This window comes from Perognathus longimembris, unplaced genomic scaffold, assembly GCF_023159225.1.
Source record: "Perognathus longimembris pacificus isolate PPM17 unplaced genomic scaffold, ASM2315922v1 HiC_scaffold_5346, whole genome shotgun sequence".
Taxonomy (NCBI): Eukaryota; Metazoa; Chordata; class Mammalia; order Rodentia; family Heteromyidae; genus Perognathus; species Perognathus longimembris.
The window spans coordinates 36643-108731 of NW_025960763.1; positions in this window are offsets into that span (position 1 = coordinate 36643).

Sequence of the window (72089 nt, forward strand, 5' to 3'; positions counted from 1 at the left end):
GCAGCAGGACAGGAAAGCAGGGAATGACAAGAAAGGAGTGACCAAAGATCACCATAGAATAAAGACAAATAATCGGGGGGGGGGGACGGTGTTGTCAGGCCCTGTGAGATCTACCTGCTCCATCCTCCATGACTATGGAGGTCTCCACTAACAGGAAGGCTGAAGGGAAATGCTAGAGTAGGAGCAGAAGGAGGAGGAAGTGTTGGTGGAGCGAAAGCAGGAAGAGGAGACACCACTTCTACCAGAAAAGGAGCAGGGTAGGAGGAGGAGCCGCTCCTGCCAGTGAACTGTATGGCTGTAGTTCATCTATAGAATCAGAGGAGAAAGAATCCGACAGTGTTGTGGCTAGCAGAAGCTGGGGAGGCGGCCAGGAAGAACTAAGTAATGGCTCCCTGTATGCAGGGGATTTCCTCTCACTTGCCCAGGTGCTCACAGAAATTATGTAAGTGCCACAAAATATTGGGATCGAAATTGCCATTGAGAGACATTGTGTACTCATTGTCTAGTAATTATTGGGGCCACATTTGATTACATAAGCATATCAGCTTAAGAGGCTTGAGGTCAGGCCTGAGGGGCTCCAGGTTGTACAAAAGACAACCTAGAGGGGAGTGCTGAGGAAATTGAGACTGGGCCCTTCCCATGATGAGTAACCAATGGACATTCCCAGAGGGTCTCTGGTCAACTAACATGGAGGGAGACAGCAAGAAGGGAGGTCAACACACAGTTGCTGCATACCTTGGCCTATCTAGTCCACTGGCCTAGGCCAGAGTGTAGAGGGAGGGCTTGGAACCTTCCACCATGATTTTTCAAGCCTCGTGGCCTAAAATAGAGGGAACTCAGAGCCCCCAACAAACAGACATGGTCACCCACCTGGGAAGAAATCGGTTGCTGATGGATACATAAAGAGTGCTGGGTCACAGGAAATCATGTTGTGGTTCTCTGGGTGGGCCTGAGACCAACACAAGCCCCCAGAGCATCTCAGATTCCTGGAGGGAAGAGCAAAATCACTAGGGGAGCTTTGGTCAGAGTCATGGCAGGAATGAAAGCTCCAGCTCAGGAGACCACAAGGACACCAAGTCATGTACAGCAAAGTTTTTGTTTGTTGTTGTTGTTTTTTTTTTTGTCAGCAAGCTGAGAAGGCAGTGCCTTATCAGGTTGGGTACAAAGCTATCCAGGGCAGGGATTACAGATTGCAGCAGTTGGGTTAGGTCTGGGTGGAAGGCATTCCACTGCTACAGCTGGAGCCCATGGGCTAGAGGGTGGGAGTTAATAATAATTGGGGTCAGGTCTGGTCACCTGATTTCAGGGAAAGGGCCAAGGACCTAAGATGCAGGTCAAAATGGAGAAAGAATGTTAAAAGTTGTGTTTAGGATGTCTTGATTGTCTGTATCTTAGAAGGTCAAAACTCCTAGAATAAGTGAGCATTTCAACTTGAGGTACTGTCTTTTTATTTTATTTTATTTTTTGGGGTCAGGACTGAGGCTGGTGTTCAGGCCCTGGGCACTGTACTCAGGATCTTTGTGCTCGAGGTTAGTGCTCTACCACTTGAGACACGGTGTCACAGTGCAGCTTCTGACTTTCTCTGAGTAGTTTATTGGACACAAGAGTCTCACAACTTTTCTGCAAAGGTTGGCTTCAAACAGCTATTCTCAGATCTCAACCTCCTTATCAGGTAAGATTAGAGGCTTAAGCCATAGATACCTGGCTTTTTTTCTTTTTTAACCGAAGGGCTTTGTTAAGGAAAGAAATTGCACCTTGAGACAAAGACAAAAAAATACCGAAAAATTCATAGAAGACATTTGCTCAGTTTCATGATCTTATACAACCACTTTCACTTTCCTCAACTCACTTCTTATGGGATCATCTTGAAAAGTTTCTCCATATTCCCTGCACTTCCTAAACCATGTGACCTCATCTGTGGGAAATCATTATGGTAATTTAGTGGTGCTCATGAGTATATACAATTCACCAGTGTTTGTCTCAGGGAAACTCTATTCCCCATGCAGACACTGTCACTGTACTTCCAGGTGACACGATGATCACGTCCACAAAGGAGATGAAATCATGCAATCCTGAGTCTTCATCTGGGGCTTCCGTGGGTGAGTATAAACATTGTGACTACTGCCTCTGCTCCTCTTGTCCTGACAGCAAATTCCTACTGGGTCAGCAGCTGTTCTTTTCAGGAGAGTAACAGTATTAAATGTAATTCATGCAAGAAAATGTGGGGAGTTAGGATGTGCCATGTCTTTTATGTTAAGGAAAAATGTTTGGTGAGGGTCCCAGGCCCCTCTAGCAGTGTTGGTACAGCTCCACATCTCTTCATATCCTGGAGACCACACAGCTTTCTGTGTTCAGGGGTAGAGCATTCTCTGCTGAAATGATCTAATACTATATTTTTTCTCATTAGTAATGTCTCATTGTGATTTCTGGCCGCATATAAAGTAATCACATATTATTTGAAGAGAAGCATTGGAAGAGATTGTTCAAAGGAATAATTAGTGACATGACAAATTATGACAATAATGTAAGAAGCTAGTTAACTCTAATTGAAACTGCCTTGCCTTGTCGTTCACATCCCAGACAATTTACTTCCATTGTTCCCTCTCTCTCTGTCTTCTCTCTCATTGCGATTGCATTTATCTTACTTAAGGAGATTCTTTTATTTATTTATTTTCAGTCATGGGTCTGGAACTCAGGGCCTGGAGGCTATCATTATGCTTTCTTCCTCAAGGCTAGTGGTCTACCATTTGAGCCACAGGACCACTTGCAGTCTTCTTGGTGGGTATTGGGAGATAAATGTCTCCTGGACTTTCCTGCCTGGGCTGGCTTCAAACCTCCATCCTCAGAACTCAGTATTGTGAATTGTTAAGATTACAGGCACAAGTCCATGGTATCTGTTTTGGAAGATTTCTTTTCAAATGAAAATTTTTAGCCAGAAACTCTAATTCATCGGCAAATATATCTATGGACACAGCAGAGGCACTTAATGGATGCTTTTCTGCATCTTTGGGAGTTGTTTATGATCAGAGATTGAGAGCCCTAGTTGTCCGTGATTCATTCAAGAGGCTGGAGCATTTGGAAACCAGGGCAAAGTGAGATCTCCAGTTTATGGGCTTGAACTCAGGACCTCTGTCTCTGGCTTAATTTTTCACTCAAGGCTGGGGTTCTGTCACTTGAGCCACACTTCCTCTTCTGCATTTGGGGTGGTTAATTGTAGATACAAAGTCTCGTAGATTTGTGTGCTCAGGCTGGCTTCCAACTGTAATCCTTGGCTCTCAGCCTCCTGAGTGGCTAGGATGATAGGTATCAGCCAGGAGCACCTGGCTTCTTTATAGTTCTGTTTTGAAAGTGCTATTGTAAATTCAGACCGTATTTTCTTGCTAGTATACTAACAAGATGTAACTTTTTTCAATTGTAGTCTGTGCAATACTTCTGTGTTCTTCTCACTGTAAACTGTCTCCATTGTCATTTAATGATGGTCTGCAAAAAGTCGTTGTCCTTTTCTTTCCATAATTCTTGTAACTAAGTGTTGTTTTACAAATTTTTACCTGTTTTATCTAAGATAGTGTCTTTTATCAAAAGAAATGATTTTACTTATTGGACTCACAACTGTAATCCTAGCTACTCAGGAGGCTGAGATCTGAGGATTGTAGTTCAAATCCAACCAGGGCAGGAAAGTCCATGAGATTCTTATCTTTGATTCACCACCATAAAACCAGAAGTACAGCTGTGACTCAGAGTGGGAGAGCACTAGCCATGAGCAAAGAGATTTTAGGAACAACACCCGGGCCCCACCAAAAAAAACAAGTGAAAGTGAAAAGGAATAATGTTCCTTCTAGGCTTGTTATATCAAGTATTTGTGTGTATCAGTAATCATGCTATTAATTAAAATAACATTTCATGTAATTCTTTTTCTTTTTTGTCAGTTAGGGGACTTGAACATAGGGAATGGGTGCTGTTCCTGTTTCTCTTTGTGCTCAAGGCTACTGTGCTATCACTTGAGCGACAGCACCACTTCTGTATTTTGCAGCAGTTTAATGTCTTGTGTGGGAACTCAGTTGTGAGAGATAGAGAAGCCACATTCTGAGAAAGTAAAGTGGGACTTTTTATCGTAGACTTATCAAAGGCAGGTGGATGCCTGTCCCAATGATTTGCAGTGCCTCAAATATACTTAATCACTGTTAGAAAACTGAGCCATGAGAACAAGCAAGGAAACAAAGACCTAAAACACAATACCAACAATCCAGATCATCTCAAATGGAGAGCTGATGTGGGACTCCATGGTGACCAGAGGAGAGCCAGGAGCCAGCAGGCATAGCATAATGGTGCCTGAGCAGGTCAGGGTCAGGGGACAAGGTCACAGGGAGCTCCAGACTCTCACAAGCTCAAGCCACAGGACTGACTGGTCTAGTAACTTAATGTCCAATCCATGTCTCTGCCTGTAGGAATTCAGGCAGCCCACCACCTAGGGGTGGGACTTCACTTTATTCCACCACTTGCCAATATGGCACCGGATAGACACTGCATCATTATTTCAAATGAGGATCAGAGTCTCACAGACCTCTTGCCTGGGCTGACTTTGAACCATGATCACCAGATCTCAGCCTCCCAGGTCACTAGGATTACTGGTGACTGGCTTGGATACTTTTTTTTTTCTTTTTTGGATGGTGATGGGGCTTGAACAAAAGCTGGTGTGCTTTGTGAGTTCTTTTGCCCAAGGCTAGCACTCAACCACTTTGAGACACACACCAACTTCTGGTTTTTGAGTGGTTAATTCCAGAGAAGTATTTCATGACCCTTTTCTTCGTGGGCTGATTGGAACGCTGATCCTCAGATATTGAACCATGATTCGTAGATCTCAGCCTCCAGAAGAGCTAGAAAAACAAACATGAGTCACCAGCCCCCAGCTATCTATCATGTTTATAATTATTTGTTTCTATCCACTTTATTTTGTCTCAATAAAATCCATTATTCCCTAGACATGGAAGTGATGACACAAGGCAACTTGGAAATGGGGGTTGTCTTCCTCATTCAGACTGCAGCAGGGCTCCTTTCTCCTTTGTATTTACAGCTACACCCTGCTCACTGGACAGAAAGTGAGGCCCACAGACCCCATGCTCAACCATCTGGTTTTTGCCAACAACTTGGTTGTTTTATCCAGAGGGATCCCTAACACAATGGCAGGTTTTGGATGGAAGTACTTCCTGGATGATACTGGATGTACAATTGTTTTGTATTTATTCAGAGTAGCCAGAGGGGTTTCTCTTAATATCACCTGCCTTCTGAGTGGCTTCCAGGTCACAACGCTGTGCACTACAAATCCTAGGGGGAAGAACAGTACTAGATTGCACAAATGCATTGGTTTCCGTGGCTATCTCTTCTGGATCCTGCAGCTCCTGGTAAATGCTTATGTGCCTCTGAACGTGACTGGCACAAGACACAAACAAAATGTTTCTCTGCACATGCCTTATAAATACTGCTCCACAGGTCCACCAGAACCGTTTGCATCTTCATTACATCTAGTCTTATTTGTTTCTAATGATGTTATATGCTTGGTTTTCAAGATCTGGGCCAATGTCTCCATGGTCCTTTTCCTGCAAGGACACATGGACAGGGTTTGACACATTCACAATCCTTTTTCTTCCCGAAGACCTGACCATGAGTCCAGGGCCACACGTACCATCCTGACCCTGCTGAGCATGTTTGTCTTCTTCTACTGCCTCTCTGCTATTTGCACTCTTTGTGTTGGTCTACATAGAAAGCCAAACCTCTGGCTGATGGACATTTCTGTGTCCCTGGGTACAGGCTTCTCAGTACTGAGCCCCTTTGTGCTCATCAGCAGTGATACTCGCATCACTCAAGTGTTTCATTTCGGCAGCAAAAAGAAAATTATTTTCATAATTTGATTCAACCATACTCTTGGTTTTGCAGCACTGGGATTTAGACTTTACACAGGGCAGGCACTCTACTACTAGAGAAATGCTCAAGTTCTTTTTCACTGTGATTATTTTTTAGATAGAGCCTTGCTTTTACCAAGGTGAGCCTGAACCCCAAAATGTCCATTATCTGTTTCTTCAAAACTTGGTTTGATGGACATGAACCAAGATTTGAGGTTTCTTTGGTGAGATAGAGTCTTAGCAATTTTTTTTTTGCCAGTCCTGGGGCTTGGACTCAAGGCCTGAGCACTATCACTGCCTCCTTTTTGCTCAAGGATAACAATCTACCACTTGAGCCACAGCAATCCTTCCTTCCAGTTTTTCCTGGTGGTTATTCGGAGGTTAGTGTCTCATAGACTTTCCTGCCAGGACTCCATTCAAACCTGGATCCTCACATCTCAGCCTCCTGAGCTGGTAGGATTACAAGTGGGACCCACTAGGGTTTAGTTTAGGAGATTCCTTCTGATATGAATCTTTTATAACAGAAACTATTTCATCGGCAAATTCATCTAGGTAAATGAATGAACAGAACTCACCTAATTCAATCTTTTCTTCTTCATCTTTTAGAATTTTTTTTATGGTTTCAGAAATAGAGAGCCCTAGTTCTCCATGAGTCACTGCAAAGGGTTGAGAATTCAGAAACTACGGCAATGTGGGAATCTCCGGATTAAGGGTTTAAAGCAAGGGCCTCAGTCTCTTGTGTAATTTTTCTCTGAAGGTTGGTGTTCTGGTCCTTCAGCCACACTTCCACTTCTGGCTACTGAGTGGTCAACTGTGGTTAAAAGGTCTAGTAGGTTTGTCTGCTCAGGCTGCCTTCAAATTATAGTTCTCAACCCTCAGCCTCCTGAGTAGCTCGAATGACAAGCAGCAGACAGCCACACTGGGCTTCTTTTGATTTCTTTTGTTAAACTGGTTGAATAATGCAAATTACTCTTGCTTGCTAATAAAATAATAAGATGTAACTTTACAGATTGAAGTTCATGCAATATCTGTGCTTCCTTTTTAGTCTACCGTATGTCTCTCTTATTAAATTCTGTTGTGGATACATTAAGACATTGTACTTTTCCCCACATTACTTATAATTTACTGTTGCCTTAAAAACTTTATCTTTTCATCTAAGATGATTTCCTTTATTATAAAAAATAATGTTCCTTGAGGCTGGAAATATGGTCTAGTGGTATAGTGCTTACCTCATGTACATGAAGCCCTGGGGTGGATTCCTCAGCACCACATTACAGAAAAAGCGAGAAGTGGCGCTGTGGCTCAAGTGGTAGAGTGCTAGCCTTGAGCAAAAAGAAGCAGGAACAGTACTCAAGCCCTGATCAAGCCCCAGGACTGGGAAAACAAAAACAAAGACAAAACATAAAAACAGGTTGATACTCTATTCCTTGAGCCATGCTTCCACTTTTGGCTTTTAGGTGGTTAATTGTAGGTAAAAAGTTTTTCATAAGTGTATCTGCTCAACCTGGCCTCAAACTGAAATCTTCAACTCTCAGCCTCCTGAATAGATAAGATGACAGGCATCACCAATCATATCTTGGCATATTCTGATCTCTTTTTTGAAACTACCAGGGTAAATTCAGATTATGCTTGTTTACTAGTACAATAATAAGATATATCTTTTAAAATTGAAGTTTAGGTAATGATAGTGTTTCCTTCTCAGTCTACAGTGTTTCTGTTAGTATTTAATTCTGATACAGATACATTAAGATCTTGTACTTTTCTGTCCATATGTCTTCTTTTTTTGTCAGTCCTGAGGCTTGAACTCAAGATTGTAACTTTAAATAATATGTTGTGATTTTACTACATAACTGGTCTTTTATGGTACTATACATCTTGACAAGCCTATTGTCCCCTATGACCCAGCAGCCCCACTGTTGGGTATCTATCCAAAAGCCCACAAACAAAATCACAGTAATGCCACCAGCACAACAATGTTCATCGCAGCACAATTTGTCATAGCGAGAAGCTGGAACCAACCCAGATGCCCCTCCATAGATGAATGGATCAGGAAAATGTGGTACATTTACACAATGGAATTTTATGCCTCTATCAGAAAGAATGACATTGTTCCATTTGTAAGGAAATGGAAGGACTTGGAAAAAGTTATACTAAGTGAAGTGAGCCAGACCCAAAGAAACATGGACTCTATGGCCTCCCTTATTGGGAATAATTAGTACAGGTTTAGGCAAGCCATAGCAGAGCATCACAAGGCCCAATAGCTATACCCTTAGAAACACATAAGATGATGCTAATTGAAATGAACTAAATGTTATGGAAACAAGTGATATATCACAGTTGTAACTACTTTCAACGTCCTATGTGTATTTGTAGTTTCTATTATTGATAATGTTTTGTATCACCTTCCTATGTTTGTACCTACACTATCTCTGTAATCTTATCTGAGTATATTGGAAACCGTGTTTACTGGTATTGGAAGTAGGAAATTCAAAGGGAATACCAAATTCGAGAGACACAGGGTAAAAAAAGAGAAATAACTACAAAAGCAACACTTGCAAAACTGTTTGGTGTAAGTGAACTGAACACCTGGGGGGGGGAGGGAAAAGGGGGAAGGGAGGGGGGCATGAGGGACAAGGCAACAAACAGTACAAGAAATGTATCCAATGCCCAACGTATGATACTGTAACCTCTCTGTACATCAGTTTGATAATAAAAATTTGAGAAAAAAAAAAAAAAGAAAGTTGCTTACCTACATTTGAATCACCACAATGAATGATGTGTATGGTAATTTAAGAAACAATACGCTATAGTAATTCAATAAAATTAAAAATTGTGAAACTTTTTTCTCCAACGCATACTTCATTTTAGTTGATCATCAACTAAACCATCTTTAGGTCGACCTGCTGATATTGTGCAAGGGGTCAGGCCGCGTACTGAGTCTGTCATACTTTTGTCCCCAAATATGACATCCTGCATTACATTTAGGAACTAGCAGTTAAAACAGATTTACGGCTTGACCTGCCACCATGTCTCCTGGTCCATGTCAAACATGGTGGATATCTTCAGATCTCTGTAATCCCCATTTTCCACATGACAGATCTTTCTAGTCTGCTCTTCTTTATCTCAAGATGCTCAGTCTAAGTATATTTGAAGTTAAAATGTTTTCACATAGGTACCTATGTGAAACACCAACAAGTAATTTGTTTTTGTGCTAAATATTGAACTTTATTTCCAAGTTTAATATTTGTGCTCATTATATTTATACAATTCATTAAGTAATGAAGAAAAGTTAACTGTAATTCCTGTAAAATAAGGTGAAAACATCATCCTATGGTAGTTCATGTACTGTTAATTAGACAGCAATGGTACCTTTCCTTATTCATTACTTGCTTAATGAACTAACTGACAGATCATTAGGCCTTCATAACTATATTAAAATTTTCTATAACTTTCTTTCAGGTTCAGGCAACAAACTCATGGTCTTGCAGAGGTATCACTTTTCAGATACTCCCATGTCCCCCACCACCTTTTTGAGTCAATTTCATACAGATTCTTACAGAATGCCTTTTATTATAAAAATAATTTAACAATTTTTTAAATAACCATTAGTGTAGGGTGCTGGTGGCCTATGCCTGTAAACCTAGCTACCCTGCAGGCTGACATCTGAAAATCACAGCTGGAAGCCAGCCCAGCAGGAAAGTCAAGAGACACTTATCAACAAATAACCATCTGAAAACAGGTAGAGCTATGACTCAAATAGTGCAGCACTAGTTTTGAGCTAAGGAGCTCCAACAAAACAACAAATGCAAAAAGCCTGGGCTGGAGGCATGGCTCAAGTGGTAGAGTGCCAGGAGAAGAGGCAATTTAAGCAAGCACAAAGCCCTGAATTCAAATCCTGCAGCCTGCAGAGAGAGAGAGAGAGGGAAACAGACAGACACACAGACACACAGACACACAGACACACAGACAGACAATGGATTCTACAGGCCAATTACATAAACTAGAGTATTATCCTTGAGCAAATGAGCTCAGGGAGAGTACTCAGTCTGAGTTCAAACCCCACAACTCACTGATAATAGTAATAATAATAATAATATCTAAAAGCTTATATCCATAAAGGGTGCATGGCTCAGCCCATGAGGTTTAATCGGGTTTCACATTTGTACGGTTCAATCAGGAGGTTTCAGGTTTAAGGCCAGCCCAGGTAAACAGTTCATAAGACCCCACCTCAAGTACTAGCTGGGTGGGGTAGATTATGCCATTACCTCATCCATGTGGGACGCTGAGATTTGGATGGTTGCATTGAGAAGTGAGAATTGACACAAAAAATATCCTAAGACTCTACAATAACAACAACAACAAAAAGCCCTCAGCATCTTGGATCACATCTGTCATCCTGGATACTTCAAGAAATATATAATAGGAATATCAGGGTGCAGGCTGACCTAGGTAAAAAGCAAGGCTGTATCTCAACAATAACCAGTGTGAAAAAGAACTAATCTGGTCATAGACCCCTGCCCTAGAGGGTGCAGTGTGGAAACCAAGTGAAAGATGTAGGGGAGTCCCCCCCCCCCTTTTTTTTTGAGTCCCCTAGAAACAGCAGGCTTAGACAAGGCCTGGGGAAGGGCAAACCTAAGTTGAATAACAGGAGCCAAAACAGCTTGAACTAGAGCTGCTGACCTTCATAAAAGAAAGGAATGAGGAAGGCCATTCACTTTACATGTTTTAGTTTAGGAGAAGTACCAAAGAGAGGGTTGAAGTTAATTAAGAAGGTAAACAGGAACCCAGTAGGAATTTTCTGTCAGGACAAGAGGAGCAGAGGCAGGAGTCACAATGCATATACTCAGCCACTGAACCCCAGATGAAGTCTCAGGATTGCATGATCTCATCTCCTTTGTGGACGTGATCATCGTGTCACCTGGAAGTGTAGTGACAGTGTGTGCATGGGGAACAGAGTTTCCCTGTGACAAACACTGGTGAATTCTGTATACTCATGAGCACCACTAAACCTTCACAATGCCTTCCAGCAGATAAGGCCACAAGGTAAAGAAAGTCCAGGGAATATGGGGAAGCTTTTGGAGATGTTCTCATTAGACCTGATAGAGGAAAATGAAATTATTGTATCAGAGTGTGAAAATGAGCAAATGGCTTTGGTGGCTTTTTAGAGTGTTTTCTCTTATCTCCAAAATGCAGGGATTTTTTTTTCCTTAGCAAAGCACTATGTTAAAAAAAATTAAAGGGCTGGAAATATGACCTAGTGGCAAGAGTGCTTGCCTCCTACACATGAAGCTCTTGGTGGGATTCCCCAGCACCACATATATGGAAAACGGCCAGAAGGGGCGCTGTGGCTCAGGTGGCAGAGTGCTAGCCTTGAGCGGGAAGAAGCCAGGGACAGTGCTCAGGCCCTGAATCCAAGGCCCAGGACTGGCCAAAAAAAAAAAAAAAAAAAATTAAAGCCAGAATTCAGTGGCTCATGCCTATAATCCTAATTACTCAGGTGACTGAGGTCTGAGGACTGTGGTTCTAATCCAGCCTGGGCAGAAATGTCCATGAGAGTCTTCTATCCAATGAACTACTCACCAAAAACCAGAAATGAGACTGTACCTCAAGTGGTAGAGTGGACAAAGGTGATCAGAGAGAGTGAACAGGACTTGAGTTCAAGTCTTAGAAGTTGTTAAAAATGCAAAAAAGACAAACCCCCAAGTTGAAGTGTTATGAGCTGGTTAGCCATATTTAAATAATCCAATCTCAGTGTCATGTCTTTTTAATATTTAATATTTTTAATATTTCTCGATGATCTTCCTAATCTTTTCACATTCTCTCTTCTTCTAGCCACTTTGACTTTCTCAGATACAGAGAACATAGAAAACCTAAGTGCATGTCTCCCTTTGACCATGACATGACCAGCTTCACCCAAATCGAATGGGCCTCGCTATGCAAAAAACAGAAAGCAGGTCTGTGATGACGAGGAAGTTTATAACTTAGATCCTTATATGTTTTTTTTTTGTTTTTTTGTTTTTTTGGCCAGTCCTGGGGCTTGGACTCAGGGCCTGAGCACTGTCCCTGGCTTCTTTTTGCTCAAGGCTAGCACTCTGCCACTTGAGCCACAGTGCCACTTCTGGGCATTTTCTGTATATGTGGTGTTGGGGAATTGAACCCAGGGCCTCAGGTATAGGAGGCAAGCACTCTTGCCACTAGGCCGTATCCGAGCCCTTAGATCCTTATATGTTAAAAAAGGAAAGACTAAAAATTCTATACCTATCATCACCCCTGACAGAGCAAGAAAAATACTAGCAAGGTAAACACAATATGAAGACAAAGAAAATAAAAATGCAAGATGAAGAAAGAGCAATAGAAAACAAAAAAAAAATGTTGGATATTTGAAAAGACCAGAAGGGGAACATTTTTTACTTAGATTGGCGAGGGAAAACCCAAAAGATTCAAATGAGTGAATCAAAAATGAGAGTACAAGTGTGATTCCTGACCTGTACAAATGCAAAATAGAGCTAGGCAAAGGTGGCCTAGGCCTACATTCCTAGCTACTTGGGAGGCTTAGATGAAAAGGATCACAGTTCAAAACAAGAAGCACAAAAAATCCATGAGACTTCATCTCCAAAACATCCAACAAGCCAGCCCTGGCAGCTCATGTTTGTCAGCTACTCAGGAGGTAAAGGTCTGAGGATCATTATTTCAAGACAGCCCAGGCAGAAAGTATCTATCAATAAAGCTGGAAGTGAGCCATGGTTCAAATGGTAGAGGGCTAACTTTGAGCACAAGAGATCAAGGACAGAACTCAGACTCTAAGTTCCAACTCCAGGACTGGCACAAACACAAAAACAAAACAACAACCACAACAAAACCGAGAATAAGAACAAAATCTTAGGATGGAGGTATGGATCAAGTGGTACAGTGTCAACAGACTAAGCAAATTTAGCAAGCACAAGGCCCTACATTCAAATCCTGGTACTTGCCAAACGAGAGAGAGAGAGAGAGAGAGAGAGAGAGAGAGAGAGAGAGAGAGAGAGAGAGAGAGAGAGAGAGAGAATAAGAATGGATTCTACCAATTAGGTGGAAATTACACAAACTAGATGAAAAATGTTTAAGTTTCCAAGAAGACTACTCCTGTCCTAATTGACTCCAGAAAGCAGGCCAGTGGCGGCCCACTCTGGTGATCCTAGCTACTCAAGAGGGTGAGAACTGAGAATCATAGTTGGAGGACAGCCCTGGCAAGAAAGTTTCACACTTATCTCCAATAAAGTACTCAGAAAAGGCCAGAAGTGGTGCTGTGGCTTAAGAGGTAGAGTGCTAGACTTGAGCTAAAGTAGCTCAGGGACAGCAACCAGGCCCTGAGTTCAAGGCCCAGGACCAGAAAAAATATCAGTAAATCAGAGTATCTAAAAGAAGAGAGAATGAATCTAGAGTATAAAGCCACTCAAACAGAAACACTCCCAAACACTCATACACACTAGGACACACAGGCACACACACACACACACACACACACACACACACACACACACACACACACACACAGAGATGGAGTTGTTTACCAAGCTTTCAGTACCACAATGAAATGAGGTATACTTTTAAAACAATTTTTAGCAATTTTAGCAATTTAATACAATTAAAATGTGAAAATTTTTGTCAAATGCATAATGGTTTTGTTGAACATTCACAAAATCATCCTCAGGCAGACCTGCTGATACATAGTACATAGGATTAGGCCTCATTCTCAGTTTGTCATACTTGTAGGACAAAGATACAATTCTTGGGTGGTCCCACATTACTTTGTGAACCAGCAGTTTCACAGGTTACTGCTTAACCTGCCACCATGTCACCTGGTCCATGTCCAACAGTGCATTTCTTCAGAACTCTGAAATGCCCAAGTTCAACATCCAAGATCTTTCCAGACTACTATTCTTTACCTCAGGGGCTGGATCTAAATATGCTTGAAGTTAATATAATTTCAGATTCCCATTTGAAAAGCCAACAAGTAATAACACTTTGTTTTTGCGCTAAATATTCAACTTTATTTACGAATTTAAAATTTTACTCATTACATTTACTCAGCATGTTTTAAGGTGTCTCAGTGATGAGAAACAAAGAAGCCACATTTTCAAAGTCAAATCAGAAGTCTTTATTGGAGAACTGGTGACTGTAAATGGACTCCTGTCACAAAGACCTGCAACCCCTCAAATATACTTAACACTTAAAGTGTAGCTGAGAGAGCAGGAAAGGAACGAAAGAGCAGAAAAACAACACTAACAAACCAGATCAACCCCAATACACACCTGGAGGGTTATACCTTGGTGACCACCGAAGAGACAGGAGACAGGAGGCACAGTACAAAAGGCATGGCTTAATGGTGGCTGAACTGACCTGGGCCTACATAGGGGCAGGATGACAAGACACTTGAGAGTTAACCAAGTTCAAGGTACAGGTCTCATAGGTCTAGGAATTGATCCTCCAAGTCACTGATGCTGCCTCTAGTAATCTAGGTACACCTATCACCTAGGAGGTGAGACTTGGTCTTCCAACACCATAAGAATATAATGGTGCCAACAAGGGCTGGAATTATGGCCTAGTGGTAAAGTGCTCGCCTGGTACACATGAAGCCCTGGGTTCGATTCCTCAGCACCACATATATACAAAAAGCCGAACTCAAGTGGTAGAGTGCTAGCCTTGAGCAAAAAGAAGCCAGGGACAGAAGGCCCTGAGTTTTTGCAAGGACTGGCAAAAAACAACAAAAAAATGGTGCCAAAAACACTGAAATCCCTATCTACCAAGTGTGCATCCCTACTTCATTCCTCACTGGATTTATGTACATGAAAGCAAATCACTGATTTCTCAGTGAGAGCGCTGCATTAGCCCCTTAGGACAATCCCTGACCAAGTTACCATCCCCAAAGTATTAGTCCTGCTTCATTAGCAGTAAACATCATTGTAAGGTCCATCACTGGAAGGCTCCATGTAGATGCCCTCCACCTCATTAAGTCTCCACACAGTTACCTGGGTAACCAGCAGACCTGCAGTCACTTTGTCTCACCCTTTCAAAATTAATCACAGCCAGGGAATCAAGAGATAGTAGCTTGTCCATCTAATGTCCATTACTGAGTATAAGAACTAGCCAAGTCATCCAATTTTTTTATTTTGTCCCCAAAACCCTTCCTTTTGCCTTAATTTTTTTTTGTCCAGCTCCTGCCTCATGAGCCTTCTTCTAGGCTTCATTCAAGGACTGGCATCTACCACCAAGGGACCCTGCTGCTAGCCTTCTCCCCGAGGGGCTACATTTCTGCCTTTTATCCCTAATGTGGATACCCCTTGCCAGCAGAAAGCAGCCAGAGAGCGTCTTTGTCCTTTTTCATAAGTATTAAAAAGCTGGAATGTAAGGTCCATCCTTAGAAGGCTAAATGTAAATGCCCCACACCTCATTAAGTCTCCACCCAGTTACCTGGGTAGCCAACAGACCTGGAGGCAGTTACATCCCCTTACCATGAGGTCACATCTTAATCTACCTGGCCACCCCCCCCCCACCCCGCCACCCCAGATAAGGCAGAGCTGGGTGGGGGTCGTCCCTTCTATCTCTTCTCTCGAGCCATACATCATCTTGGCCACAGGCCACCAGTTCAGTAATAAACTTTCTCTCTTGCCTGAATACTGCAGGGCGTTCTTCTTTATCAGCTACCTACTTAACAAAACGAACAATCATAAGCAGCAATCTTTCCCAGGCTTGACTGGGTAAGATTTACAAATCTATGTACCACAGAATGAATGTCAGACAAAAGTTTTAAGTACAGCAAATCCAGAAGGGGTTTCCACCAGGAATCAACCATGTGTGATGGAGCCAGGCAGGGGTCCCATCTGTTGGCACTGTGATGGGGGTAGTCAGTATGAAGATGTAGAGTTTATTCCACATGGCCGTCGACCATCTTTGATGAACTTCTTAACCCAAAAGGAATCTCCAGGTTGGAATGGATGGACCTGATCCACACAGGGCAACAGCCATGACTCCCATCCCCTCTCAGACCCATTACACTCCTGGGCTTTTCCTAAGCTCTGGAACCTGATTTAAGAATGCATTTCTACCTTAAGGTAAGGCAGGAGCCTAACTTTAGTGAAATCTCCCTGTATTCTCCTCGTTGAGTTTTTTGAGTACATAGGCATGGCAGGCTGGGGCCCCAATGGTTTTCAAGGCAGTTTCAGACTGTGACCCCAGGCAATGCACCAGAGAACAACTTTCATTAAGCAATGATCTTCCAATAAGGTCAGGATTTCCTGGGCAGATAAGGAAGGCTTGGGCCTGTATCACTGTTTCACATGCCTCCTTTAACCTATCCTGCCTCTGTTGTGCCCAAGTCCTAGAAGACCACCAAGAAGACCACCGAGAGCCAGACATTCCAAAATGCAAAAGCAAGGCTTTATTCAGGCGAACTGCAGCCCGGACCTCGTCCTACACTGCGACGCAGAGGAGGTTAGGAGAAAGGCTACGAGCAGAGTTTTACATGGGTATTTAAAGGAAAAAAATCACAAAGTTACATAAACCAGGAGCAAGCAGGGTTGGGGTGTGAGGACAAATCTCATTAGCATGAACCAGGTGCAAGCAGGTTTGGGGTGCGAGGACAAATCTGATTGGCTCAGGGCTAGGGATTCTCTAAAATTGGACTGACGACATTCCAGGGTGGTCACTGAGGTGCCAGACTTTGAAGTCAGGCCCCACCACGTGAACCCCATTTTAGAATCGAACCCTGAGCCAATCAGATTTGTACCTGTGTTCTAATCTTGCTTGCACAGCTGATTGTTGTAACCTTGTTCTTTGCCTTTATAAGCCCTGTGTAATCACAGCTCGGGGCTTCCTCCTAACCTCCGCTGTGTCGGTGGGTAGGACGAGGCCCGAGTTGGCAGCTCGTTAAATAAAGCCTTGCCTTGCTTTTGCATTTCGGAGTGTCTGAATCTCGGTGGTCTTCTTGGGGGTGGTCTTGCAACTTGGCACAACAGTCACCATATCTCGAACATTCCCGAAACGGTTGGGACATCTGGGAAATGGGTTTTTATGGCTGGTTGGTTTCGGTACAAACAACTTTGTTCCTGGAATCTGTATAATGTCTAGTTAGTTTCACCATAAACAAGCCAATTTCTGGGTTTTATGTACGTGTTGGGTTATACTTAGCCTAACACAAACAACAAGATGGTTGCAGATTCAAGATGGAGTCGCCCTAGTCTTTCACCTCATTTTCCCCAAAATGACTTGACCCCTTGATCTTATGAGGAGGGGATAGACTAAGATCTACCCTGGTCCCATTAAACAAGCTTAGGTACCCACTGTAACAGATGACTCACAAGCAGGGGTGTAAATTCCTGCCCTGTTGCTAAGTAAACAGACATGGGCATTATACAGGCATGCTCATAAACTGTTTTCTTATGACTTCCAGGCTCTGATTAATTTTCAAGGGCCAAACACAAGTGACTCCAGGGTCCGACACCATCTCCTCTTAGCTGAGCAGGGTCTTACAATCGCCTCTGAGTGCTCCATTGTCACAGGGCACACTTCTATTCCAGGAGGGTCTTTCCATGCCGGGATAATGCCTCAGTTGGCATCTGCCTCTGGCTGACAGCTTGAATTCAGGGCCAGTTGCAATCTCTGAGCTCTCCAGCTCAAGGTTAGTGCTCCAGAACAGTGAGCAACAGCTCCATTCTTCCATCAGTCTCTTGGCCAATTAGAGATGAGAATCTCACAGGGACCTTTCTCTGGCAAGGCTGGCTTAAATTAAGCACACTCTTCAGACTGAATGGTTCATTGTCATAAGCCCTTTAACTCCAATCAAAAAAACAAGGTGATCAATAGTAGTAATTTATTCTTTAAGTTCTGACTCAACTGTAAAGTCTGATGTTATGTACTGGTTTAACAATATTACAAAAACATTTTTTTGGTGCAGACATAAAAAACCTGAGTGATGCGGGTGTCTCTGCTGATGAGCACAAAGGGGCTCAGTACTGAGAAACCAGCATTCAGGAACACAGACAAGTCTATCAACCACAGGCGAGGCAGTTTATTTAGAATAATACAAACAGTGAAAATGGCAGAGAGGCAGTAGAAGGAGACGAACATGCTCAGCAGGGTCAGGATGGTGCGCGTGGCCCTGGCATCATGGTCAGATTTTGGGGAGGAAATGTGGCTATGTATGTGTTGGACCCTCTTCTTGTGTCTGTGCAGGACAAGGACCATGGAGACACTAGCCCAGATCATGAAAACCAAGCACAGAACATCAATGGAAAAGAATAAGACTATGTGTAATACAGTTCCCAATGGTTGTGGTGGGACTGAGGAGCAGTATCTATAACGCATGTGCACAGTGACATTTTGTTTGTGTCTTCCACCAGTCACTCTCACAGGCACATAACAATTTACCAGGAGCTGCAGGATCCAGAAAAGGGAGCCAAAGAAACCTCAGCATTTGAGAAATCTAGTCCTGATCTTCCACCAAGAATTTTGAGTGCAAAGTTTTGTGAACTGGAAGCCACTCAGAAAGCAGGTAGTGTTAAGAGAAACCCCTCTGGCTACTCTGTGGAAATACAATACAACTTTACATCCAGAATTATCCAGGAAGTTCTTCCATCCAAAACCTGCCATTGTCTGAGGTATCCCTCTGGATAAAACAACCAAGTTGTTGGCAAAGACCAGATGGTGGTAAATTGGATCTGTGGGCCTCACCTTCTGTCCAGTGAGTAGGGTGTAGCTGTAAGGCAAAGGAGAGTGGAGTTCCCCAGGAGCCCTGCTGTAGTCTGAGTGAGGAAGATAACCCCCATCACCAAGTCAGCTTGGGTCATGACTTCTATATCTACAAAATAATATATTTTATTGTGAGATAAAAACTAACATGAAAACAAACAAATATGAACAGGCTAGCTCAGGAGGCTGAGAGCCGAGGATTACAGTTTGAAGCAAGCCTGTGCAGAGAAATTTACAAGATTTTATGCCTACATATAAAAACCCCAAAGCCAGAAGTAGACCTGTGGCTCAAGTGATAATATACCAGCCTTGGGTGAAAAGCTAAGTGAGACGCTGAACCCTTAAACTGGAGATCCTCCACTGCTGTGGGTTCTGAATGCCCCAGCCTCATCGATGACTCAGGCACAAGGAGGGCTCTCACACGCTCTGATCATCAGCAGTTCTCAAAGGTGCAGAAAAGATTGGAATGAGTGCCTCCGAAACACTGACATAGATCATTGTGCCCCTGAAATAGATTTTGTGGTCAAAAGTTTTCGTTTGAAAAAGTACCTACTAAGGTAGGTGACAGTTGCTCAGGCATAAAAGTATAGCACTGCGTGGAAGAGGCTGAGATGTGAGGATCGAAAACTGAAGCTAGGACTCACAGAGAAGTCTAGGAGACTCTTACCTCTGAATACAAACCATGAAAATTAGAAGTGGTGCTATGGCTCAAAGTGGGAGAATACCACCCTTGAGTAAGGAAGCTCAAGGACAGCCCCCAGGGTCTGAGTTCAAGCCTCACAATTGACAACAAAAAAAAATTTAAAAATCTTCTTACTTAGGATATGTGTCTCGGACAACGGGAGCAAAAGCAGAGAAAATTGGCTGGTTGGGTGAATGAGAAGCCAAGGGAGTTTCAATTAAAGTCAACTGGCTTCTTCCATTAAGGTCATAACTTATCAGGCCACAGATTATTCCTTTGAGCAATCTCTTCCAATATTTGTCTTCAAATAATATGTGATTAGTTTAAATCTAACCTGAAATCATATTAAGACATTACTCAGGACAAAAAGAAAAAAGAAAAATACTGGGTTGTATGAGATTACCCTACACCCCAACACACAAAGCTGTGTGGTCTTCAGGAGATGAGGAGATGAGGAGCTGCCCCAACACTGCTAGCCCAGGGAGGAGGGAGGCCTGCACCCTTTACTAAACATTTTTTCTTAAAATAAAAGATGTGCCATATTCTAACCACACCCAGCACAAATATTTGATAGAAAAGTGTTTTCTGCCCTTTTGTGCATGAGTATATTTAATACTTTCACTTACCTGAAAAGAACAGCTGCTGACCCAGTAGGAATTTGCTGTCAGGACAAGAGGAGCAGAGGCAGTAGTCACAGTGTATATACTCAACCACTGAACCCCAGATGAAGGCTCAGGATTGCATGATCTCATTTCCTTTGTGGACGTGATCATCCAGTCTCCTGGAAGTGCAGTGACAGTGTCTGCATGGGGAACAGAGTTTCCCTCTGACAAACTCTGGTGAATTGTGTAAACTCATGAGCACCATTAAACTTTCACACTGACTTCCAACAGGTGAGACCACATGGTAAAGAAAGACCAGGGAATATGGGGAAACTTTTGAAGATGATCTCATCAGAAGTGAGCAGATGACGAGGAAGTTTGTTGCATGAAGCTTTGAAACTAAGCAAATGGCTCTGGTGTATTATTACTGTGTTTTTTTTTTCTGTATCTATGATGAAATGTTTTTTTCATTAGCTAAGCAATATGTTAAAAAACAAAAAGTGGGTTCCTATGGCTCATGCCTGTAATCCAAACTTCTGAGGAGGCTGAGATCTGAGGATTTTGTTTGAAGACTGTCTGGGGAACAAAAGTTCAAGAGACTTGGATCTCCAATAAACTACTCGGAAAAGCTGGAAATGCCACAGTTTCAAGTAGTAGAGTGTTTCCCTGGGGCACAAACAACCACAGGGATGGTACAAAGGGCCTGATTTCAAGCCTCAGGACAGGCAAAATGTGTGTGTTTGTAAACATACATAGGTATGTGTGTATGTATATACGGGAAGGTATGTACATATGTATGTGTGTATATGTATACATACATGCATAGTATCTCAAGTTAAGTTAGTTAGTGCTGGTTAGTGATGTGTAAATAAGAAGACTGAGAGACATGATTTACGACAATCTTTTTAATGTTTACTGAGTTTCTTTACAAGCTTTCAGCATGCTCACTTGTTCTGTCCATTTTGACCTTCTATGATACAGAGATTCTAGAAATCCTACATGCTCCTCTCCCTCGCAAAGCAGCATGACCATTTTGCTCAATGCTAAGGGGCATTTGTAAATGAAAGTTGAAACCAAGTCTGTGCTGATAGGGAACTTTAAAACTTAGATCCTTAGGGTAAAAATTGAAAGACAGAAAGTACTATACCTTTCATTACTCCTAACAGAGCAAGAAAAATACTCACAAAGTAAACAATTTCAAGCCTCAGAACAGGAAAAATGTGTGTGTGTATACATAAATAACATACATATGTATGTGGATATGTATATATGGACAGGTATGTATGTATGTGCAGAAGAACAGTATGACTATAAATGCAAGATTTATAAATATAATTGCACATTTCTGGGTCTCCCATCCATACTCCATAGCCCAGACATCTATCCTCCAGTGACAGGAAATGACCAAAGACTTTCACCATCCCCTTAACAACTCCCATCCAGCACCAGGTACTGACTGGTTATTTTTTCCCAGTTCAATATGCTCTCCCCTGCCCAGTCAATAGAAACACTAGACACTTCCTTTCTGTCCCTAGTCCAAATATATGGGAATTCCAACTTTCTCATGATAGGCAACACCTGTGTTTTTTGCCTCAATGGAACTTATCTGGTTTGTGGCCAGAGTGTGTTTCTTATTTTGTCCATGTTGGTCAGTTCTGCCACCTTGTCAGCCTCTTGCTTGATCTCAACCTAAGTGCAGGAGCATCTCAGTGGATGATGGGAAACGCTCCAGTGGACATCCTGGTGGGATTCCCTCCCATGGTGACCCCCGGGCTGGCCCTTGTAGTGGGACCTTTCATTGTCATCTTCTAATTCTCCTTCTTGGACCTTGTCTTCTCAAACTTTTTCACATGCTTCTCTTTAACAGGATAAGAATCCTGACCCATGATACTATCTTGGAGAAAGTCAAGCCCATCCCCTGTCTTCAGGCAACTGGAGGCTTTGTTTCTACTGGTCTACCTAGCCCAGCTCAGTCCTGGACCCTAAAAGCCTCAGCCTCAGTGACGCCTCAACATCTCCATGTCAGCAGGAAGTAGCCAGAGAAGTCCACAACATCCCCTAACTTTTAGACCCCTTGAGGATTTCAAATGATGGGATTCTGCTTTGTTCTCACACCTCCATGCTGCTCCCATGGCCCCTGACCACACTCCACTAGGGATTCATGTTGGGGATTCAGCTTGGCCATGAAGGGGGAAGGACGATGAGAGTGATCCCGAGACGCTGCCCTTCCCCCAGCCCTGGGGCAGTGCGGCTTCAACCGGAAGAGAAGCAAAGCAGCCCCTGACTCTTGGCTCGACCACGTGTGTAATGGCTGAGACCTAATCCTTGGGGGGCTGTGGTCTCCGCCCTTAGTGGAAGTGCTGTGACATCACCTGATGTACTGTCCATTAGCCAATCATTAATATCCAGTAGCCTCTCACCTGTGTGCACCTCTGGGGGTGTAACTGTTAGCCCCTCCCTTGAATAAACCAGAACGCCCCTGAGGCTTCTCCGGGGACCCCACGCACCCGTGTCTTCCTTGGCAGGTTTGGGGCACCCTGCGACCACACGCTACCAAGGCAACATGTGGCAATAAAGGACCACACAGGAAGAGGCGGACAAGCCCAGGACCCCCAAGTGGAGGGGAGGTAGAGCAAAGCCCGACAGATTCCACCTATCTCTTAGGTAACATTCAGCGCTGACCTTACCTGCAAGCTCAGCATGGGCCTTATCTGAAAGGGCAGGGCCTCTGGTGTCAGGATGATACCCCTACCAGAAAACCCCAACTGGATCAATTGGCACCATAAATCACAAACAGAGCAAGAAAAAGTATTTCTAGAGAAGAGTCTAACTTCTTTCCTGGATTCCTCTTCCAACCTAATCTTGTTATCTATCCAAACATCCAATATGAAGAAATTACCTCTTCCCTCTTTCCAAATCTTTTTATTTATCCAAAGACAAAGTATGAAAGATTGACCCCCACTCTATTTTCCCAGATGGAAACCCATGTCAGGCAAAACCCCAGGTATGGGTAAGCGTGCTCGATGCACGCAGGACAATCCAATCTAAGCCTGGCAGTAAACATAACATTGTTGCCTATCATGTAGAGAACTCAGAGGCCAAAATAGGAGAGTAGAAATGGGGTTCAGAGATTGGACAAAATCCTTAGAACATGACCCTGAGAAGGTCACACCATCAAGCCAAGACAGATGTACAGCTGTTTGAACATTGGAAAGCTTGAGACATTGCAGAAGGGAGTCAATTACCACTATACTAACCCTATGTTCTGCCCACATCTGCAGTCAACTCCCCTCTACTGCACTCAGGTAACCTGTCTTTTGGCTCAGACCCCATAAAAACTCAACTCCAATCCCACTTCCTTGCACAACCTCCAGTACCATTGGAAATGTCTGCCCCTCCTTTTGCCTCAGTGAACATCCTAGACTGTTGATAAGTGAGTCCCACCTTTGCGGTATCCTTTCTCCTGTTTTCCTGACAGAGAGAGTGAATGAGAAAGAGAGAGAGAGAGAGAGAGAGAATGGTAACGTGACATACAAGTCGGTAATCTGGGTAGAAATACATTCAACTTTATAGGAACACTACTCCTATCAGAATTGACTGAAGAAAGTCAGGCACTGGTGGCTCATACTCAAGAGGATGAGATCATGTAATTGCAATTGTAACCCAGCCCTGGCAGGAAAGTCAATGAGAGTCTTACATCCAATAAATTATTCAAAAATAGACAGGAGTATTGTGGCTCAAGTGATACAGTGCTACCCTTGAGCTAAAGAAGCTCAGGGACACCACCCAAGCCCTGAGTTGAAGGCTCATGACCAGAAAAATTATTGATGGAAGAAATATCAGTAAATATGATTATATAAAAGAGAAAGAGAGAAGGAATCTATAGTACAAAGCCACTCAACACAGAAATGCACACACACTCATACACATAATCACACACATACACATATACAAAGAATTGTTTACTAAACTTTCAGTCACCACAATGAAATGATGTGCATTGTAGAAACAGTTATTACGAATGTAATTGCAAACATAACATGTGAAATTTTTGTCAAATGCAATTATGCTTTTGTTGAAAATCAATGAAATCTTTAGGCTGACCTGCTGATATAATGCATGAGGTTAGGCCTCATTCTGAGTTTGTCATATTTGAGGACAAAGATAGAAGTCTGGGCTGGTTCCACATTACATTTGTGAATCAGCACTTTCACAGGTTACTGCTTAACCTGCCATCATGTCACCTGGTCCATATCAAACAGTGGATTTCTTCAGATCTCTGAAATGCCCAAGTTCAACATCCAAGATCTTTCTAGACTACTATTCTTTACCTAAAGGTGCTAGATCTAAATATGCTTGAAGGTAATATGATTTCAGGTACCCATTTGAAAAGCCTACAAGTAATAACACTTTGTTTTTGCGCTAAATATTCAACTTCATTTACAAGTTTAATATTTCTACTCATTACATTTACTCAGCATGTTTTAAGGTGTCTCAGTGATGAGAAACAAAGAAGCCACATTTTCAAAGTCAAAACAGAAGTCTTTATTGGAGAACTGGTGACTGCAAATGGACTCCTGTCACAAAGACCTGCAACCCCTCAAATACATTTAACGCTCAAAATGTAGCTGAGAGAGCAGGAGAAGAAAGAAAGAGAAGAAAAAAAACACTAACAACCCAGATCAACCCCAGGATACCCCTGAAGAGGCATGTTATGGTGACCACCAAAGAGACAGGAGACAGGAGACACAGCACAAGTGATATGGCTTACTTGTGCCTGAAATGACCTCAGCCTACATAGGGGCAGGGGCTCGGTGCAGGGTGACAAGAAATTTGAGAGTGGACTAAGTTCAAGGAACAAGACTCACAGGTCTAGGAACCTATCCTCCAAGTCACTGATGCTGCGTCTAGGAATCTAGGTACACCCATCACCTAGGATGCAGGACTTCTCCTTCCAACACCAAAAGGACAAAGTGGTGAAAGCACACTCAATTCCCTATCCACCATGTGATCAAGATGGCGCCAGTTAAACCCAGTATCCTGACTTCATTCCCCAGTGGATTTATGTACATGAAAACAAATCATTGATTTCTCAGTAAGAAACCTGAAGTGGGCCCTTATGACTAACCAAGTCATACTCACTGAAGTTTACAAGAAGCTCCTCTGTACTAGACCTGCTCCATTAAAATGAAACAACATAATCTGTATTCCTTTTCCAGTTGTGACTGGGTAAGATTTACAAATCTGTACCACAGAAAGAATATCATGAGGGCCAGGCTGGGAAAGGGGACCTGTCACTGGTAAACAGGACTGCAGACCTTCAGCGACCAGGCAAACAACAGCTGAAAAGGCACACCAGGAGTGCACAGTCCAGACAGCAGGAGCTCCACAGACCCCAGATGGAGTGCAGACTGACAGAGACAGACGATGGCGTGGGACTGGAGGCGAGGGACCGATCGGCCAGGAACGGACAACAGCAAGGGAGCTGGGTGGCACAGACGGGGAGAGCTGGATGGGGAGAGCTGGGACTGCCACCACCAAATGACCGATCACCACACCCCAGCACCCCAACCCCAAAAAGCCCACAGCAGGGTGGGACAAACCCACAATCTAGGACCAGTAAGTTACCCGTTCCCGCCCCCCACCGAGACCAGCTCTAGCAGACACCCAAACCCTACAACGAAGCTAGAGCTCTATCCCTCCCCATTCCTACCCAGAGGGAACAAACGAGCCCGCTATCTGGCGGCTCTAGGACCCTACAGCCTCTGGGAGGAAATGGGAGCTAGCAGAGGCAGAGCAGTGCCCAACAAATTGACTGGGAAACACCATAGACAGGCGTCCCCCAAGGCCATAAATAGCTCCCTGACATCCATAAACTGCACACTTGAAGCCACATCACAAAGAATTGGTCATATTGAATCCTGAATCTCTCTTTTGGATGATGATGCAGCCGATAAGGATCAGAAAATTACTACACTCCAAGAAATGGTAAAACTGCAGGGCAGACTAATCTAGGAGCTAGTGGACAAATACAAGAGATATAATCTGCGCATAACTGGAATAGAGGAAGAGCCAAATACCAGAGCAGAGGGCTAAAACATATGTTCAATAGAGTTATTGCAGAAAACTTCCCCAATCTCACAGGGACCTCACCCAAGTAACCGAAGCCTATAGGATGCCTGGTAGACCAGACCCTAGAAAATCCTCACCCAGGCACATAATAATCAAGACTTCAGATCTCAAGAATAAAGACCAAATTTTGAATGCAGCCAAAGAGAAGAAAGAGATATATTACAATGGGAAAAGGATCCGAATCACAGCAGACCTCTCCAGACAAACCTGCCACACATGAAGAGCATGGAAGAACACAATCCAAGCCCTACAGGCCAACAATTGCCAACTCAGAATTAGATATCCAGCGAAACTAGAATCCACATTCAAGGGGAAAACCAGATCTTTCCACAGCAAAGAGGATCTGAAGGAGTATGTGAATGAAAAACCAGCCTTACAGCAAATTCTAAGAGGGGAAGCCCACCCAACAGAAATCATACAGGACACACAGACAGAAACAGAAAGAAACTACAATAGCCAGAGCCCAACAGAAAGAGCAGCTCATTAAATACAAGAAGAAAAAGAGAGGAAAAACAGCCTAACAGGAAAATGGAAGGGAAAAAAACACTCTTATCCTTGATCTCTTTGAATATAAATGGTATGAACTCTCCGATAAAGAGGAGCAGACTAACAGAGTGGATCCGTAAACAAAAAGTTTCCATCTGTTGTCTTCAAGAGACCCATCTTACAGGAAGGGATAAATCAGTCTCCGAATTAAAGGATGGAGCAAGATCTTCCAAGCAAGCGCACCTGCCAAAATGACAGGGGTAGCCCTCCTGATCTCAGACAAGCTGGACTTCTCTTTAAAATCAACTCAAGAAGATAAAAAAAAAAAGACACTACATTTAAATACAAGGAAAAATCCAGAATCAAGACATCATGGTGATAAATTTATACTCACCAAACAAAAGAAGCCTTACTTATGTCAAGCAAATTCTCACAGAACTACAGAACAAGATAGACCCAAACACAATCATAGTGGGTGACTTTAATACCCCCACTCTCTCCAAGAGATAGATCTAACACCCAGAGGATTGGCAAGGGAGCTGAAGACCTAAGCAACACCATATCCCAAATGGATCTGATAGATCTGTACAGAGTCTTTCACCCTACAGAGACCCAATACACCTTCTTTTCAGCAGTGCATGGATCATACTCCAAAATAGACCATGTCATAGCCCCCACAAAGAACCTCAGCAAATACAAAAGTATTGATGTCATCCCATGTATTATATCTGACCACAGTGGAATAAAGGTAACACTCAATAACAAAGGATACTACAGAGGCTATACATACACCTGGAGCTCACATTAAAAAAATGGAAGCAAAGCAGGTGAATAACCTCACAATGAAATGAAACATTTGGAGAAACAAGAAATGATCGAATCTAGAATGAATAGGTGGAGAGAGATCACAAACATTAAAGAAGAGAAAAATCTGATTGAAAATAGAAAGACCATTCAACACATAAATAAGATTAAAAGCTGGTTCTTTGAGAAAATAAATAAAATTGACAGACCCCTCGCAAGACTTACAAAAAAAAGAAGAGAAGAGTCTCATATCTGTAAGATCAGGGACCCCACCAGAAAAATTACAACAAATACACACGATATTCAAACAATCATAAGGAACTATTTCCAGAACCTCTACTCACTAAACAACAATAATTTTACAGAAATGGATCAATTCTTAGAGATGTATAAACTGCCCAAACTGAATCAAGAAGAAATAAATCAACTAAATAAACCAATAACTTACAGGGAGATACAGGAGGTAATCAAGAGCCTCCCAACAAAGAAAAGCCCAGGCCCAGATGGATTCACCAACGAATTCTATAAAACCTTTAGTGAGGAGCTAATACCAATACTCCTCAAACTCTTCCGCGAAATAGAAACAGAGGGAGAAATCCCAAACTAATTGTATGAAGTTAATATACTCATCCCCAAACCAGTCAAAAAAAAAAAAAAAAAGAACTATAGACCAATATCACTAATGAACACAGACGCAAAGCTCCTCAATAAAATATTAGCTAACAGGATCCAGAAACTGATCAAGAAAACTGTACATCATGACCAAGTAGGCTTCATCCCACAGACAGAAGGAGCTTTTACATCCGTAAATCAATCAACGTAATTCACGACATAAACAGAACTAAAATCAAGAATCACATTGTTATCTCAGTCGATGCCCAAAAAGCCTTTGACAAAATACAACATCCATACTTATTAAAAGCTCTGAAGAGGGCTGGAAATATGGCCTAGTGCCAAGAGTGCTTGCCTTGCATACAAGAAACCCTGGGTTCGATTCCCTGGCACCATGTATATGAAAAATGGCCAGAAGTGGTGCTGTGGCTCAAGTGGCAGTGTGATAGCCTTGAGCAAAAATAAGCCAGGGACAGGGCTCGGACCCTGAGTCCAAGGCCCAGGACTGGTAAAAAACAAAATAAAAATAAATAAATAAATAAATAAATAAATAAATAAATAAAATCTCTGAAGAGAACAGGAATATATGGAAGATTCCTTAAAACAATAAAAAGTCATATACAACAGACCAACTGCTAATATCATATTAAATGGGGAGAAACTAAAATCATTCACCCTAAACTCAGGAACAAGACAAGGATGCCCACTCTCCCCACTTCTCTTCAACATAGTGCTGGAATCCCTAGCCATAGCAATAAGACAAAAGGAGGACATAAAGGGATCCACATCGGCAAGGAAGAAATCAAGCTAACCCTACTCGCAGATGACATGATCTTATATCTGAAGGACCCAAAAAACTCAGTCCCCAAACTCCTACACCTAATAAACCATTTTGGCAAAGTAGCAGGATACACAATCAATTAAAAAAAGTTAGTAGTTTTTCTGTACACCAGCAATGTACAAGCAGGAAAGGAAATTATGGAAATAATACCATTTACAGTAGTTAAAAAAAAGAATAAATTACCTAGGGATCAACCTAACTAAAGATGTGAAGGACCTATTTAATGAGAACTATAAAAATCTAAAAAGGGAAATCAAAGAACACACAAGGAAATGGAAAGACCTCCCATGCTTACGGATAGGCAGAATCAATATAGGGAAAATGGCCATATTTCCCAAATTGTTATACAAATTCAATGCAATCCCCAGCTGCATTCTTCACTGAAATAGAGAAAGCAACTCATGAATTCATATGGAACAGCAAAAGACCTAGAATAGCCAAAGCAATTATAGGCAACAAAAGCAGTGCAGGAGGTGTCACAATACCAGACTTTAAGCTCTACTATAGAGCCATCATAACAAAAACAGCCTGGTACTGGTATAGAAACAAACCTGAAGAGCAATGGAATAGAATTGAAGACTCAGAAAAAAAAAAAAACTGCACTCTTAGAGTCAGCTGATATTCGACAAAGGAGCTAAAGATATACACTGGAAAAAACAGAGCCTCTTCAACTACTGGTGCTGGGAAAACTGGGCAGCCATATGCTAAAACTCAAAGTAGACCCTAGCCTTTCACCATGCACCAAGATCAACTCAAAATAGATCAAGGACCTCAACATCAGACCTGAATCCTTGAAACTACTGAAGGACAGAGTAGGAAAGTTGCTAGAACTTATAGGCACAGGAAGGAACTTCCTGAATAGAATCCCAGAAGCACAACAGATAGGGGAGAGACTCGACAAACAGGACTACTACAAAATAAAAAGTTTCTGCACAGCTAAGGCCATAGCCACCAAACTGGAAAGACAGCCAACCATATGGGAAAGGATCTTTACCAGCACAGCAATAGAAAAAGGCCTAATATCTGTCATTTACAGAGAACTCAAAAAACTAAGCCCCTCCAAGCCCAGTAAACCAATTAGGAAATGGGGAAAAGGAGTTAAGAGAGACTTCACAAGAGAAGAGATAAAAATGGCAAAGAAACATATCAGGAAATGTTCAACATCCCTGGTAGTAAAGGAAATGCAAATAAAAACAACCCTGAGATACTACCTCACTCCAGTTAGAATGGCCTATACTCTGAACTCAGGCAACAACAAATGCTGGAGGGGGTGCAGGGAAAGAGGAACCTTTCTCCATTGTTGGTGGGAGTGCATATTAGTACAACCATTTTGGAGAACAGTATGGAGGTTTCTGAAAAAGCTCAACATAGACCTACCCTATGACCCAGCCATACCACTCCTAGGCATCTATCCTGAACAACAGGTCCCAAGATATCAAAAAAACATCTGCACTTCCATGTTTATCATGGCACAATTGGAAACAACCCAGTTGCCCCTCCACAGGTGAATGGATCAAAAAAATATGGTACCTATACACAATGGAATACTACATAGCAATTAGAAATGGTGAAATATTGGTATTCACAGGGAAATGGTCAGAACTTGAACAAATAATGTTGAGCGAGACAAGCCTAGAACACAGAAAACAAAGGGGCATGATCTCCTTGATATATGACTGTTACAGTGGGGGAAGGGGGAAACAGTAGAGACCAGGTCTGTGAAACCACAAACTTCTTGTCAAATGGTATTTCCCACAGGTTTGGGAACAACTACTCAACATATAAAGGTCAAAAATTGGACCTCTCAGTGGATCATAATAGCTCAAAAGCTATGTATGTATGTTCATATAAGACAAGGATAAGCAAACTCTATTGTCAACATAACATTTAAAGCCCTAGGCGAATTTCCTTTAGCGTAAGCCAGTGTGGCTACTGTATATGTTTTGGGTACACTGTATTGTATCTATTTCTACCTGACCTAGGGAAGGGAAAGAAAAACAGGGTGTAAGATATCACGAGAAATGTACACACTGTCCTACTATGTAACTGTAGCCCTTTTGCACAACACCTTGTCAAAAAAATTGTTTAATTACTAGATAAATTATAAAAACAAAAGAAAGAATATCATAAAATTTTTAATCATAGGAAATCCAAAACAGGCTTCCACCAGGAATCAACCATGTGTGATGGAGCCAGGCAGGGTCCCATCTGCTTGCACCACAATGGGGGTACACTGTCAGGGTGAGGATGTAGAGTTTATTCCACATGGCCGTCGGCCATCTTTGATGAACTTCTTAACCCAAAAGGAATCTCCCCATTGGATTGGATTGACCTCATCCAGACAGGGGAGCAACAGTGACTCCCAGCCTCTCTCATACCCATTACACTACTGCATCATTTCTAAGTTCTGGAACCTGATTTAACTGAAGGATGTCTTTTTTAACTTAACCTATGGCAGGACTCAATATGTGCCTAGTTGCTTTTTCTGAGTACATAAGATTAGCAGCTGGGGGCCCCACGGGTTGTCAAGGGAGTGTTAAGACGGTGGCACAAGCAAATGCACCAGGTGACAACTTTGGTTAAGCAAATTTCCACCTATAAGGTTAAGATGTCCTGGGCAGACATATCAGGCTTGGGCCTGCTTTAACCTATCCTGCCTCATTTTCCCAAATATGAATTTGGACCCTTGATCTTACAGGCAATGAAGAGCCATCTCCTGTAACTTCCTCAATGAGACTCAGGGGCTCTGGCCATGCCTAACCACAGCCCATTTAGGAAAGGTTATCAGGATCAGATATCATTGGAACCAATCAATTTACTCCAAACTGGGAAGTACATAAAACATTTAACTTTAAACAACTGCACAGACTTTATCTTTGTCTACAGTAGTGCATCCTGTTTAGCACTCTGATTGACAAAACCACTTTCCTCTCTGCCTGGGAAGTCTGACCTTTGGTGAGCCTTACTATGCATAACAGCAACTCATGAAGGTACCCAGACAGCACAACTGGGACACACGCTCAGGCCCATGCCTTTTGGGGGTACCACCATCTTTTCTGGAAGAAAAGAATTTATATGGCTAGAAACAGACAAAAAGTAAGTGCCAAGTAGGGCTTTGAACAGATAGAGGGGCTTGGGTTTAAATATCTGTCCATTAGACAATCCTAGCTACGCAGTATAACAGATGCAAGGGTGAAAGGTCCTGCCCATTAGGGAAGGAGAGCAACATTGGTGTTATATAGGTATGCTCATAAACTGTTTTCTTATGCCCTCTCATCTCTGGTTAATTTTCAAGGGCTAAGCACAAATGACTCCAGGAGCTGAATTCCATCTTCTCTTCTATGAGCAGTGTCTTCCATTTGCCTCTGAAGACTCCCTTGTCATCAGGAGAAACTTCTGTCCATGGAGTATCTTATGCAAGCTGGGATAATGCCCCCATTGGCATTTGTTTCTGGCAGGCAGTGGACTTGAACTCAGGGACTGGGCCCTGTCCCTGATGTCTTCGTCTAGTGACCCAGTGCATTCAACCAAAGATCCACTCTTCCATCAGTCTATTGACCAACTAGATATGAGAAGGTCACAGGGAACTTACTCCTCCCAGGCTGTCTTTAAACCAGAGTCCTCAGATCTAAGGAGGCTTTGTCAAAAGCCCTTTAACTCCATTGGAAGCAACAAGGAGGGCTGGGGATATGGTCTAGTGGCAAGAGTGCTTGCCTTGTATACATGAGACCCTGGGTTCGACTCCCCAGCACCACATATACAGAAAATGACTAGAAGTGGCGCTGTGGCTCAAGTGGCAGAGTGCTAGCCTTGAGCAAGAAGAAGCCAGGGACAGTGCTCAGAGCCTAAGTCCAAGACCCTGGCCTGGCCAAAAAAAAAAAAAAAAAAGGAAGCAACAAGGAAATCAATAGCAGTAGTTTTCTTAAGCATGGCTTACCTGGAACTTACTAATTGCCAAAGTTACATCTAAATAATTGAAAGAGGTTTCTATATTCATCTGTGGGCCTGTAATTTCAACAGAAGACCTGTAAAAGCAAAACTTAAACAACAATTAAGCAAACATTTCGATAGAGCTAATTTCTGCTTCTTCCACCTTGAAATCAATATTTAGGACAATTTTAGTTCTCACATATATTTTTATCCAGATGCCCATTTTTCATTTTCTTACCCAGGGCCTTCTTTTTGTTAGATTCTCACAGGTTCTTCCAGAATACCTTTTATTATGTAATCATGTAATAATTTTAAGTATAAAAATTTATGGCAAGTGCTGATGATTTATTCCTGTAATTCTAGATACTCAAGAAGTAGAGATCTGAGGATCTTGGTTCAAAGCCAGCCCAGGGTAGAAAAGTCAGAGCGATTCTTGTCTCCAACTAAGAAGCAAAAACCAGAAGTAGAGCTGTGCCTCACAATGGTGGAGTGCTAACCTTGGAAAAAGGAACTCAATGATAGCTCCCAATCCCTGAAGTCAAACGCCATGACTCTCAAATAACAAGAACAGCAGTGATAATAGTAATAATAATAATTAAAATGGAGATTTATTAAAGACTGATACAGTGGTCCATATAGTTAAGGTTGAATGAGGAGGTTGCAGGTTCAATCCAAGCCCAAGTAAACAGTTCATAAGAAGCCACCTTAAGAGCTTGCTGGGGTGTCATACATGAGTCATCACATTTAAGGGAAATGTTGAGATTGAGATGGTTGCAGTTATATGGGAGCTTGGGCCAAAACCTTTCCCAAGACTCTATGTCAAAAAAAAAAAAACCCTCAGGGGCTGGGGATATGGCCTAGTGACAAGAGTGCTTGCCTCGCATACATGAGGCCCTGGGTTCAATTCCTCAGCACCACATATATAGAAAATGGCCAGAAGTGGTACAGTGGCTCAAGTGGCAGAGTGCTAGCCTTGAGCAAAAAGAAGCCAGGGACCGTGCTCAAGTCCTGAGTCCAAGCCCCAGGACTGGCCCCCCCAAAAAAACACCCTCAGCATTATAGTTCACATGTTATCCCAGATATCTCAGTAAAGAGATAATAGGAGTACAAGGGTCCAGATTGACTTAGGGAAAAAGCATGGCTATATATATATAACACATAACAAGAGTGAAAATAATTGAGACCATGTGTCTAGTTAAAGCCTAAATCCCACTGTGGCAAAAAAAAAAAATCATGATTCAACTGTAAAATCTGATGTAGTGGAAGTTAACCAAATTATGAAAACATGTCTTTAGTGCAGATATAAAAACCTGAGTGAGACGGGTGTCTCTGTTGATGAGCACAAAGGGGCTCAGTACTGAGAAACCTACACCTAGGAACAGAGAAGTGTCCACCAGCCACAGGCGTGGCAATTTACTTAGACTAATACAAGCAGTGGAAATGGCAGATAGGCAGTAGAAGGAGACAAACATGCTCACCAGGGTCAAGATGGTGCACGTGGCCTTGGCCTCATGGTCAGGTCTTCGGGAGGGAATTCGGCTATGGATGTGTTGGACGCTCTCCTTGTGTCTGTGCAGGAAAAGAACCATGGAGACACTGGCCCATATCATGAAAACCAAGCATACAACATCACTGAGAAATAATAAGACTGCATGTAATGAAGTTCCCAATGGTTGTGGTGGGACTGTGGAGCAGTATCTATAACACATGTGCACAGTGACATTTTGTTTATGTCTTGGGCCAATCACCTTCAGAGGCACAGAAGTATAATCTGAATTTACTCTAGCGATTTAAAAGAATTAAGAAATAAAAACAAGCCAGGTGCTGCTGGCTGATGCCTGTATTCCTCACTCCTCCGGAGGCTGAGAGCTGAGGATTACAGTTTGAAGCAAACCTGTACCGACAAATTTACAAGATTTTATGCCTACATATAAAAACCCAAAAGCCAGAAGTAGACCTGTGGCTCAAGTGATAATATACCAGCCTTGAGTGAAAAGCTAAATGAGACTTAGCTCTTAAGCTGGAGATCCTCCACTGCTGTGGGTTCTGAATGCCCCAGCCTCATCGGTGACTCAGGCACAAGGAGGGCTCTCACACGCTCTGATCATCAGCAGTTCTCAAAGGTGCAGAAAACATTGGAATGAGTGCCTCCAGAAAACTGACAGACTTAAATTTGCCCAACTCAACCTGTCAAACTGTGGCTTCTCTGTTCCTCTGTTTTGTGGCCAAAACATTTCAGTTTATGGGCTGGGAATAGGGCCTAGTGGTAGAGTACTCCCCTCCTATACAAGCCCTAGGTTCAATTCCTCGGCACCACATATATAGAAAAAGCTGGAAGTAGTGCCTGTAGCTCAAGTGGTAGAGTGCTAGCCTTGAGAAAAAAAAAAACGAAGCTAGGGACAGTGCTCAGGCCCTGAGTTCAAGGCCCAGGACTGGCAATAAAACAAAACAAAAACAAAAAGTTGAAAGGATGCACTAATCTAGGTGACCGTTGCTCAGGCATAGAAGTATAGCACCTCATGGAAGAGGCTGAAATGAGAGGATGAAGGTCTGAAGCTAGGACTTGTAGAGAAGTCTATGAGACTCTTATCTCCAAATACCCACCAAGAAAAACTAGAAGTGATGTGTTGGGGTCAGCTGCACCTTTAAGGGGCCACAGCTGACCTCAGCCTGTCCCTCCCCTTCCTGTCTTTAACCGGAAGAGAAGGAAGCCTGACATCACTTGAGGGACAGCCCCTTGGGACCAATCAGGGGCCCCTCTCTTGTGCCCGCCTTTGGGGTATATCTGGGAGGCTCCTCATTTGAATAAACAGAAGCCCTAGAGGTTTTCTCCAGGGACTCACGCATCCGTGTTGTTCTTGGCGGTTTTGGGGCACCCTGCAACCACATGCCACCAAGGCTACCCGTGGCCATCGCTCCCGCGTGAGCGATAATGGACCACCCAGGAAGGGGTGGACAAGCCCCTCCCCCCAAGTGAGGGGAAGTCGAGAGAGAGAGAGAGAGAGACGAGGCTACCTGTGGCCATCGCTCCCACGTGAGAGCGATAGGGGACCACCCAGGAAGGGGCAGACAAGCCCCTTCCCCCCCTCAGAGAGAGAGAGAGAGAGTCCACAAATTGGCGGCCCGGCGTGGGGCAGGATGCCCATGGGAAAAGCAATCTGGAGCTGTTGGTAGCCTTCAGGAAGGATGGGAGTGAGTACTCCGGAGCGTGTGGTACCTCCATCTACGGCGATGGGGCAAAATCAATCCGTGTCCCAAGAGGGGATCAATGGCACTCGGACCAAGGGCCGAGAAAATTCTGCAGCCCATGGAGATGGGCTCGCAGCTTCGCCTCCAGGGGCCAGGCGGGGCGGCAGCAGCAGTCTAGCCCAGGGCCCCCGGCCCAGGACTTTTAAAGTCCCTACTAGGGAGCATCCACACACACTGGGCACTGGCCTCCGGGGACTTGGGACCCAAGGTGGCGGCAGAAGCCGCAGGGGGTCACGGCCCCGGCAATATTTGGGTCTCGAGAGAGCGGGCCGCGTGGAACCTAGTGCAATGTGCATAGAGGCATTGTGAGTCTACAGCATGCATCTGTGTGACTCTGAGTGTTTCTGTTGAGTGAGGAGAGGTTCCCTTTTGTTTTTATCAACCACGTGGTTCTATTATGGGCAAAATAATACCATTTGCCACTGGAATTCCAGAAAACTTACATGGCGAATTAAAAAAAAAAATTCTAAGCATGCCTCAAAGCTTGTGCACAAGTATCTGTATGTCTGTCCGTGTGTGTTGGTAAAACATGGTTTCAAAGTTACTTGCCTTTGACTACTAATTTAACTTTAATTCTTAATGTTAAACTGTTCTTTGCAGCGTGTGGGTGGAGTCAGAGTAAACAGCCTGGAGACAGGTGTGACTCTTATCATCAAACTCCAAGCCAAAAGAAAAAAAAAAAGGTTATTCTTTCTCTCCTGGGCTCTCATAAACTCTTTTAAGATCAAGGGACCAGAATCATTTTGGAACAACTGCGCAAACCTCGATTTTCCTGACTCAGGATTAATAATTTACTTTATAGGATGCAGGTCGACGTGTGCTAGCTGCATGGACTGTGGCAGTCTGTGGCTACAGGAAGCTGACTCCACAGTCTGTTCCCAAACTGCCTTGGTTTTTGTTTTTCTATGACCTATAGTTGTTGTTTCCCTCCCCTCCCCCCCAGCCGGGGACCGAACCACAGACCTTGCGCTCATCAGGGAAGCGCTCTTCCACTGAACTAAATCCCCAGAGCTTTGTAAATGCTTTTACAGATTGGAAAACTAAAAACCCAGAGCACTTGCTCTGGAGAAATGTCTCTTCTTGTTCTTTTCAGGAAAACAAGGAATATACTGCAATTCTTCTGCTCTTCTAAAGAGAATAAGTGCTTCTTGAGGCGCAATATTTAGCTGTGGCAGTGTTGCTTGCAGTTTTGTACAAAAATTAAAGAAATTTTGCACCATTTTTCTTCCACTCCTCTCCCCCTACTGTTTGATATAAGGGAGTCCCATTACAGGGAAATAGGAGCTGAGGGTTTGACACCCAACCTTAATGTTTTTAAAAAGTAAGCGCAAAGGTTTAACACCTTCACTTCAATGTTTATATATAAAAAGAATGCTTTACTAATTACTTATGTTTAAATTATCAGCTACTGTGAATTACCAGGGATGCCAGAGCACCAGCCTACTTCTACTTCACCACCAAAAGAGGGCTGATGTCTGCACCTTCCTACACTTGGCAGAAACCAGCTGAGGATTCCAGCTTCTCTGGACAAAGCCAGATGGACGGCCACCTTACCTACCCTTTCCCTCTGCGGAAGAGGCCCCATATATATATATATATATATATATATATATATATATATATATATATATATATATATGTCTTATATCAGCATTTGCCTTATGCCTACATGTATGTTTACAACATCACCTACTAATTTAAAAAAAAAAAAAGAGTAGCAGATGTTGGGGTCAGCTGCACCTTTAAGGGGCCACAGCTGACCTCAGCCTGTCCCTCCTCTTCCTGTATTTAACCGGAAGAGAAGGAAGTCTGACATCACTTGAGGGACAGTCCCTTAGGACCAATCAGGGGCCCCTCTCTTGTGCCCGCCTTTGGGGTATATCCGGGAGGCTCCTCATTTGAATAAACAGAAGCCCTAGAGGTGATCTCCAGGGATACACACGTCCGTGTCGTTCTCGGAGGTTTTGGGGCACCCTGCGACCACATGCCACCGAGACTACCCGTAGCCATCGCTCCCTCGTGAGCAATAATGGACCACCCAGGAAGGGGCGGACAAGCCCCTTCCCACCCCCAAGCGAGGGGAAGTCAAGAGAGAGAGAGAGTGAGAGAGAGAGAGATGAGGCTACCTGTGACCATCGCTCCCATGTGAGAGCAATAGGGGACCAACCAGGAAGGGGTGGACAAGTCCTTTCCCCCAAGCGAGGGAAAGTTGAGAGAGAGAGCCCACAGTGATGGGGTGGCTCAAAGTGTGAGAACACTAGCCTTGAGGACAAAAGCTCAGGGACATCACCCAGGGCCTGAGTTCAAGCTCCACAACTGAAAACAAAATTTTAAAAAATCCATACCTAGTATATGTGCAAGGGCAATGGGATCAAAAGCAGACAGAGAGAACTGGCTGGTACAAGAATGACAAGCCATAGTAGTTTCAATTAAAGTCAAATAGCTTCTTACATTATTGTCATAACTTGTCAGGTCACAAATTATTCCTTTGAGCAATCTCTTCCAATGTTTGTCTTAAAAAAATATGTGATTGCTTTAAATGTAACCAGAAATCATATTGAGACATTACTCATGACAACAAAAAAATACGGAGTTGTATTAGATTATTTCAGCAGAGAATACGCTAACCCTCGAGCACACAAAGCTGTGTGGTCACAATGATATGAAGAGGCATAGAGCGTATCCAACACTGCTAGCCAGGGGAGGATAGAGCCCAGTGACCCTTACAAAACATTTTTCTAAAAATAAAAGACATGCCACATCCCAACCCAGCCAGAGCAGCAATATTTGAGAGGAAAATGATTTCTGCATGTTCTTGCAGGAATTACACTTAATACTTTCACTTACCCAAAAAGAACAGCTGCTGACAGAGTAGGAGTTTACTGTGTTGACCAGAAGGGCAGAGGCAGCAGTCACAGCATGTATGCTCAGCCACTGAACCCCAGATAAAGACTCAAGACTGCATGATCTCATCTCCTTTGTGGATGTGATCATCGTGTCACCTGCAAGTGCAGTGACAGTGTGTGCATGGGGAACAGAGTTTCCTTGTGACAAACACTGATGAATTGTGTATACTCATGAGCACCACTAAACTTTCACAAAGATTTCCAACAGATGAGACTGCATGGTTAAGGAGGCCCAGGGAATATGGGGAAACTTTTGATCTCATTAGAAGTGAGCAGAGGAAAATGAAATGTATTGGATAAGATGATGAAACTGAGCCATATGGCTTTGGTGAATAGGGGTGGGATTTTTAAAAGTTTCTTTTGTCTCCAAGATGAAAATTCTTTCCTTAGCAAAGCATTATGTTCAAAAGTGGGGGTGAGGGGACCCCTGTGGCTCTTGCTTGTAATCTTAGCTTCTCAGCAGGCTGATATCTGAGAATCACAGTTCCAAGTCAGCCCTGATAGAAAGTCTATGAGACTGTTATCTTCAAGAGATTACTCAGAAAAGGCCAGAAGTGGAGTGCTGTGGCAGAAGTTCTAGAGCACTAGCATTGAGCCAAAGTAGCTCAGGGACAGCACTCAGACCCTGAGTTCAAGTCAAAGACTGCTGGGGAGTCATCTTGTCCTTAAGGGGGGAAGGGCGAGGACAGGGCTCCCAGGATGCCGCCCTTCCCCCAGCCCTGGGGCAGTGTGGAAGTGAGCCATGCCTATCTCCTTCTGGGTCTGGAACCAGAAGGGGTAGCTTTCAGACCATCCCCCACCTTGTGCCAGCTAGCACATGTGCTCTCCATTCCCGGGCTTTGTCCAGAGGGTGGTACTATGGGAAGTCACGTTAACCAGTGAGAGAGGTCCTTGGGAGCTGCTCTTGGATGGACAAGTTCGCCAGCCTATCGCCAGCTCATGCTCAATCCTCGTCATCACTGCTATATTACTGTGAGCCCCTCCCGATTAAATTGGATTGCTCTCCGAAGTGTCTCCAAGATCCGTCCTCGCCTGGCTTCCTTGGTGGGTAAGGAGGGAAGAAAAGGGGATCTCGTTCGGCCACGTGCACCTTAGGCTAGCCCGTGTCCCTTTGCTCCACCTTGGCTGCCCGCTGGTCAGGTGCCCAGGGGAGAGGGTGAAAAGGGGAGCACGGATAAGGGAGTAAGCTTAGCATCCCCACACCAGGGGAGGTAAATCTAGCCCGGCAAAAGACTATCAAAATAATAATAATAAATTGACTCAAGAAAAAGCAGGAAATCTGAATATCTACAAGAAGACAGGTTGCATCTCTAGTCAAAAAGCAAATCCCATACACATTCACAAACACAGAGGTGCTTACCTAGATTTGAATCACCACAATGAAATGATATATATTTTAGTAACAGATTACAGTAATTTAAGAAAACTATAACTTGTGAAAACTTCGTCAAGTGCATATGATGTTTCAGTTTACCATCAAGTAAATCTTATTTTGGTAGACCTGTTGGTATTGTGCATGATGTCAGAACTCATACTGAGTCTCTCACACTTTTAGGACAAGGATGGATTTCTAGACTGGTCCCCATTACATTTATGAGCTAACAGTTACACACACTTTCCTCTTGACCTGCCATTATGTCTCCTGGTCCATGTCAGTCAAGCATGGTAGATTTCTTCAGATCTCTGAAATCCACATTGCAGATTTTTCTAGATTATTCTTCTTTACCTTGAGATACTGGGAATAAATATGTTTAAGATAATATATTTTCAGCTACCTATCTAAAAAACCAAGTGATATACTTTTTTGTGCTAAATATTGAAGTTTATTTCTAAGTTTAATATTTCCACTCATTACATTTGCTCAACACAATTCATTAGGTAATGAAGAAAAGTTAAGGGTAAGTCCTGTAAAATAGGGTGAAAAGATTCATTTCTGGTACCTGTATTACTGATATTTAAACAGCAATTGAACCTTTCCTTATTCCTTGTTTAGACAACTAACAATGAAAGATCATTAGGCCCAATCCCTACATTGAAACTTTCTATAACTTTATTTTTTTTTAACTTCAGGGTCTTGCCTAAGCAATCACATCAATTCTGACACATTCCCATGGCCCCTTTTTGTCAGTTTCATATACATTCCTCCAGAATACCTCTTATTACATAATCATTTCAAAATTTAAAAATAAAAATGTATGCCAGTAACTGGATTTTTATACCTGTAATTCTCGCTACACACAAGGCAGACATGTGAGAATTTCAGTTCCAAGCCAGTCTGACAGGAAAGTCCCTGACAGTCTTATCTCCAAAAAACTACTCAGAAAAGGCAAGAAGTGGCCCTGTGGCTTAAAATGGTACAGTACAACCAGTGAGGAAAATTTCTCAGGTACAATGTCGGGGCCCTGAGTTCAAGTCCCACAATTGGCCAATAATAATAATAATTTAAACCAAAGACTGATATAAGGTAAATGCAGGGTTTACAACTGTAAGGCGGAATCTAGAGGATGCAGATTCAAAGCCAACACAAGTAAACTGTTCATAAAATCCGATTTCAAGTACTAGCAAGGTGAGGTGGTGCACATCTGTCATCCTATCCATGTGAGAGGCTGAGACTGACATAATTCATATAAGTGAGCCTGAGCAAAAACATTTGCTAAGATTCTACCTCAAAATTTTAGTTCCCATCTGTTGTCGAAGATACTTCAGGAAACACATAAAAGGAGTATGAGGGTGGTGGCTGACCTGGGAAAAATTCAAGGCTATATCTCAAAAAGAACCAGAGTGAAAAAGAATGAGGGCCTGTGTCTAGTAGTAGAGTGCCTGCCCTAGTGAGTTCAGAGCATAGAGTCTAAATCCTAATGCTGCAAAAACAAAACTAGGATACAACTGTAAAAGCTACTACAATGTATTGCATAATTTGTTTAACAAATTATGAAAAAGTTGTTTTAGAGCAGGAATAAAATCCCTGAGTGACACGGGAATCACGGCTGATGAGCACAAAGGGGCTCAATACGGAGAAACTTGTACCCAGTAATACAGTAGAGTCCACCAGCCATAGGTCAGGCTTCCTACCTAAACCAACAAAAAGACTGCAAATGGCAGACAGGCAGTAGAAGGAGACGAACATGCTTACCAGGGTCAGGATGGTGCGCATGGCCCTGGCCTCGTGGTCAGGTCTTCGGGAGGTAACCCGGCTATGGATGTGTCGCACCCTCTCCTTGTGTCTGTGCAGGACAAGGACCATGGAGACACTGGCCCAGATCATGAAAACCAAGCATATAGCATCAGTGGAAAACAAAAAGGCTCCAATTAAGAAAGGTCCAAAGGATTGCGGTTGGCCTGCGGAGCAGAATCTGTAACGCATAGACAGAGTTAGGTTTTGGTTATGTCTTGGTCCAGTCACTCTCACAGGCACAGAAACATTTACCAGGAGCTGCAGGATCCAGAACAGATAAGCCCAGAAGCCAGAGTGTTTTTGGAATCTAGTGCTGATATTCAACCAAGAATTTCTAGTGCAAAGTTTTGTGAACTGGAATCCACTCAGAAGACAGGTGATGTTAAGAGAAACCCCTCTGGCTACTCTGTAGAAATATGGAACAATTTTACATCCGGTATCATCCAGGATGTGCTTCCATCCCAAACCAGTCATCGTGTGATGGATCCCCATGGATAAAACAACCAAGTTATTGGCCAAGACCAGATGGTTGAGGATGGGGTCTGTGGGCTTTACTTTCTGTCCAGTGAGCAGAGTGTAGCTGTAAAAACAAAGGAGACAGGAGTTCCCCAGGACGCCTGCTGCAGTCTGAGTGAGGAAGAGAATCCCCATTGCCATATCAGCCTGTGTCATCACTTTCATATCTAGGAAATAATTGGTTTTATTGTGAGACCAAAAAAAAAAAATAGCATGAGAACAATTGTCACAGGCCAGCCCCAGCATAAACTAGGATTCTGAAGGGCAAAGGGATTGATAATGAAGGAGATGAAGAGAAGGCTAATGGCACAACTCTGTTTATTTTAGCAAAATCCTTAGCTGTATACACCTTCTATATTTGCCACAAGTTTGCAAAATGTTGTCCTAGGACCCACTGCGGGGGCAGGGATGTGCAGACAGCAGGCATCCTTCCTCATTCTATTCCAATCAATCCTTCTCTACCATGCTACCTCAGATAAGAAAGCCCCCCAGGCCCAGAGGCTGGTTGCTTCAAATAAGATATATAACATAATTAGTAAGAAGCACTTCCCCCAAACAAAAGGGAAAAGATTTGCAGCCCTGATGGATGGAGTCAATGGCTGTGGAGCTTGTGCTCACACCTTGCCAGCTCCTGGCACCCCAGGGTTTGCAACATCTCCCCCTGTTTTCTTTTTTAAATTGAGCAAGTGCCTATCAGCCTGGACCTGGACTAAGGAACAGGTCATACATCTCAGGAGGAATAGCAGAGAAATAAAAACCAAAACAATGAACAGGAAAATTCCTAAAGAACACCGAAAAGAGTGGTGTAACACATTTTCTGGGTAAAATCCCTGTAGGTAATGGAGAACTGAGGCAGCTAAGTCTGTGGTGTCTTCCACCTGTAGGGCATAGTGGTCAATATCATATATCTGTCCCTGAAGCTGCATCATGTCAAAGCTCAAATTATCATGGGACCACATTCCTAAAATATGACGCTGGATATTGGTCCAAGTCACTTTTCCATCATATTTAAGAGGGGAAACACAAATGTATTGATAATTAGCATGGCAAGTCATTTTTACCTGATTATGAACATACAGCATGGCTGTTTCTAAAGCATTCAGACATTCTGTGATCTTTTCATCTATTCCCGCCTGTGTCCCAAGGGGACCAGAAACAGTTTTAGGCAAAGTATTAAAATGCCGTGCTGTATGTATGGTTTGGGTAAGGGCCAAAGTGGAAGCAGTGGCACTAGCAATGAGAGTAATGGTAACAATAATGCTGGCAATCAATGTTCCCAAATATCTGTGGGAGCAGCTAAGAGCTTTGTGAACCTCAACAGCAAATTGAAGCCCTAAGTCACTATGCCATGGTTCCATCAACTTCACAGGCAACATAAGATAAGGGGGTTGCATAGTTACAAACACTGTAAGTGCTCCAGGATGTTTGAGATTACTTATGCAGTTAGTGAGAACACAATTATTCCTGCAAGAGGCATGAAACACATCCCCATACTTTACAACCACACCTGACCCAACCACCAGCATGTCAGGATGCATAACACAAGCTTCCACAGTAAATGACACAAATTCAGGGGATGGGATAGGTCCCTGGGATGAAGGCACAGGAAGGTAAGAGGCATTAGTCCAAGTAGGCCTCAGGGCAGCAGCCAGTCTCCAGATGTCAGGGTGACTTTGTCCACGTGGGCTGACCAAGATGGTGGCCAGCAATATCCCATTGATCATGTCACTCCTCTGGGACCAGTTCTGCAATGCAGAGTGGGGGACTCCCACCACTGGAAGAGTGGACAAGATGTCAAACCCACAGGCCCTCCATGGTGGCTGGTTATCGGCAGCTGCGGAAACCTCTGGGCATAGTAGAATCCAGGTGGGGTGAAGAGCATCTCCTACCAAAGCAACTCTAGAAGTGTTATGCATAAGCTTTATATTTTTCCATCTGAATATCTTTTCTCCCCTAAAAAAAACAAGGCCATAGTCTATCCCTGAATACCTTACAATACATGTACATTCTACCACATTAACATATAAATGCATGCTGTCCGTTGACATGGAAATAGGCAGGCTAGCAGACAGCCCTTTCCATTCTATTGTCTTTGAACATGGCTCCAGAAATCCAGCACTTTCTCCCCCAAAGAGCCCTGTGGCATTGGTGAACACTCTCATGGACGGCTCCTTCCATGACACTGGACCGGCAACAGGGGGTTCAGGCAAGTAGGCCCAGTGGACTTCAGCCGACACCTGGGCAAAAGTTATCAAGGCCAGCATAGCCATAAACATGGTTTCAGGCATGTGAGTCTTTCCTGCTTCTTCCACTGTCTCCTGACTCTTTGAGGTTAGGGCCTCTATTTGCCCCCATGTCGGCAATGGAGCCCCCCAGCTGAAGGTTTGAGGCACATGCTCCTTGAAGCTCATTTTCTGGAATGACTGACAGAATCTCAGCATGGCTGATTAGCCAGCCTGGAATCCACCTTGGTGCCTTGGCATCCTGTGGGAAAACACAAGCATATCCTCGGCCCCATGGGAAGAGGAGATCGGGACCATTCCAGACTCCTGTCAGAAGATATTTCCATCACATCATTGTCGTGGTCATGGCAGCTCCGTCCCATCGGTGCTGCCTAGCAGTGAAGCCATCCAGGGAGACATTCAAGAAATTTAAAGCAAAAATAGATAGGGATACAATGGTATGTGGTGAAGCCTTACGGGGAGCGAATTCCCTTTTTTATTTTTTGAATTTGATTTTTTAAAGTAGCTGGACTCACTGCACAATGGCTGCGCCTTGAAGATTCTAGGGATACCCGTGATTAGAGTAATAGTTGTGAGCACAATGTTTTAAAAGCCTGAGAAGTATAGACAGGAACACTGTCAGTTTTAATTTGTTGAGGCAAATCTATAAGCTGCAAATAACTGCAAATAAATGTGCAGCAACAGCTCTATTAGCCTCTCTTGTGTGACAGCAGGCAAAAAGCAATCCAGAGTAAGTGGCTACCGAAACAGGAATATAGGACAAGTGGCCAAAGGAGGGGTCACAGGTCCCATCCATTTGCCACAACTTCCCAGGCAGGAGACAACATGGGTCAACTCAATGGGCACATTGACAAACAATAGCAGGGGTTTCTCATGTGTTAATCTAAACTGTCTACGAAGGGTAGCTGCAGTTTGATCAAATTGTTTTGTTTTGTTTTGCCAGTCCTGGGGCTTGAACTTAGGGCCTAAGCACTGTTCCTGGCTACTTTTTGCTCAAGGTTAGCACTCTACCACTTGAGCCACAGCACCACTTCTGGATTTTTCTATGTATGTGGTGCTGAGGAATCGAACCCAGGGCTTCATGTATACAAGGTGAGTACTCTTTACCGCTAGGCCATATTCCCAGCCCTTGCTCAAATTTTTGATGGGTGTCACGTGTGGCATCAACAGGACATTGAATAAGCACGGCAAGCTGAGTTAACTCATCAGCAAGGGCATTGCCATGTGTTAAAGGTCCAGTCAAAAGAGAATGAGCACGTATATAATAAATACAGGAGCTGTGCACTGTAACAGTTCTTGCTGGAGGGAAGTAAAAAGGTGCAGCAGCTCCTCATCTGAAGTAAGAATAATGGCATCCTGGATGCATTGTAAAACAGAAAACATAAGTACAAAATTATAGCAAATGAATACTGTTGTAAAGTCAACACGGTGGCAAACAGCTCCACCCTTGTGCAGTAGTGCTATTATACTGAACCTGTGTGGTGGAAGTATGATGAGGGCATTGCAACATGAGCCCCACTTTTCCGTTGTTCGACTCATCAATAAGCACATTGGGAGCATCAGCTCCCAATAGGCTTGGGGGAAATAAAGGAGCAGGCAGTAATACAGTGATCATCAGCAAATTGTAATAATGGTGATGTGGGCAGTGAAAAAGTACCTGCCCAGGAAAATTGCCATTCCAAGGAAGTTTGTAACAGGCTTTCAAACTCAGACCTAGTCATGTGCAGGCCTAATGCATCAGGCTCATGCCCAATCAACCAAATACAGTGCCTACTTCCCTTAGAAATAAGTGAGGAAATTAAAGCAATCAATGGGATAATGATACTCATGGAATGCAAAAAAACATCCGTTCAATGGGAGCATCCTGCCAAAGAACAGCAATAGGAAATTTACTAAAATTTAAAATATATAAAACAATAGGTTGGGAATAATCTACACAAACAAGTTGGGCTCACTAATTGCACATTTAATTACTTTTAAGGCCTCAACTGGTTTAGGTGTAAGTTTTGTTGGAGAGGCTGGGGTAGAGTCCCCCTATAAAATTTGGAAAAGGGGTTGTAACTGTTTGGAAGTAATTCTTTTTAGTTTTGTTTTGTTTTGATTTTCCAGTTCTGGGCCTTGGACTCAGTACCTGAGCAGTGTCCCTGGCTTGTTTTTGCTCAAGGCTAGCACTCTGCCACTTGAGCCACAGCGCCACTTCTGGCCATTTTTTATATATGTGGTGCTGGGGAATTGAACCCAGGGCCTCATGTATACGAGACAAGCACTCTTGCCACCATATCCCCATATCCCCAGCCCTCTGGAAGTAATTCTTAAAGGGAGGCAAGTCCAATTAATATCCCCCAGTAACTTTTGAAAATCATTAAGAATTTGTAACTGTTCAGTCCTTATTTTTAGCTATTGGGGAATGACCCTCCTGCTGGAGATGTGATAACCTAAATATGAAAGGGGGTGTTGTCTCTGAAGCCTTTTTCAGGGGCCACAATCAGGTTATATAGCCATAAGGACTGTTGTATATCCTGGAAAATACGATTAACTTGTTGCTCAGTGGATGTTCCAATTAGGATGCTTCAATTAGTCTATGTAATGAATAATATAGGCAGAGGGATATTTTTTACGTATTGGCCGTATGGCCTTGTCCACATATAGCTGGCGTAACGTGGGGCTGTTGGTCATTCCGTGGGGCAGCACTGTCCATTCATATCTGTCATAGGGCTGAATCATATTAATGCTGGAAACAGAAATGGCAATTTTTCTCCATCCCCTGAATACAGAGGTACGGTTAAAAAAAAAAAAACAATCTTTTAAATCCAAAACCAACAGGGCAAAAGATAAGAGGAATAGCTGTTGGTGAGGGCAAGCCTGGTTGTAAGGTGCCCATAGGAAACATGGCCTCGTTAACCTCCCTCAAGTCCTGGAGAAGTCCCATTTTCCTGGTTTCTTTTTAATAACAAATGTAGGGATGTTCCAGAAGCTAGTGGAAAGTTTAATATGAAATTGTAACAAATTGCTCGTGAACTAGAGACTTGGCAGCTTCAAGTTTTTCCTTCGGTAAGTGCCACTGATCCACTGATCTTGAAGTTTTCCAACATATAGGTTCTGCATGTAAAGCTGCCATTATCAGTGGCCCTGTTGAAAACCCAAGCCTTGTCTGTCTGGGTTTGCAACAGGCTGGTAAGGTTTCAAACTTCCTTTCCCTTGCAGTCCCAGACCTGACATCCCATCATACCCTTGATTAAGCATTTTTTGAGTAACAACTGGACTGGGACTGTGGATGTAAGCACCCATCTGAGACAGCACATACGGTCCCCTGGATTTACTGGGAGATCAGGCAAAACAAATGGCTGAAAAATGCCTGAATGGCACTCCTTGGTTAGCCACCATAGTGTGGCAGAACTTTTTGGAGTAACTTTGGACATGCCTATACCCTGCAGCAGGGTGAGGTTATCCTCTTTTGTGGGGGGCCACTGTAGGCCAGATATAACAGAAGCATCAGCTCCGGGGTCAATTAGACCTGTAAAAAGCTTCTCTCCTCTAAAATTCTCTGAAGCCAACAGGTCTTATCTGTGGATCCAAAGCCTCTGTTTCCCCAGATAGGTTGAAGAAATTCATTAAAAAGAGGAAATAAAAAGGAAGTAAAGGAAGAAAAATTAATTGGGCAATGAGAGTATGTACAGACACAAGCAAGGTTCCTCTTTCCAGTCCAGCCATGATTTTAATTTTTCCTGTATAATGATTATCAATAACACCTGGAGAGACAATCCTTTCATAGTCCAGATGGACCTGCTCAATATGAACTCTACTGTCCCAGGAGGCAAAGTCTTAAAAACCATCATTTAGCCCCTGTCTGATCTTACACAACTGCTCAGTCCAGGTCCCAGAAGTAGGAAACTTCCACCAGGCTTTGGTTGCACATTTATTAATTTGCCCATAAGCAACTTTGGGATAATTGGTGAACATCAGAATATTCACCTGCACCCACCAGCATGTCATAGGATACAGGGACGTTGGTGTAGTTACTGTATTTTGCCACCTGATCAGACCTTTCCATCCATTCTGCCTTCCATAACAAATAATCTTCCCCACTGAGGCAGGCCTGAGCAATTGTCTTCCAATCCCCTGGGCATAATGCCTGTCAGGCAAAACTATCAATCAGGGATAACGTAAAAGGAGCAGTTGCCCCATATTGAGCTGTGGAAGTCCTAATTTCTTTCAATTCCTTAAAATTTAAAATATACTGCCGGTTGCCTTTGTCTTGTAAAACAAGAAAAAGTTGAAAATCCCCAGTATCTCCACAAACACACACACACACACACACACACACACACACACACACACACACACACACACTCCTTTGCAGTCAGTATAGCCTTTTGAACTGCACACAGAGATGGAGAAGTTTGAATTAGGAGCGGGCAGTAGTTACCTTCCCCCTCATCACAGGGAAGGTGGCTTTCACAGGGGCAGGCATCGGGAAGGGTCCATGCCCTGGAGGGTCTCTGTATTTTTTATGGAGAACATCAAAAGACTGACTCAGACCTTCTATACTTCTAACACTCTCACACTCTGATGGATAGCCCTCTCCCTTCTCCTCTGATACACAGAGGAGGATTTCTTTATGTTTCTCCACAATGATTTTATAGAAATAACTTCAATCTAGTGATCAGGATCCACACTCGCTGTAATCATGTTTCAAACAGAAAATGTCTGAGGGGGAATAGGTTGTTTTTCTCTATTTTTTATCTGATTCTTTAATTCTTGGGCCACCTTTTGCCATATGGCAAGTCCACTGTTCCCTCTCAGGGAACCGGGGGCAGAGATTCTCTATAACCTCAAAAAATTCCTCTAGCCCATCTGAACTAATCTTACACCCCTTTTGCCAAAGGGCCATCAGAAACAGTGGCCTTCTTTGCTCTGTTTCACCCCCATATTACGTCTCCATATCTTTTCCTTTTTCTATTTCCTTTCTGCTACTGCACTCTGCAGTCCCCTTACCTGTCTACTTCTGTGCGGGAGAAGTCCTTCCAATAATTTCCTCAGGTCCCTGTTCAGGCGCCAGGTGCCATGGGCCAGCCGCAGCATGAACAAGGATTCTGAGGGGCAAGGGGATTGATGATGAAGAGATGGAGAGAAGGCTAATGGCACATTTCTGTTTATCTTAGCAAAAGCCTTAGCTATATACACCTGTATTTGTCACAAGTTTTCATAATGTTATCCTAGGATACATGGGGGGAGGGGTGGGCAGACAGCAGGCATCCTTCCTCATTCTATTCCAATCAATCCCTGTCTACCATGCTCCCTCAGATAAGCTCCCAGGCCCAGAAGCTGGTTGCTTCAAATAAGATAGAGAACACAATTAGTAATAAGCACTTCCTCAAAACAAAAGGGCAAATATTTGCAGCCCTGTGGGTTGGAGTCAATGGCTATGGAGCCTTTGCTCACAGGCTGCCATCTCCTGGCACCCCAGGGTCTGCAACATACAACCATGCTAGTGAAGCCAGGAGCCTGAGGATCTCAGTTTACAGCCAGCTAGGGCAGACATGTCCCTGTCAGACTCTCATCTCCAATTAACCACTCAGAAAGAGGATGTGACACTGTGACTCAAGTGGCAGAGGGCTAGGCTTGAATACAAGCACCCTCCGGCATAGCACCCAGGCCTGAGTTCTAGCCCAACAACCAACAACAAGAAAAGAATTACATGAAATGCTATGTGAATTAATAGCATGGTTAGTGATCCACATAGACACTTGATATCGACCAACATCTCGCCTATAAGAAACTCTTCTTTTCCTTTTTCTTTTTTTTGTTGTTGTTGTCATTAGTTGGGCCTCTACGCTTTCACTGAGCTCTTCAGCTCAAGCCTAGGGCTCTCCCACATTGAGCCACAATTCCACTTCTGGTTTTTGTGGTAGTGAACTGGAGATAAGATTCTCATGGACTTTCCTGCCAGGCTAATTCAAACCTGGATTCTCAGAACTCAGCCTCTTGAGTAGCTATGATTACAGGCCACCCTGAGCTCAACAAGGAACATTATTTCTTATAATAAAGGAGACTATCTTAGATTAAAAAAAAACAATTCATAAAAGATATACTTACTAGTGTATTAGCAAGCAAGTATAATCTGAATTTATTGTAGCAATGTTAGATAATTAAGAAATCCAAAGAAGCCAGGTGTTGGTGGCCGGTGTTTTTATCCTACCTACTCAGGAGGCTGAGAGCTGAAAATTGCTGATAGATGCCAGCTCAGCCAGAAAAAGTCTATGAGACTCTTGCCTCCAATAAACTACTAAGAAAAGGCTGAAAGTAGAACTGTGGTTCCAGTGGTAGAGTGCTAACCTTGAGCACAAAGAGGCTCAGGAACAGTGCCCAGGCCCTGAGGTCAAGTCCCAGGAGTGGCAAGTAAAAAATAAAAAAATGGAAAGTATATGCAGAAGTATATGAGATCATTCAGCAGAGAATGCTCTACTGCGAGCACACAAAGCTGTATGGTCTCCAGGATATGAAGACATGTGGCACTGCAACAAGACTGCTAGCCAAAGTGGGGAGAGAGGCCTGGGACTCTCAACACACATTTTTCCTAACAATAAAAGACATGGGCCACATTCTAACCCCCCACAGCAAAACATTTTACAGAGAAGATACTTTTGCATATTCTGACATGAGTTACATTTAGTACTGTCACTTACCTGAAAAGAATAGCTGCTGACCCAGTAGGAATTTGCTGTCAGGACAAGAGGAGCAGAGGCAGTAGTCACAGTGTATATACTCACCCTCTGAAGCCCCAGATGAAGACTCAGAATTGCATGATCTCATCTCCTTTGTGGACGTGATCATCGTGTCACCTGGAAGTGCAGTGACAGTGTGTGCATAGGGAACAGAGTTTCCCTGTGACAAACACTGGTGAATTGTGTATACTCATGAGCACCGATAAACTTTCACAAAAAATTCCAAGAGATGAGCCTATATGGGAAAGTAAGTCCAGGGAATATGCAGAAACTTTTAAAGATCATTTCATTTATAATGAGTAGAGGAAAAGGAAATTTATTGTATAAGAGTGTGAAACTAACCAAATGGATTTGGTGGATTTTTAGGGTGATTTGTTTCTTTTGTCTCCAAGATACAATTTCTTTCATTAGCAAAGCATTAAGTTGAAAAGAAAAGGAAAATGAAAAAAAGAATTAGTCTCTGTGGCTCAAGAATGTGATCTTAACTAGTAAGGAGTCTTGAGGTCTGGGGATGTGGCTAAAAGCCAGCCTAGACACAAAGTCTGAAAGACTGTTATCTGCACACACTCAAACACACACAGTCTCTCATATGCATAATCACCTACATTTGAATCACCACATTCAAATGATGTGTGTTGTAGGAACAGTTTCTAGTCATTTTATAAAATTAAAACTTTTGAAGTATATACTACTTTTTGGTTCAACATCAACTAAGTCATCTTCTGGAGGACTGTTCATGTTGTGCATGAGGTCAGGCCTCCAATTGAGTCTGTCATACTTTCAGGACAAATATGGAATACTGAGCTGGCCTTGCATTATATTTAGGCATCAGCAGTTAGAGGTTACTAATTAACCTGCCACTATGTCTCATGGTCCATATCAAACACGGTAGATTTCTTCAGATTCTGAAATCCCCATCTTCCAAGTGACAGATCATTCTGGATTACTCTCATTTATCTCATGATGCCAGAGCTAAATGTGTTTGAAGTTAGTATGTTTTCAGGTGCCTATTTAAAAACACTAGTAATAGCATGTTGTTGTTGTTTTTTTTTTTTATTGGCCAGTCCTGCGGCTTGGACTCAGGGCCTGAGCACTGTCCCTGGCTTCTTTTTTTTTTTTTTTTTTGGCCAGTCCTGGGCCTTGAACTCAGGGCCTGAGCACTGTCCCTGGCTTCTTCCCGCTCAAGGCTAGCACTCTGCCACTTGAGCCACAGCGCCGCTTCTGGCCATTTTCTGTATATGTGGTGCTGGGGAATCGAACCTAGGGCCTCGTGTATCCGAGGCAGGCACTCTTGCCACTAGGCTATATCCCCAGCCCAGCATGTTGTTTTTGTAGTAGATATTGAACTTTATTTCCACAACTCATTACATTTACTCAGCATGTTGTAAAGTATCTCAGTGAGGGAACACAGAAGCCACACATCGAGAGAACCAGGAATCTTTTTGAAGAGCCAGAGAGTGCAGGGGACTCCTGTCACAAAGTCCTGCAACCCCTGGAATACACTGAATACTGTCAGAAAATTGAGCCATGATTGATTGTTTTGTTTAGTTTTGTTTCTCTTGTATTCCCTTCCAGTGGTTGTATTCCTGCTACCACTATATCTCATCTGAATACCCGGGATACTGTTTATACGGGTACTAGAACTGGGGAAGGTAAAGGGAATACCAAAATGGAAAGACAAAGGACAAAAAGACAAACCATTCCAAAAGCAATACTTACAGAACCATTTGGTGTAAATCAACTGCACAACGTGGGGGGAGAGGATAAGAGGGACGGGGTGGAAATGAGGAAGGTAACAAGTTGAACAAGAAATGTACTCACTGCCTTACATATGAATCTGTAACCCCTCTGTACCACACTTCGACAATAAAGAAAAAAGTTTAATTTAAAAGAAAATTGAGGCATGAGAGGAGAGGAAAGAAAGAGCAGCAAAACCATTCCAACAATCCACATCAACACCCATAGACAGCTGAAAAGGAACACCACAGTGTCTGCAGGACAGACAGGAGAAATAACAGAAAGAAAATGCAGAAATAACTTCTCTGTGAAATATTTGAGCTGCGGGGAGTTAGGATGTGCCATGTCTTTTATGTTAAGGAAAAATGTTTGGTCAGGGTCCCAGGCCCCTCCAGCAGTGTTGGTGCATCTCCACATCTCTTCATATCCTAGAGACCACACAACTTTCTGTGTTCAGGGGTAGAGCATTCTCTGCTGAAACGGTCTAATACTATATTTTTTGTCATTAGTAATGTCTCATTGTGATTTCTGGCTGCATTTAATCACATATTATTTGAAGATAAACAATGGAAGAGATTGATCAAAGGAATAATTAGTGACATGACAAATTATGACATTAATGTAAGAAGCTATTTGAGTCTAATTGAAACTGCCTTGCCTTGTCGTTCATATCCCAGATAATTTCCTTAGATTGTTCCCTCTCTCTCTGCCTTTTCTCTCATTATGGTTGTGCTTATATTAGTTAAGGAGATTATTTTATTTATTTATTTTCAGTCGTGGGTCCGGAACTCAGGGCCTGGAGACTGTCACTGTGCTTTTTTGCTCAAGGCTAGTGCTCTACCATTTGAGCCACAGGACCACTTGCAGTCTTCTTGGTGGTTATTGGGAGATAAATGTCTCCTGGACTTTCCTGCCTGGGCTGGCTTCAAACCTCCATCCTGAGAACTCAGTATGGTGAGTTGTTAAGATTATAGGCACAAGTCCATGGTATCTGTTTTAGGAGATTTCTTTTCAAATGAAAATTTTTAGCCAGAAATTCTAATTCATCGGCAAATATATCTATGGACACAGCAGAGGCACTTAATGGATGCTTTTCTGCATCTTTGGGAGTTGTTTATGATCAGAGATTGAGAGCCCTAGTTGTCCTCGATTCATTCAAGACGCTGGAGCATTTGGAAACCAGGGCAAAGTGAGATCTCCAGTTTATGGGCTTGAACTCAGGACCTCTGTCTCTGGCTTAATTTTTCACTCAAGGCTGGGGTTCTGTCACTTGAGCCACACTTCCTCTTCTGCATTTGGGGTGGTTAATTGTAGATACAAAGTCTCGTAGATTTGTCTGCTCAGGCTGGCTTCAAACTGTAATCCTTGTCTCTCAGCCTCCTGAGTAGCTAGGTTGACAGGTATCAGCCAGGAGCACCTGGCTTCTTTATAGTTCTGTTTTGAAAGTGCTATTGTAAATTCAGACTGTATTTTCTTTCTAGTATACTAACAAGATGTAACTTTTTTCAGTTGAAGTCTGTGCAAAACTTCTGTGCTCTTCTCGCTATAAACTGTCTCCGTTGTCATACATTAAGACATTATCCTTTTTTTCATAATTCTTATAACTAAGTGTTGTTTTACAAATTTTTACCTGTTTTATCTAAGATAGTGTCTTTTATCATAAGAAATGATGTTACTTGTACTCACACCTGTAATCCTAGCTAATCAGGAGGCTGAGATCTGAGGATTGTAGTTCAAAGCCAGCCAGGGCAGGAAAGTCCATCAGATTCTTATCTTTGATTCACCACCATAAAACCAGAAGTACAGCTGTGACTCAGAGTGGGAGAGCACTAGCCATGAGCAAAGAGATTTTAGGGACAACACCCGGGCCCCACCAAAAAAAAAACAAGTGAAAGTGAAAAGAAATAATGTTCCTTCTAGGCTTTTTATATCAAGTATTTGTGTGTATCAGTAATCATGCTATTAATTAAAATAACATTTCATGTAATTCTTTTTCTTTTTTGTCAGTTAGGGGACTTGAACATAGGGAATGGGTGCTGTTCCTGTTTCTCTTTGTGCTCAAGGCTACTGTGCTATCACTTGAGCGACAGCACCACTTCTGTATTTTGCAGCAGTTTAATGTCTTGTGTGGGAACTCAGTTGTGAGAGATAGAGAAGCCACATTCTGAGAAAGTAAAGTGGGACTTTTTATCGTAGACTTGTCAAAGGCAGGTGGATGCCTGTCCCAATGATTTGCAGTGCCTCAAATATACTTAATCAGTGTTAGAAAACTGAGCCATGAGAACAAGCAAGGAAACAAAGACCTAAAACACAATACCATCAATCCAGATCATCTCAAATGCAGAGCTGATGTGGGACTCCATGGTGACCAGAGGAGAGCCAGGAGCCAGCAGGCATCGCATAATGGTGCCTGAGCAGGTCAGGGTCAGGGGACAAGGTCACAGGGAGCTCCGGACTCTCACAAGCTCAAGCCACAGGACTGACAGGTCAAGTAACTTACTGTCCAATCCATGTCCCTGCCTGTAGGAATTCAGGCAGTCCACCACCTAGGGGTGGGACTTCACTTTACTCCACCACTTGGCCAATATGGCACCGGATAGACACCGCATCATTATTTCAAATGAGGATCAGAGTCTCACAGACCTCTCTGCCCAAGGCTGACTTTGGACCATGATCAATAGATCTCAGCCTCCCAGGTCACTAGGATTACTGGTGACTGGCTTAGTTACTTTTTTTTTTTTTTAATGGAGATAGGGCTTGACTAATGCCTGGGTGTTGTGTGAGTTCTTTTGCTCAAGGCTAGCACTCAACCACTTTGAGCCACAACCCAACTTCTGGATTTTGAATAGTTAATTCCAGCTAACTGTTTCATGACTCTTTTCTTTCTGGGCTGATTGGAACACTGATCCTCAGATATTGAACCATGATTCATAGATCTAAGCCTCCAGAAGAGCTAGCATAACAAACATGAGTCACCAGCCCCCAGCCATCTATCATGTTTATAATTATTTGTCTCTGTCCACGTTATTTTGGTCTCAATAAAATCCATTATTTCCTAGACATGGAAGTGATGACACAAGGCAACTTGGAAATGGGGGTTGTCTTCCTCATTCAGACTAAAGCAGGGCTCCTGGGGAAGTCCTTTCTCCTTCGTTTTTAGAGCTACACCCTACTCACTGGACAGAAGGTGAGGCCCACAGACCCCATCCTCAACCATCTGGTCTTTGCCAACAATTTGGTTGTTTTATCCAGAGGGATCCCAAACACAATGGCAGGTTTTGGATGGAAGTACTTCCTGGATGATACTAGATGTAAAATTGTTTTGTATTTATTCAGAGTAGCCAGAGGGGTTTCTCTTAATATCACCTGCCTTCTGAGTGGCTTCCAGGTCACAACGCTTTGCACTAGAAATCCTAAGGGGAAGAACTAGTTTCCCTAAGGGGAAGTACTAGATTCCACAAATGCTTTGATTTCCATGGCTATCTCTTCTGGATCCTGCAGCTCCTGGTAAATGGTTATGTGCCTCTGAACGTGACTGGCACAAGACACAAACAAAATGTTTCTCTGCACATGCCTTATATATACTGCTCCACAGGCCCACCAGAACCGTTTGCATCTTCATTACATTTGGTCTTATTTGTTTCCAATGATGTTATATGCTTGGTTTTCAAGATCTGGGCCAATGTCTCCATGGTCCTTTTCCTGCAAAGACACATGGAGAGGGTTCGACACATTCACAATCCTTTTTCTTCCCGAAGACCTGACCATGAGTCCAGGGCCACACACACCATCCTGACCCTGCTGAGCATGTTTGTCTTCTTCTACTGCTTCTCTGCCATTTGCACTCTTTATGTTGGTCTACGTAAGAAGCCAAACCTCTGGCTGATAGACATTTCTGTGTCCCTGGGTACAGGCTTCTCAGTACTGAGGCCCTTTGTGCTCATCAGCAGTGATACTCTCAATGCTCAAGTGTTTCATTTCTGCAGCAAAAAGAAAATTATTTTCATAATTTGATTCAACCATCCACTTTGTTTTGCAGCACTGGGATTTAGACTTTACACAGGGCAGGCACTCTACTACTAGAGAAATGCTCAAGTTCTTTTTCACTGTGATTATTTTTTAGATAGAGCCTTGCTTTTACCAAGGTGAGCCTGAACCCCAAAATGTCCATTATCTGTTTCTTCAAAACTTGGTTTGACAGACATGAACCAAGATTTGAGATTTCTTTGATGAGATAGAGTCTTAGCAAATTTTTTTTTTGCCAGTCCTGGGGCTTGGACTCAAGGCCTGAGCACTATCACTGCCTCCTTTTTGCTCAAGGATAACAATCTACCACTTGAGCCACAACAATCCTTCCTTCCAGTTTTTCCTGGTGGTTATTCGGAGGTTAGTGTCTCATAGACTTTCCTGCCAGGACTCCATTCAAACGTGGATCCTCACATCTCAGCCTCCTGAGCTGGTAGGATTACAAGTGGGAACCACTAGGGTTTAGTTTAGGAGATTACTTCTGATACGAATCTTTTATAACAGAAACTATTTCATTTGCAAATTCATCTAGGTAAATGAATGAACAGAACACACCTAATTCAATCTTTTCTTCTTCATCTTTGAGAATTTTTTATGGTTTGAGAAATAGAGAGCCCTAGTTCTCCATGAGTCACTGCAAAGGGTTGAGAATTCAGAAACCACAGCAATGTGGGAATCTCCAGATTAAGGGTTTAAAGCAAGGGCCTCAGTCTCTTGTGTAATTTTTCTCTGAAGGTTGGTGTTCTGGTCCTTCAGCCACACTTCCACTTCTGGCTACTGAGTGGTTAACTGTGGTTAAAAGGTCCTGTAGGTTTGTCTGCTCAGGCTGCCTTCAAATTATAGTTCTCAACCCTCAGCCTCCTGAGTGGCTCCAATGACAAGCAGCAGCCAGCCACACTGGGCTTCTTTTGATTTCTTTTGTTAAACTGGTTGAATAATGCAAATTACTCTTGCTTGCTAATAAAATAATAAGATGTAACTTTACAAATTGAAGTTCATGCAATATCTGTGCTTCCTTTTTTTTTTTTTTTTTTTTGGCCAGTCCTGGGCCTTGGACTCAGGGCCTGAGCACTGTCCCTGGCTTCTTCCCGCTCAAGGCTAGCACTCTGCCACTTGAGCCACAGCGCCGCTTCTGGCCGTTTTCTGTATATGTGGTGCTGGGGAATCGAACCTAGGGCCTCGTGTATCCGAGGCAGGCACTCTTGCCACTAGGCTATCTCCCCAGCCCCTGTGCTTCCTTTTTAATCTACCGTATGTCTCTCTTATTAAATTCTGTTGTGGATACATTAAGACATTGCACATTTCCCCACATTACTTATAATTCACTGTTGCCTTAAAAACTTCATCTTTTCATCTAAGATGATTTCCTTTATTATAAAAAATAATGTTCCTTGAGGCTGGAAATATGGTCTAGTGGTATAGTGCTTACCTCATGTACATGAAGCCCTGGGGTGGATTCCTCAGCACCACATTACAGAAAAAGCCAGAAGTGGTGCTATGGCTCAAGTGGTAGAGTGCTAGCCTTAAGCAAAAAGAAGCAGGGACAGTGCTCAGGCCCTGAGTTCAAGCCCCAGGACTAGGAAAACAAAAACAAAAACAAAAACATAAAAAAGACGTTGATGTTCTATCCCTTGAGCCATGCTTCCACTTTTGGCTTTTAGGTGGTTAATTGTAGGTAAAAAGTTTTTCATAAGTGTATCTGCTCAACCTGGCCTCAAACTGAAATCCTCAACTCTCAGCCTCCTGAATAGATAAGATGACAGGCATCACCAATCATATCTTGGCATATTCTGATCTCTTTTTTGAAACTGCCAGGGTAAATTCAGATTATGCTTGTTTACTAGTACAATAATAAGATATATCTTTTACAAATTGAAGTTTTTATAATGATACTGTTTCCTTCTCAGTCTACAGTGTTTCTGTTAGTATTTAATTCTTATACAGATACATTAAGATCTTGTACTTTTCTGTCCATATGTCTTCTTTTTTTGTCAGTCCTGAGGCTTGAACTCAAGATTGTAACTTTAAATAATATGTTGTGATTTTACTACATAACTGGTCTTTTATGGTACTATACATCTTGACAAGCCTATTGTCCACAAAAATACAAAAACAGAAACATTCAAACACTGTTTGGTGGTTCTTACATCCTATTTCATTTGTAATAAATGGTAAAGAATATATTGAAAGTATTAAAGGATCATTTCAATTACTTTAAAACTTAGGTTCAGTCAGTATAATAGTTACTTCTAATTAAAACAAAAATTTTATGATACTCTAACCAATAAATACATATTTGTCATTTGTAATTATACATTTGTGAAAATTCTTAAAATTATTTAATCAGACAAATTGGTAACTCTAAGAGATATTTTACCTGACAATAAAACCTAACCAAATCATATTATAGCTAATTATTAGTTTTTCAGATAATTTTTAGCTCTTAACTTTAAATTCAAATATTAAATATTTCTAAAAAATAGTTAAGTAAATATTTATTTAAATTTAGTAAAATTTGTCATGGGGTTAAGTGTGATAAAATGCAAGTGCATAAACATATAATATGTATATTTGGAATAAGATATTACTTGTTTCTCAAAAAAAGAAAAAGTCTGTACAAAGAGGGGTATAAGAGTATTGTAGCAGTTAAGTACTTGCCTATGCAACACCCCCAAGTTTGTTGCCTGAACCTCAAAGAAATAAAGTTATGGAAAATTTCAATGTAGTTTTGAAGGCCTAGAGATCTTTTATTGTTAGTTCGCTAAGCAAATAATGAATAGCAAAAAGTACAGTTGCTGTCTTTTAGCAGTAACAGAGGAAACAGAAGATGAATATTTTCACCCTATTTTACAGGACTTACACTTCATTTTTTTCCATTACCTAATGTATTTTGCTGAGCAAGTGTAAGGAGTGGAAATATTAAACGTGGAAATAAAGTTCAACAGTTAGCCCCAAAACTAATGTTATTACTTGTAGATGTTTCACATGAGTACCTGAAATCATATGAACATTACATCAGATTTTACATTTGCATCATAGTTTTCTTTTTTGTAGCACTGACATTTGCACGCTGCCCTCTGAACCCTCTGGGGCAAGCAAGGTTCTACTCCTAGAGAAACATGCTCGACATTTTACTGTGGTTATTTTTACCCAGGTCAGCCTGCACCCTAGTACTCCTATTATGTGTTTCAGAATATCTGGGATAACAGATGTGTACCAAGATGCTGAGATGTTTTTGTTGTTGTTGACATAGTGTATGAGGAAATGGCGTACACCATCACACCCAGCTAGCACTTGAAATGGACTCTTATGAATAGTTTACCTGGAGTGGCCTTGATCCTCAATCTTCCTGATTCAGTCTTACAGGTGTGAGCCACTGAATCCATCTTGGGTCAGTCTTTGATTTAAACGATTAGTAGTAGCAGTAGTAGTAATAAGATATGGGGTTTGAACTCAGGGGCTGGGCACTATCCCTTGGCTCCATTATCTCAAGGCTAGCATGCTACCATTGTGAGCCACAGTCCTACTTCTAGTTTTCTGGTGGTTAATTGGAGATAAGTGTCTCTTGGACTTATCAGGCTGGGCTAGCTTTGAACCATGATCCTCAGATCTCAGCCTCCTGAGTACCTATGATTACCAGTGTAAGATACCAGATCCAGGCATAATTTTTAAATTTTTAAATGAGTATATAATAAAAGGAATTCTGTAAGAATCCATGTGAAACTGACAAAAAGAGGGCGATGGCAGAATCTTAGCAATGAAGTACTTGCCTACACAGAACCCTGAGTTTGCTGCCAGAACCTCAAATAAAATAAAGTCATAGAAAATTTCAATGTCGTTATTGAAGCTTAATCTTTTAGTGTTAGTTCACTAAGTCAATAATGAATAAAGAAAGGTAAAAATTGCTGTTTAATTAGCAGTAACAAGAATTAACCAAGCACTAATAAGAAGATGAAGGTTTTCACCCCATTTTACAGGACTTACAATTAATTTTTCTTCATCACATAAGGAAGTGTGCTGAGTGAATGTAATGAGTGGAAATATTAAACTTGGAAGCCAGGTGCTGTTGGCTCATGCCTGTAATCCTTAGCTACTCAGGAGGCTGAGATCTGAGGGTCATAGTTGAAAGCCAGACCAGGTAAAAAGTCTGTGAGACTCTTATCTCCAATGAATCACCAGAAAACTGGAAGCAACTCTGTGGCTCAAGTGATAGAGTGCTAACCTTGAGGTGAAGAGCTCAGGGACAGTACCCAGGCCCAGAGTTCAAGCTTCATGACCAAAAAAAAAGAAAAAAAGAAATATTAATCTATTAAATAAAGTTCAATAGTTAGTACAAAAACAAAATATGATAACTTGTTGATGTTTCATATGAGTATCTGAAAACATATTAATTCCAAACATATTTAGACCCAGCACTCTAAGGTAAAGAGCAGTCTAGACAGATTTCTCCTGGGGGACATGGGGATTTCAGAGATCTGAAGAAATCCACCATGTTTGACATGGACCAAGAGAAATAGCGGCAGGTCAAGCAGTAACCTGTGTAACTGCTGATGCCTAAATGTAACGTGGGACCAGCCCAGAATTCCATCTTTGTCCTAAAAGTATGACAGACTCAGTATGAGGTCTAACCTCATGCATAATGTCAGCAGATCTACCTAAAAATGATCTAGTCAATGTTGAACTAAAATGTAGTATGCATTTGACAAAAAGAGTTTCCTTGTGACAAACACTGTTGAATTGTGTATACTCATGAGCACCACACAACTTTTACAGCGACTTCCAACAGAGGAGACTGCATGGTTAAGGAAGTTCAGGGAATATGGGGAAATTTTTGAAGGTAGTCTTGTTAGGAGTGAGGAGAGGTAAATCAAATCTGTAGTATAAGACTGTGAAACTGAGCAAATGGTTTTGGAGAATTTTAGGGAATTTTTTTTTCTTTTGTGTCAAAGATGTAATTTCTTTCCTTAGCAAAGCACTATGTTAAAAAAAAAAAGTGGGCACTTGAGGCTCACACTTGTAATACTAGCTACCAGCAGGCTGAGATCTGAGGACTATGGTTCAAAGCCAAGTCTGTGAGACTCTTATATTTAATAAACCATTCACAAAAGCCCAAAGTGGCACTGTGGCTCAGAGACAGCAGCCTGGGCTGTTCAAGCCTCCTCAGTCCCTCCCAACACCCGCCAAAAAAGGGGAAAAAAGGCTATCCCAAGTTGAAGTACTATGTGCTTCTTCCTGATGTGCAAATAATCAAGGTTCAGAGATGTTTTACAATGATCTTTTTAATGGTTCTCCAGTAGCTTTGTAAGCTTTGCACATACTCACTTATTCCGGCCATTTTTACCTTATTAGATACAGAGGATATAGAAATCCTGAATGCAACTCTCATTCTGTACACAGCATAACCGTTTTGCCTAATACTAAGGGGACTCTTTATATGAAAATAGAAACCAGGTCTGTGCTGAGAGGGAAATTTATACAGACCCTTATGTTCAATAGGGAAAATTCGAAAATACTACACCTATCTTTGCTTCTTACATAGGAATAAAAGTAATAGCAAGGGGGCCGGGAATGTGCCTAGCATGCATGAAGCCCTGGGTTCAATTCTTCAGTATCACATAAACAGAAAAAGCCAGAAGTGGCTCAAGTGGTAGAGTGCTAACCTTGAGCAAAACACGCTCAGGGACAGTGTTCAAGCCCAGAGTTCAATCCCCACGACTGGCAAAGATAAAGTAATAGCAAGGTAAATACAATATGAAGACAAAGAAGAGTATAAATATAAATGCAAGATGAAGAAAGTGTGCTAGAAAAGAAAATCATTGAAGCCAAATGATGGACGTTTGAAAAGACCAAAGAAATGGACAATATTTTTTTTAGACTGGCTTTGAGCCACAACTCCACTTCAGGTTTTATGGTGGTGAATTGGAGATAAGAATCTCATGGACTTTGCTGCCTGGGCTGTTTTTGAACTAGGACCTTCAGATCTCAGCTTCCTGAGTAGCTATGATTACAGGTGGAAGCCCAACAAGGAACATTATTTTTGATAATAAAGGAAATTCCAGGCTGGGAATGTGGCTTAGTGGTAGAGTGCTTGCCTAACATGCATGATGGCCTAGGTTCAATTCCTCAGCACCACATAAACCGAAAAAGCCAGAAGTGGAGCTGTGGCTCAAGTGGCAGAGTGCTAGCCTTGAGCCAAAAGAAGCCAGGGACAGTGCTCAGGCCCTGAGTTCAAGCCCCAGGACTAGCAAAAACAAAGAAACAAACAAATGAAATTCCCCTAGATAAAAAATAAATAAATAAAGGTAATTCCACTAGATAAAATTGCTTAAAATTCTGTAAAACAACACTTTATTATGATAAATCTGGAAAGAATATGACAATGCCTTAATTTATCCAATCAAAATTAAGTAACAACAGACACATACTGTTAACTGAAAAAGAAACATAATATTTCACAAACTTCAGTTCATAAAAGAAACATCTTGTTAGACATTAGCAAATAAGTGCAGTCTGAATTTAGTCTAGAAACTTCAAAGAAGCCCGGTGCTGCTGGATGATGCCTGTAATCCTAGTACAGTTTGAAGCCAGCCTGAGCAGACAAATCTATAAGAGTTTGTATCTACAATTAACCACCCCAAATCCAGAAGGGGAACTGTGATTCAAATGATAGGACGGCAGCCTTGAGTGAAAAATTAAGCAAGAGAGTCAGGCCCTGAGTTCGAGCCCATAAACTGGAAACTCCACATTGCTATTGGTTCTGAATGTTCCAGCTATTCAGTGACTCATGAACAACAAGGCTCTCCATCTCTCTCATCATCAACAAGTCTCAAAGATGCAGAAAAGCATACGTGAAGTGCCTCCTGCTCATGAACATCAATAAATTTGCCCATGAAACAGAGTTTCAGGTTAAAAGTTTTCATTTGATAGAGAATCTCCTAAGTAAGGCACCAGTGACTCACCCCTGTAATCCTAGTAACTCAGAAGACTGAGATAGGACAATCAAAGTTTGAAGCCAGCCAGGGAAGCCAAGTCCAGAAAACAATATCTTCCAATAACATCAGGAAAACTGGAAGTGGTCCTGTGGCTCCAATGGTAGAGCACCAACCCAGGCCCTGAGTCATGCCCCATGACAAATGACAAAAAAAAAAAATCCTTAAGTAAGGTAAGTGTAAGGGCAATGAGAGAGAGGACAGAAGGAGAGGGGACAGACCAAGGATATTGTCTGGCATGTGAATGACAAGCCAAGGCATTTGAAATTAAAGTCAACTAGCTTCTTACATTCATAGCATGCCATTGCACAATTTATGCCAATGCTTATCTTCAAACAGTATTTGATTTCTTTAAATGTAACACAATAAAAAATGTTGAGATATTACTCATGAGGAAAAATACAGAGGTATATTAACTAGATCATTTCAGTGGAGAATGATCTACCCCCAAGCACACAAAGCTGTGTGGTCTCCAGGATGTAAAGACAAGTGGAGCTGCAACAAGACTGCTACCCAAGGGAGGAAAGAGGCCTGGGACTCTCAACACACATTTTTCCTAACTATAATAGAGAAGTGCAACGTTCTAAGCCCCCACAGCACAAATACGTAGCAGAACAGTTATTTCTGTGTTTTCTTGCATGAGTTACATTTAATACTGTCACTTACCTGAAAAGAACAGCTGCTGACCAGTAGGAATTTTCTGTCAGGACAAGAGGAGCAGAGGCAGTAGTCACAGTGTTTATACTCAGCCACTGAAGCCCCAGATGAAGGCTCAGGATTGCATGATCTCATCTCCTTTGTGGACGTGATCATCATGTCACCTGGAAGTGCAGTGACAGTGTCTTCATGGGGAACAGAGTTTCCCTGTGACAAACACTGGTGAATTGTGTCATGAGCACCACTAAACCTTCACAATGAGTTCCAGTAGATGAGACCACAAAGTAAAGAAAGTCCAGGGAATATGGGGAAACTTTTGGAGATGATCTCATTAGACATGAGTAGAAGAAAATGAAATCTATTGTATCAGAGTATGAAAATGAGCAAATGGCTTGGTGGCTTCTTAGAGTGTTTTCTCTTGTCTCCAAAATGCAGGGATTTTTTTTCCTTAGCAAAGCACTATATTAAAAAAAAAAAAAAAACATTAAAGCCAGAAATCAGTGGCTCATACCTATAATCCTAGTTACTCAGGTGACTGAGATCTGAGGACAGTGGTTCTAATCGAGCCTGGGCAGAAATGTTCATGAGAGTCTTCTATCCAATAAACTACTCACCAAAAGCCAGAAATGAGACCGTGACTCAAGTGGTAGAGTGGACAAAGGTGATCAGAGACAGTGAAGAGGACTTGAGTTCCAGTCTTAGAAGTTGTTAAAAAAGCAAAAAAGACAAAACCCCAAGTTGAAGTGTTATGAGCTGGTTAGCCATATTTAAATAATCAAGTCTCAGTGTCATGTTTTACAACAGTCTTTTTAGTGTTTCCTGATGATCTTCCTAAGTCTTTCACATGCTTCTTCTTCTAGCCATTTTGACTTTCTCAGATACAGAGAACATAGAAATCCTAAATGCATGTTTCCCTTTGACCACAGCATGACCAGCTTCACCCAATTCGAATGGGCCTTGCTATGCAAAAATAGAAACCAGTGTTTTCTGCACTTTTTTGCATGAGTATATTTAATACTTTCACTTACCTGAAAAGAACAGCTGCTGACCCAGTAGGAATTTGCTATCAGGACAAGAGGAGCAGAGGCAGTAGTCACAGTGCATATACTCACCCACGGAAGCCCCAGGTAAGGCTCAGGATTGCATGATCTCATCTCCTTTGTGGATGTGATCATCATGTCACCTGGAAGTGCAGTGACAGTGTCTGCATGGGGAACAGTTTCCATGTGACAAACACTGGTGAATTGTGTATCCTGATGAGCACTGCTAAACTTTCACACTGACTTCCAACAGATGAGACCACAAGGTAAAGAAAGTCCAGGGAATATGGGGAAACTTTTGAAGATGATCTCTTCAGAAGTGAGTAGATGGCAAGGAAGTTTGTTGCATGAAGCTTTGAAAATAAGCAAATGGCTCTGGTGTATTATTACTGTGTTTTTTCTTCTGTATCTATGATGAAATGTTTTTTTCATTAGCTAAGCAATATGTTAAAAAACAAAAAGTGGGTTCCTGTGGCTCATGCCTGTAATCCAAACTTCTGAGGAGGCTGAGATCTGAGGATTTTGTTTGAAGACTGTCTGGGGAACAAAAGTTCAAGAGACTTGGATCTCCAATAAACTACTCGGAAAAGCTGGAAATGCCACAGTTTCAAGTAGTAGAGTGTTACCCCGGGGCACAAACAACCACAGGGATGGTACAAAGGGTCTGATTTCAAGCCTCAGAACAGGCAAAATGTGTGTGTTTGTATACATACATAGGTATGTGTGTATGTATATATGGGAAGGTATGTACATATGTATGTGTGTATATGTATATACATATATGCATAATATCTCAAGTTCAAGTCTAATGTGCTGGTTAGTGATGTCTAAATAAGAAGACTGAGAGACATGTTTTACGACAGTCTTTTTAATGTTTACTGAGTTTCTTTACAAGCTTTCCACATGCTCACTTGTTCTATCCATTTTGACCTTCTATGATACAGAGATTCTAGAAATCCTACATGCTCCTCTCCCTCTCAAAGCAGCATGACCATTTCGCTCAATGCTAAGGGCAATCTGTAAATGAAAGTTGAAACCAGGTCTCTGCTGATAGGGAACTTTAAAACTTAGGTCCTTAGGGTAAAAATTGAAAGACAGAAAGTACTATACCTTTCATTACTCCTAACAGAGAAAGAAAAATACTCACAAAGTAAACAATTTCAAGCCTCATAACAGGCAAAATGTGTGTGTGTGAATATATAAATAACATACATATGTATGTGTATATGTATATATGGACAGGTATGTATGTATGTGCAGAAGAACAGTATGACTATAAATGCAAGATTTATAAATATAATTGCACATTTCTGGGTCTCCCATCCATACTCCATAGCACAGACATCTATCCTCCAGTGACAGGAAATGACCAAAGACTTTCACCTGCCCCTTAACAACTCCCATCCAGCGCCAGGTACTGACTGGTTATTTTTACCCAGTTCGATATGCTCTCCCCTGCCCAGTCAATAGAAACACTAGACACTTCCTTTCTGTCCCTAGTCCAAATACATGGGAATTCCAGCTTTCTCATGATAGGCAACACCTGTGTTTCTTGCCTGAATGGAACTTAGCTGGTTTGTGGCCAGAGTGTGTTTCTTATTTTGTCCATGTTGGTCAGTTCTGCCACCTTGTCGGCCTCTTGCTTGATCTCAACCCAAGTGCAGGAGCATCTCAGTGGATGATGGGAAACCCTCCAGTGGACATCCTGGTGGGATTCCCTCCCATGGTGACCCCTGGCTGCCCCTTGTAGTGGGACCTTTCATTATCATCTTCTAATTCTCCTTCTTTGACCTTGTCTTCTCAAACTTTTTCACATGCTTCTCTTTAACAGGATAAGAATCCTGACCCATGATACTATCTGGGAGCAAGTCAAGCCCATCCCCTGTCTTCAGGCAACTGGAGGCTTTGTTTCTACTGGTCTGCCTAGCCAAGCTCAGTCCTGGACCCTTAAAACCTCAGCCTCAGTGACGCCTCAACATCTCCATGTCAGCAGGAAGTAGACAGAAAAGTCCAAAACATCCCCTAACTTTTAGACCTCTTGATGATTTCAAATGATGGGATTCTGCTTTATTCTCACACTTCCATGCTACTCCCATGGCCACTAACCACACTCCACTGGGGATTCATGTTGGGGATTCAGCTTGGCCTGAATCCTGGGGGAAGGGCGATGAGAGCGATCCTGAGACGCTGCCCTTCCCCCAGCGCTGGGGCAGTGTGGAAGGTAGTCCCTCCCACCTTCCGGCTTCAACCAGAAGAGAAGCAAAGCAGCCCCTGCCTCTTGGCTCCGCCAAGTGTGTAATGGCAGAGACCCGGTCCTTGAGGGGCTGTGGTCTCCGCCCATAGAGGAAGACCCGTGACATCACCTGATGGACTGTCCATTAGCCAATCGTTAATATCCAGTAGCCTCTCTCTTGCACACGCCTCTGGGGGTATAACTGTTAGCCCCTCTGTTGAATAAACCAGAACGCCCCTGAGGCTTCTCCGGGGACCCCACGCACGAGTGTCTTCCTTGGCAGGTTTGGGGCGCCCTGCAACCACACGCTACCGAGGCTACATGTGGCCATCGCTCCTGCGTGAGAGCAATAAAGGACCACACAGGAAGAGGCAGACAATCCCAGGACCCCCAAGCGGAGGGGACGTAGAGCAAAGCCCGGCAGACTCCACCTATCTCTCAGGTAACATTCAGCCCTGACCTTACCTGCAAGCTCAGCATGGACCTTATCTGAAAGGGCAGGACCTCTGGTGTCAGGATGATACCTCTACCAGAGAACCCCAACTGGATCAATTGGCACCATAAATCACAAACAAGAAGTTGGGACAATAAATCCCCAACAGGGCAAGACAAAGTATTTCTAGGGAAGAGCCTAACTTCTTTCCTGAATTCCTATTCCAGCCCAATCTTGTTATCTATCCAAACATCCAATATGAAGGAATTACCTCTTCCCTCTTTCCAAATCTTTTTATTTATACAAAGACAAAGTATGAGAGATTAACCCCCCACTCTATTTTCCCAGATGCATACCGATGTCAGGCAAAACCCCAGGTATGTGTAAGCGTGATTGATGCAGGCAGGACAATCCAATCTAAGCCTGGAAGTAAACATATCATTGTTGCCTATCCTGCAGAAAACTCAGAGGCCAAAATATGAGACTAGGACTGGGGTTCAGAGATTGGACAAAAGCCTTAGAACTTGACCCTGAGAAGGTCACACCATCAAGCCAAGACAGATGTAGAGCTGTTTGAACATTGGAAAACTTGAGACCTTGCAGAAGGGAGTCAATTATCACTATACTAACCCTATGCTCTGCCCACATCTGCAGTCAACTCCCCTCTGCTGCACTCAAGTAACCTGTCTTTTGGCTCAGACCCCATAAAAACTCAACTCCAATCCCACTTCCTTTCACAACCTCCAGTCCCATGCTTTTGCCTCAGTGAACAGTCCTAACTGTTGATAACTTAGTCCCACCTTTACTGTATCCTTTCTCCTGTTTTCCTGACAGAGAGAGTGAATGAGAAGAGAGAGAGAGAGAGAGAGAGAGAGAGAGAGAGAGAGAGAGAGAGAGAGTGCTAACATGAAATACAAGTCAGTAATCTGGGTGGAAATATATTCAACTTTCTAGGAACATTACTCCTATCATAATTGACTCAAGAAAGTCAGGCACTGGTGGCTCATACTCAAGAGGATGAGATCATGTAATTGCAGTTCTAACCCAGACCTGGCAGGAAAGTCAATGAGAGTCTTACATCCAATAAATTATTAAAAAATAGACAGGAGTATTGTGGCTCAAGTGATACAGTGCTACCCTTGAGCTAAAGAAGCTCAGGGACACCACCCAAGCCCTGAGTTGAAGGCTCATGACCAGAAAAATTATTGACGGAAGAAATATCAGTAAATATGATTATATAAAAGAGAAAGAGAGAAGGAATCTATAGTACAAAGCCACTCAACACAGAAATGCACACACACACTCATACACATAATCACACACATACACATATACAAAGAATTGTTTACCAAACTTTCAGTCACCACAATGAAATGATGTGCATTGTAGAAACAGTTATTACTAATGTAATTGCAAATATAACATGTGAAATTTTTGTCAAATGCATACTATGCTTTTGTTGAACATCAATGAAATCTTTAGGCTGACCTGCTGATATAATGCATGCGTTAGGCCTCATTCTAAGTTTGTCATATTTGAGGACAAAGATAGAAGTCTAGGCTCGTTCCACATTACATTTGTGAATCAGCAGTTTCACAGGTTACTGCTTAACCTGCCACCATGTCACCTGGTCCATATCAAACAGTGGATTTCTTCAGATCTCTGAAATGCCCAAGTTCAACATCCAAGATCTTTCTAGACTACTATTCTTTACCTCAAGGTGCTAGATCTAAATATTCTTGAAGGTAATATGATTTCAGGTACCCATTTGAAAAGCCCACAAGTAATAACACTTTGCTTTTGTGCTAAATATTCAACTTTATTTACAAGTTTAATATTTCTACTCATTACATTTACTCAGCATGTTTTAAGGTGTCTCAGTGATGAGAAACAAAGAAGCCACATTTTCAAAGTCAAATCAGAAGTCTTTATTGGAGAACTGGTGACTGCAAATGGACTCCTGTCACAAAGACCTGCAACCCCTCAACTACACTTAACGCTCAAAATGTAGCTAAGAGAGCAGGAGAAGAAAGAAAGAGAAGAAAAAAACACTAACAACCCAGATCAACCCCAGGATATCCCTGAAGAGGCATGTCATGGTGACCACCAAAGAGACAGGAGACAGGAGACACAGAACAAGTGATATGGCTTACTTGTGCCTGAAATGACCTCAGCCTTCATAGGGGCAGGGGCTCGGGGCAGGGTGACAAGAAATTTGAGAGTGGACTAAGTTCAAGGAATAGGACACACAGGTCTAGAAACTTGTCCTCCAAGTCACTGATGCTGCTTCTGGGAATCTAGGTACACCCATCACCTAGGATGCAGGACTTCACCTTCCAACCCCAAAAGGACAAAATGGTGGCAGCACACTCAATTCCCTATCCACCATGTGATCAAGATGGCGCCAGTTAAACCCAGTATCCTGACTTCATTCCCCGCTGGATTTATGTACATGAAAACAAATCATTGATTTCTCAGTGAGAAACCTGCAGTGGGCCCTTATTCCTAACCAAGTCACACTCACTGAAGTTTACAAGAAGCTCCTCTGTACTAGACCTGCTCCATTACAATGAAACAACATGATCTGTAATCCTTTTCCAGGTCTGACAGGGTAAGTTTTCCAAATCTGTACCACAGAAAGAATATCATGAGGGCCAGGCTGGGAAAGGGGACCTGTCGCCGGTAAACAGGACCGCAGAACGTCAGCAACCAGAGAAACAACAGCCGAAAAGTCACACCAGGAGTGCAGAGTCCAGACAGCAGGAGCTCCACAGACCCCAGATGGAGCGCTGACTGACAGAGACAGATGATAGCGCGGGACCGGAGGCAAGGGACTGAACGGCCAGGAATGGACAACAGCAGGGGAACCGGGTGGCACAGACGGGGAGAGCTGGATGGGGAGAGCCGGTACTGCCACCACCAAATGACCGATCACCACACCCCAGCACCCCAACCCCGAAAAGCCCACAGCAGTGAGAGACACACCCACAATCTAGGACCAGTAAGTTCCCCATTCCCCCCCCCAAAGGGAGACCAGCTCTAGCAGAGACCCAAACCCTACAACGAAGCTAGAGCTCCATCCCTCCCCATTCCTACCCCGAGGGAACAAAAGAGCCCCACATCTGGCGGCTCTATGACCCTACAGCCTCTGGGAGGAAATGGGAGCTAGCAGAGGCGGAGCAGTGCCCAAAAAAGTGACCAGGAAACACCATAGACAGGCATCCCACAAAGCCCCAGCTAAGGAGCCTGAACCTGGCCACACCAGCTCCAACCCCTCTCCAGCAGGGGCCTGAGGACTGGTAGTGATTGGAATGCCACCTGAGGTGCCTGGTCCTTATGGACTTTTTGAACAACAGTCTTGCTGTTGCACAGGCTTGTGTTGCACAGGCTTGCTGGTGTGCAATACCAGCCCAGCAGGGACATCTGGGCCTGAACACATACCCCCTCA